This window comes from Oncorhynchus mykiss, chromosome 30 (genome assembly GCF_057628025.1).
Source record: "Oncorhynchus mykiss isolate SJ-2025 chromosome 30, ASM5762802v1, whole genome shotgun sequence".
NCBI classification, from domain to species: domain Eukaryota; kingdom Metazoa; phylum Chordata; class Actinopteri; order Salmoniformes; family Salmonidae; genus Oncorhynchus; species Oncorhynchus mykiss.
The window spans coordinates 28306280-28378368 of NC_143051.1; the positions used below are offsets into that span (position 1 = coordinate 28306280).

At 41.6% G+C, this 72089-nt stretch overlaps 2 protein-coding genes and 1 non-coding gene across 3 annotated transcripts; 1 reads left to right on the forward strand and 2 right to left on the reverse strand.

The window, feature by feature from the left end:
- The first annotated feature begins 4764 nt into the window (after positions 1-4764).
- On the forward strand, positions 4765-7404 carry LOC110488216 (type-4 ice-structuring protein). Its single transcript, XM_021560336.3, has 4 exons — positions 4765-4882; positions 6132-6198; positions 6552-6663; positions 7001-7404. The coding sequence occupies exons 2-4, from the start codon at positions 6150-6152 to the stop codon at positions 7200-7202; spliced, it is 363 nt and encodes a 120-aa protein (XP_021416011.1). The 5' UTR covers positions 4765-4882; positions 6132-6149; the 3' UTR covers positions 7203-7404.
- A 17451-nt stretch (positions 7405-24855) lies between these two features.
- LOC110488217 (alpha-N-acetylgalactosaminide alpha-2,6-sialyltransferase 1-like) lies at positions 24856-41629 on the reverse strand. The gene is made up of 9 exons (XM_021560337.3): positions 41433-41629; positions 40322-40535; positions 39987-40152; positions 32732-32891; positions 31561-31699; positions 30737-30840; positions 30391-30474; positions 27409-27508; positions 24856-27095 (listed from the first exon to the last, which is right to left on the reverse strand). The coding sequence occupies exons 1-9, from the start codon at positions 41534-41536 to the stop codon at positions 26883-26885; spliced, it is 1284 nt and encodes a 427-aa protein (XP_021416012.1). The 5' UTR covers positions 41537-41629; the 3' UTR covers positions 24856-26882.
- LOC118946556 (U6atac minor spliceosomal RNA) lies at positions 30284-30367 on the reverse strand. The gene has a single exon (XR_005041427.1). It is a non-coding gene; the product is annotated as a U6atac minor spliceosomal RNA (small nuclear RNA).
- Positions 41630-72089: the final 30460 nt, after the last annotated feature.

Consider the following 72089-nt stretch of genomic DNA (forward strand, 5'->3'; position numbering starts at 1 on the left):
CTGCAGACACGGAGCCCCGCAGAGTCTACTGACGTAATCCGCCCGAGGGTGTTTTCAACAGGCTCCTCCGTTGCAACGTCCCCTGAATGCCCATCTGCTAGCCTGCTAGCTGAGGCCCGCTAGCTGTCTAGAGCATATCGGACTGTTAGCTGAAGAGGTCCATCGGCCAATTTTCTTTGGCTACAATACCTATTTTGCCAAATGGACTGGACCCTTTTACTACACGGACCCCTGCTGATCCATCACGACTGGACTGCCGACTTAACTGCCCGAAGGGCTATAACTGACTCTTGCATCGCGGCGTCCCCCTAAGGCCCTTCTGCTAGCCAGATAGCCCCGGCCCGCTAGCTGTCTGAATCAGAGTGTCTCCAGCCCGCCTAGCTACTCATGAACACTCGGCTACGCATGCCTCTCCCTATGCCTTGTCCATTGCTGTTTTGGTTAGTGATTGTCTTATTTCACTGTAGAGCCTGCTCAATATACCTTAGCTAACCCATTTGTTCCACCTGCCACACATGCGGTGACCTCACCTGGTTTAAATTGTGTCTCTAGAGACAATACCTTTCTCATCGTCACTCAATGCCTAGGTTTTACTCCACTGTATTCACATCCTACCATACCATTGTCTGTACATTATGCCTTGAATCTATTATTCGGTGCCCAGAAACCTGCTTTTTTTACTCTCTGTTCCGAATGTACTAGACGACCAGTTCTTATATCCTTTAGCTGTACCCTTATCCTACTCCTCCTATGTTCCTCTGGGGATGTAGAGGTTAATCCAGGCCCTGCAGTGCCTAGCTCCACTCCCATTCCCCAGGCGCTCTCATTTGTTGACTTCTGTAACCGTAAAAGCCTTGGTTTCATGCATGTTAACTTCAGAAGCCTCCTCCCTAAGTTTGTTTTATTCACTGCTTTAGCACACTCTGCCAACCCAGATGTGCTAGCCGTGTCTGAATCCTGGCTTAGGCCACCAAAACCCCTGAAATTTCCATCCCTAACTATAACATTTTCCGACAAGATAGAACTGCCAACGGGGGCGGAGTTAGCCTGCAGAGTTCTGTCATACTATCCGGGTCTGTGCCCAAACAATTTGAGCTTCTACTTAAAAAAAATGCACCTTTCCAGAAACAAGTCTCTCATTGTTGCTACTTGCTATAGACCACCTTCTGCCCCAGCTGTGCCCTGGACACCATATGTGAATAGATTGCCCCCCCATCTATCGTCAGAGCTCGTACTGTTAGGTGACCTAAACTGGGACATGCTTAACACCCTGGCCGTCCTACAATCTAAGCTAGATGCCCTCAATCTCACACAAATTATCAAGGAACCTACCAGGTACAAACCTAAATCCCTAAACACTGGCACCCTCATAGATGTCATCCTAACCAATCTGCCCTCCAAATACACCTCTGCTGTCTTCAACCAGGATCTCAGCGATCACTGCCTCATTGCCTGCATCCGTAATGGGTCTGTGGTCAAACTACCACGCCTCATCGCTGTCAAACACCACCTAAAACACAGCAGGCCTTTCTAATCGACCTGGCCCGGGTATCCTGGAAGGATATTGACCTCATTCCGTCAGTAGAGGATGCTTGGTTATTCTTTAAAAGTGATTTCCTCACCATCTTAAATAAGCATGCCCCATTCAAAAAAATGTAGAACCAGGAATAGATATAGCCCTTGGTTCACTCCAGACCTGACTGCCATTGACCAGCACAAAAACATTCTGTGGCGTACTGCATTAGCATCGAATAGCCCCCACGATATGCAACTTTTCAGGGAAGTTAGGAACCACCGATAAACCACCGATAAATCCACGATAGTTGAGAATTTCCATAAGCATTTTTCTACGGCTGGCCATGCTTTCCACCTGGCTACCCCTACCCTGGTCAACAGGGTTTCTGCCTTTCAAAGGTCTTCGAAAGCCAAGTTAACAACCAGATCACCGACCATTTCGAATCCCACCGTGCCTTCTCTGCTCTGCAATCTGGTTTCCGAGCTGGTCATGGGTGCACCTCAGCCACGCTCAAGGTCCTAAACAATATCATAACTGCCATCGATAAGAGACAATACTGTGCAGCTGTCTTCATCGACCTGGCCAAGGCTTTCGACTCTGTCAATCACAGCATTCTTATCGGCAGACTCAACAGCCTTGGTTTCTGAAATGACTGCCTCGCCTGGTTCACCAACTACTTCTCAGAGTTCAGTGTGTCAAATCGGAGGGCCTGTTGTCCGGACCTCTGGCAGTCTCTATGGGGGTGCCACAGGGTTCAATTCTCGGGCCGACTCTTGTCTGTGTACATCAATGATGTCACTCTTGCTGCTGGTGATTCTCTGATCCACCTCTATGCAGACGACACGATTCTGTATACTTCTGGCCCTTCTTTGGACACTGTGTTAACTAACCTCCAGACGAGCTACAACTCTCCTTCTGTGGCTTCCAACTGCTCTTAAATGCAAGTAAAACTGAATGCACCCTCTTCAACTGATCGCTGCCTGCACCTGCCCGCCTGCCCGTCTGTCCAGCATCACTACTCTGGACGGTTCTGACCTAGAATATGTGGACAACTACAAATAACTAGGTGTCTGGTTAGATTGTGAAATCTACTTCCAGACTCACATTAAGCATCTCTAATACAAAATTAAATCTATAATCAGCTTCCTATTTCGCAACAAAGCATCCTTCACTCATGCTGCCAAACATACCCTCGTAAAACTATGACTGACTATCCTACCGATCCTTGACTTCAGCGATGCCATTTACAAAATAGCATCCAACACTCTACTCAGCAAATTGGATGCAGTCTATCACAGTGCCATCCGTTGTCACCAAAGCCCCATAGCTGCTATGGGACACTGCGACCTGTATCCTCTCGTTGGCTGGCCCTCGCTTCATATTTGTCACCAAACCCACTGGCTCCAGGTCATCTATTAGTCTTTGCTAGGTAAAGCCCCGCATTATCTCAGCTCACTGGTCACCATAGCAGCACCCACCCGTAGCACGATATCCAGCAAGTATATTTCACTGGTCACCCCCAAAGCCAATTCCTACTTTGGTCGCCTTTCCTTCCAGTTCTCTGCTGCCAATGACTGGAACAAATTGCAGAAATCACTGAAGCTGGAGGCTAATATCTCCATCTCTCACTTTGAGCACCAGCTGTCATAGCAGCTCACAGATTACTGCACCTGTACATAGCCAATCTCATCCCCATACTGTTATTTTGTTTTGCTCCTTTTTTGTTTATTCCATGTGTAACTCTGTGTTGTTGTTTGTGTCACACTGCTTTGCTTTATCTTGGCCAGGTCACAGTTGTAAATGAGAACTTGTTCTCAACTGCCTTACCTGGTTAAACAAAGGTGAAATCCCCCCCCCCCCCCCCCCCCCCAAGGGATCGAGGGCATTGCACGAATTAACACAGTCTGATTAACCCAAGGTAAATCTTACTCTAGGACGCTGGACACATCTGTGCACAGGTTACATGCAAACGCAGCTAATCTTTTGATTCATTGATTTCATCTGCCTTTCAAATGAGGGATGCAGGGAGTGTTTGTGTGTAAATTGCTCAGCTAACTGGTTGTTTTGTCATGTTAATCTTCTCCCAGTGAAATGCCTCTGATGATGTTGTGCATGGAATGTATATGAATGAGCATAGCACTGCAAAAGTTATTTCTCTACAAATGTTACTTAGAAATGTTTGTGGAGAAATTCCTCCCAAGATAACTAGAGAATCCTGACCTAATTTTTCAAAATGTAACATTTATGAATAACAAACATTAAGAACACTTGCTCTTTCCATGGCATTGGCTGACCAGGTGAAACTCAATATTAGAAGGTATTCCTAATGTTTGGTATACTCAATGTATACTAATATAAAATGTATAGTTATACATATGTATATTGTAAAAACTACATGTAGTTTCAGTTTGAAATTCCTGATGATGTTATACTCAACATTTGTACCCAATTATGACAATCCTCACCAAGTGTAAAATGAGACAAATTGAGTACACAATAGTATGTATTGTAAGTATATAATCGTATATCCGTACAGAACTTAAGTTTCTGGGACTTCAATTCAGTAATGTTTCAGTTAGGTCATATTTTAGCCTGCAAAGTCTCTATTGTAGGTACATTTTCTCCAGTCATCCCCAAATGTCATCCTCCATATTAGATAGAAGGTAACACACTTTCTATATCTCATCCTATGCTGCACACCATTTCTATAAATGTTTTATTTCTTTCTTATGTCATGGAAATTGACTAATATATTCCATGGCTTGGAACTAAGTAATATTGATAGATTAACTTGGATTTATTCAATATGGGAACATGTAGAAAATGAATCTGTGTATTCATAGATGACCTGTTTTAAACAAATACACACAAGAATTAGAACAGCAAACATGAACAGTTAACATATGATTCACACGTACAGTCTGAAACAGCTGAACAGTCATCTTCAGGCTGACCCCTGGACAGTACTGTGGCTGCCATGTTTCCATACTTTTGCAATTCTTGTTGTGTTTTAACAGCTTGGTTGTCATTCTCTCTGTTTTGTTGTTTCTTGTGATGAAATGTCCTGTGTATGTTTTCATTAATCCGATGCTTTGACATGACACCTACTGCGTTTGAGCAATCAGCACTCCTTCGCAGGAGGGGAACTCTTGGACTTTAGAGTGGATTGCCTTGGTGGCAAGCTGAGCAGCAAGGGTCAGCCTGCAGTCACATGCTAGCACAAACATCCAATGATAGTCCTGTACTTCAACCTACGCTGCCAATGGGTCTGCGTCTGAGGTGGGCCTTGTCACTTCTGAAGGACTATAAGACGTTTGGGAGGCCCAACGAAAGATACCATTCGATTTAAACTGTCCTGCAACTCAGGTGAGTGGTCCCGTTTCTTTCTCTGCCAAGGAAATCTTATGCTTGATGCGGTAAAACATTTGTTTTTCTTGCAATATGTTGTTTAGTAGTGAGTCAGGTGTCTGCAAAAATGGGCATTCAATTTTAGAGGGACATTCCTTCCCAACCACATTGTAAGCTGCTCATTTAAGCAGTATTGCTATAAGCAGTAGTTTAGAGAGTGATCTTTAGAGTGCTCAATAGATGTTTCATTACTGTTTTCCAAGAGGTAAACTGTCGATGTGAATCAAGATGATTCTTCTCAGGGAATTCAGAAAGGCAAATTAAGATGTAAATCAAAACAGAGTCCATGTCTAATTCAATTCCAAATTTGCTCAGTCAGAACATGCAATTTCCTAGGGAGTCGGGGTAATGGGCATTTGGCAAACTACATTACTATTCAGACAATTTATTATGATATAAAATCTTGCTGATTTGAAATCTTCTTGAATTAACTGAGTTAAATTGAACTGATCTCAAACCTGCCACCGAGTGCACTTATTTGTTATGCCAAGAGAAAAACCTTGAAACTACAAAATGCTTTAGAGACCGCCATCCTTCCATTCGGCAGTGGTGGAAAAAGTACTCAATTGTCAACTTGAGTATAAGGAAAGATACTTTAATAGAAAATGACTCAAGTAAAAGTGAAAGTCACCCAGTAAAATAACCTTAAGTAAAAGTTTAGAAGTATTGGGTTTTAAATGTACTTAAGTATAGTGATGGAAAAAGTAATAATTTGTCATATTTGAGTAAAAGTAAAAAGTACATGCGACAGACCTACATCAAATTCCTTATATTAAGCAAACCAGACTGCACAATGTTATTGTTTTAATTTAAGGATAGTCAGGGGCACACTCCCACACTCAGACATAATTTACAAATGCAGCATGTCTTTAGTGAGCCCGCCTGATCAGAGGCACTAGTGATGACAACGCGTTAAACTGATAGGTGCCTGAATTGGATCACACTGACCATTCAAAATGTAACAAGTACTTTGGTGTGTCAGGAAAATTGTATGGGATTTAAAAAAACACATTTTCTTTAGGAATGTAGTGGAGTAAAAGTAGTCAAAAATATAAATAGTAAAGTACAGATGCATCAAAAAATGACTTAAGTAGTACTTCAAAGTAATTTTACTTAGTTAATTTACATCACTGCCATCCAGTGATCAAACCACGCCTCCACAGACCTATGAGGTCAAGCTAATTCTACCACTCTCTTCTCTCCTTAGGTGCCCTACTCAACAGCCATGAAGTTCTCTCTTGCCGCCCTGGTTGTTGTGCTTGCTCTGGCACATGGTAAGAGAAAGTTTTTCATATCTGAAAGGTTCACTCTGTCGTTAGTTTCTCCCCTGTGGTAGCATTCGGAATCAAATACACAATCGCGGCAAAAAAAAAAAAAAAAAAAAAAAAAACATATTTCATTCTGTATGTGGTTCTATAACTGCATTTCACATATGTGCAATATATAATATAACAATAGTGAGAGATATGCTTGATATAGAAATGTTATATTCCAGAGTTGGTGGATTTATTTTTAACGGCTGTATGTGTAGAGGGTCTTGTATGTGTTGTTGTATGCTATATGGGCATAAATGGTTTGTGTACAATGTGGGCCTCTGTTAATGACGTTACCCTCTGGCTACCCCTAGGAAGCCAAGCAGCACAGTGCCCCGAGGTTGAGAAACTGACACAGTACTTCCAGGATCTGTCAGCTCAGCTGACCTCCACCACTCAGGAACTGGTGCAGAAGATCCAGTCAGAGTGAGTGACATTTTTTTTTAAACTATTACATTATTTGATACACTTTTGAAGAACCAGCCCTTCCAACCAAGTCCTAAATAAAAAGTTGAAGAACACAAGTCATCCTCATTCTACTGCCTCATAATTTACAACAAAGAAACCATGAAGGGAGCAGCCAAAAGCAATGCAAAATAATGGATGTATGGTCAAAAATAATATACACAAAAATTAGATGAAAAAAGGCCTGCAAAAGCATTAACAAGCAATGTGTTTTGATCCTATTTTTCAATAATATGTTTGGCACTACCTTAGTTTATATTGTATTCAGACCACTAATCACCCACTCCCTTCCGAACAGGACCTTCTTAGAGGATGGGAAGGCCCAGCTGCAGCAGATCCAGGCCAAGCTGGCACCACTGGCCGATGACATGCAGGCCCAGCTGAAGCCCCTGGCTGAGAACATGCAGGCTCAGCTCAAGCCTCTGGTCGACAACGTCCAGGCTCAGATAGAAGACCTCTTCCGCAAGGTGATGGACCAGACCAAGGCACTCAGCCAATAAAGCATCTCTTTTTCAACAACCTGACCATCTTGGACCGAATCAACAGCTCCATAGGCTTACAAGAAGCCAAAACCAGTCCACCAAGAATTGGAAGCAGACAAACCTTCTGTTTAAGTCATTTGAATTTGTGCCAAGACCAATGTTGTTGACATGTAAAGACAGACAGTAGTAATCTGGAACATCATTAAAACTTGTAAACTGGTCCTGTGGTCTCTATTGTAATTTGTTGTCTATTCATTTTCACAGAAATTAGATTCCAATCATACATCCCTTAGCATGTTTGTTTTGTGTCTGATTATTGAAAATCGGCTTCATTTCTCAATTTAGGAATTATAGTTTCAATAATAACCCATTTTACTACATCACAGGTCATACACTACCAACCCATTATCTCAATAAAAAAAAATCACTACACTTCCCTCCCTTTATTTGGACAGTGTCGCTAAATGTTTAAATTTGGCGCTCTGCTCCAGCATTTTGGATTTGAGATCAAATGTTTCATATGAGGCGACAGTACAAAATGTCACCTTTTATTTGAGGGTATTTTCATACATATCGGTTTTCCCGTTAAGAAATAAAAGGGAGCTACATGGTACACAGCTACAGACGGAAGAGAGGCATAAATCGTCAAAATGTTAGTTTCGCAGAGAATTTGAGCATTTTAGCTAACCCTAAACCTAACCATTGTTTTAACCTTAACCTAATTATCCTAACCTGCTACATTAAGTATCCTAACCCACTACGTAACTTCTCCTCTCCTACTATGAAAAGTAAATTCTGTTTGTAGCTGTATACCATCTATGACAAAAAGTAACGCGGTCAGAAGTAACACGCCCATTTTCTCAAATAATACAGACGCTAGAATGATTTAACGACACGCGCAAGTGGCTAATGCAGAAGACCACCTTCCTGCAAAAAATCTGCTCGCTGCAACATTTCAACAAGTTATCAACAAAAGTTGTTTTGAGTGAGGGAAAGTAAAAAAAATTGTGCTCATTTTTTTAAGGTTCTAAACATATCTTATTTTCTTAACCGATCTAGTGACTAAATTACAGCATAGGTTGAAAATATATTGACAGCTAGTCTTGGATGCTAACCAAGGAGAAGGTACAGGAGAGGGATGGGGCGGAAGTAACATTGGTAGGGCACAGAAGTGACAGATATTGTGCACTTCTCGCCAGACTTCCAACCCAAGCCTGTGTTACTTTGGCCCACAACAGGTACAAAAGTAACGTTGCAGTAGTTCTGTTCTCTGTCTATTTCATTTGAAGTCCTTTAATAACCTAGAAATGAAATTACAGTTGCTAGAGGACATGTATAAGTTGTTTATAATAAAATATGGTGGCTTTAGCTCTATTAATCTCTGAGTAAATAAGTGTTACTTACGCCCCGGTTCTCCCCCACTTTATGTATCTAGTCCCTCCATTTGAAGAAGTCATAAGTATTTGGACAAATTCACTTATAGTCTATGAAAGTAGTCAAACGTTTACCATTTGGTCCCATATTCCTAGCACGTAAAATGTTACTACAAACTGGTTGGATAAAACTAATACTTAATATTAATATCACACCTAAAGTATTCTACCTGCCTTCTCGATTCTGGAGAAATTGGTTTTCAAACAGCTACATCATTTTAAAGTCCCAATTGTATTTTTTTGAAATTCTAAATCTGGATTTTGTGAGATGAGATGCCTTTGTGGCATATTTTAGCATCAACACAGATGTCAAAAAGCTCTCTGTCCTTGTCTTGGATTTGAGTGCAGCATTTGATACTGTTGACCATGATGTCCTTCTGGACAGACTTCTCCAGTCCAGTTCTTAACTGGTTTAGGACCTATTTAACCGGTCAAGAGTTTTGTAATATCACGTGTGGTGTTTCACAAGGTTCAATATTGACTCCGGTTCTGTTCAGTTTATATATATATGTTACCCCTTGGCAGGGTTAACAGAAAGCACGGCTATGCAGCCAATACACAACTTTAAAGGATTTAAACCATTGGTCAACTGCAAAACATACAGAATGCAGCAGCACGGGCACTGACCAAGACCAGATGGAGAGCACACAATACACCCGTATTAAATCCTCTGCATTGGTTGTCTGAGTTTTAGAATAGATTTTTACATCACTTAACGACCGTGCACCCCAATACATGACATACATGCTTTAAAGGTAGCATGTGCAGACCAGCTGGCTGGTGTGTTTACGGACATATTCAATCAATCCTTATCCCAGTCTGCTGTTCCCACATGCTTCAAGAGGGCCACCATTGTTTCTGTTCCCAAGAAAGCTAAGGTAACTGAGCTAAATGACTATCTACCCGTAACACTCACTCCCGTCATCATGAAGTGATTTGAGAGACAAGTCAAGGACCATATCACCTCTACCCTACCTAACACCCTAGACACACTCCAATTTGCTTACTGCCCCAATAGGTCCACAGACGAAGCAATCACACTGAACACTGCCCTAACCCATCTGGACAAGAGGAATACCTATGTAAGAATGCTGTTCATCGACTACAGCTCAGCATTTAACACCATAGTACCCTCGAAACTCGTCATCAAACTCGAGACCCTGGGTCTCGACCCCACACTGTGCAACTGGGTCCTGGACTTCCTGACGGGCCACCCCAGGTGGTGAAGGTAGGTAACAACATCTCCACCCCGCTGAACCTCAACACTGGGGCCCCACAAGGGTGAGTTCTCAGCCCTCTCCTGTACTCCGTTCACCCATGACTGCGTGGCCATGCTCGCCTCCAACTCAATCATCAAGTTTGCAGACGACACTACAGTGGTAGGCTTGATTACCAACAACGACGAGACGGCCTACAGGGAGGAGGTGAGGGCCCTCGGAGTGTGGTGTCAGGAAAATAACCTCACACTCAATGTCAACAAAACAAAGGAGATGATCGTGGACTTCAGGAAACAGCAGAGGGAGCAGCCCCCAATCCACATCAATGGGACAGTAGTGGAGAAGGTGGAAAGGTTTAAGTTCCTCGGCATACACATCACGGACAAACTGAAATGGCCCACCCACACAGACAGCGTGGTGAAGAAGGCGCAGCAGCTCCTAGTGAGGTTGGGCACTGATGTTGGGCGATTAGGCCTGGCTCATAGTCGGCATTCCAATTCATCCCAAAGGTATTCGATGGGGTTGAGATCAGGGCTCTGTGCAGGCCAGTCAAGTTCTTCCACATCGATGTCGACAAACCATTTCTGTATGGATCTCGCTTTGTTCACAGGGCATTGTCATGCTGAAACAAGAAAGGGCCTTCCCCAAACTGTTGCCACAAAGTTGGAAGCACGGAATAGTCTAGAGTATCACGTATGCTGCAGCATTAAGATTTCCCTTCATTGGAACAAAGGAGCCCAAACCATGAAAAACAGCCCCAGACCATTATTCCTCCTCCACCAAACTTTACAGTTGATACTATGCATTTGGGCAGGTAGCGTTCTCCTGGCAGAATATCCATCGGACTGCCAGATTGTGAAGTGTGATTCATCTCCCCAGAGAAAGCGTTTGAACTGCTCCAGAGTCCAATGGCAGCGAGCATTAAACCACTCCAGCCGACATTCAGCATGGTTATCTGTGTGGTTACTCGGCCATGAAAACCCTTTTCATGAAGCTCCCAATGAACAGTTCTTGTGCTGATGTTGCTTCCAGAGGCAGTATGAAATTCGGTAGCGAGTGTTGCAACTGAGGACAGAATTGTCAGCACTTGGCGGTCCCGTTCAATGAGCTTGTGTGGCTTACCACTTTGCGGCTGAGCTGTTGTTCCTCCTAGATGTTTTCCACTTCACAATAGCAGCACTTACAGTTGACTGGGGCAGCTCTAGCAGGGCAGAAATTTGATGAACTGACTTGTTGGAAAGGTGGCATTCTATGATGGTGCCACGTTGAAAGTCACTGACCTCTTCAGTAAGGCCATTCTACTGCCAATGTTTGTCTATGGAGATTGCATGCCTGTGTGCTCTATTTTATACACCTGTCAGCAACAGTGTGGCTGAAATAGCCAAATTCACTTATTTGAAGAGGTGTCCACATTCATATATATATATATATATATATATATAAGCATGTACCCAGTAGGTCCTTCAGGTCCTGTGGCACTGGCTTTTTAACTATCCCAAAGCCTAGGACCAAGAGGCATGGAGAGACAGCTTTCAGTTTTTATGTCCCCAGTCCAAAGACATTAAAACCATTAGCAGTGATAGCGCTAATGTTTTCCTATGGAAAACTCCAGATGGAGCATGAAGCCGGAAGTTTTTGAATTTGAAGCATGCCATATTGCTGAATGCAGCTGAATGGCACCCCCAAAAATTGCAAAGGATCATGGTGAAAGTGTCCGAAACGAGCAAAGGATCATGGTCAATGTAGTTGTTTTCATCCTGCCTTAGAGAGTCAACCTGGAGCCTCCGTCATAGCTTACCGGCTCGTGATTGGTCTGTATCAGCACGTGGTCCTGTGTGACCGTCAAATGTGTAGTCAGAATGGATCACTATTTAATTAAATACAAATATCTCGATTTGTATTGAACTTTTATAGAATTGACCATGGGGGTCGAACTTGATCATAATAAAACACATTTTAGAGACCAAAGCAGGCGTCTAAGGTTGTGGCCGTTCTGGCGATCGTGATTTACGTAGGATTTTTAGGGCAGACCAAGGCTTTTGGCACTGTTCTGCTGACAAGTTTTTCTTCACTCATACAGGAGTAATAAAGGCCTAGTGCACTAATTTGGTGGGGAAAAAAATATGTAATTTGTGATTTATAAGGGGAGCTGCAGCACTCTCATCACCCCTACTTCCCATGGCTATGGCACCGCTAGGTTGCTATACCAGCAGAGCTAGTAACTTCAGGACTTCCAGACCGGACACTGGGGGCCTGCCCCAGCCTCTGGAACAGCCTGCCAGAGAAGATGAGGGTGGATGGAACTGTAGACATTTTATAAAATGTATCTTATAACTTACTTTTTTAGCTTTGCTTTTCCCTAGTCATTTATATTTTATGTATACGGTATTTGTATTACATTCCCGTTTTTACCATGGTTTCAACTCTGTAGTGCTCACTTGTTCTCTGCTTTTACTTATTGACACAGCCAAGACTGGGTTGGCAGCACCAGGATTCACAGCAACGGTTCCCAACACGACTGCAATTAAAAATAGTAGTCTATTATTGGTAATCCACAATTACGGTTTATAATTAAACGAAAATACAATGGAAATAAAAAACATAAGCAAATGATGAACATAACTGTAAATCATATAAAAAATAAGAACGCAAACAGACAGGATTCTCAGAATCAATCAGGACTGTAGAGCAATCCATCACACGGCCACATGGTGGCCCTCTAATGTCATGGATGGGATACACGGCAGTACATCTCTAGAAGAAGGCAGCGAGACAGAGTGCTCAATGAAGAGGGATGTCATTACTGTCTCAACTTTTATACTTTCACAGAACAAAATACACAGAGATGAAAACGTTGTGTGCCAAACAAGACAGGCAGTCGCAGCTCTGGAGCAGCACACAAACACAGAAGCTTATAGTGGGCTCAGCAAATAGCAAGAAATTACTTTCAGCAACTCAATGGCTCTATGGCTACTCAGTGGTCAAATTTGGTAGACAAAGTTGATAAATGAAACTGCAAATCTACAATACAACGTATTGCATGTAATGTCCAAAGTCTGAAATTCCATGCATGATACATCATGTTATTCTGAGATCATAACTACTTTTCGACTTGAAACAAAATATACACAGTACCAGTCAAAGGTTTGGACACATCTACTCATTCCTCGATTTTTCTTTATTGTTACAATGTTCTACATTGTAGAATAATAGTGAAGCCATCAAACTATGAAATAACACATATGGAATCATGTAGTAACCAAAAAGTGTTAAATTAAAATATATTTTATATTTGAGATTCTTCAAAGTAGCCACCCTTTGCCTTGATGACAGCTTTGCACACTCTTGGCGTTCTCTCAACCAGCTTCATGAGGAATGAACCTGGAATGCTTTTCCAACAGTCTTGAAGGAGTTTCCACATATGCTAAGCACTTGTTGGCTGCTTTTCCTTCACTCTACGGTCCAACTCATCCCAAACCATCTCAACTGGGTTGAGGTCAGGTGATTGTGGAAGCCAGGTCATCTGATGCAGAACTCCATCACTCTCCTTCTTGATCAAATAGCCCTTACACAGACTGAAGGTGTGCTGGGTCAATGTTCTGTTGAAAAACAAATGATAGCCTCACTAATCCCAAACCAGATGGGATCGAGTATCGCTGCAGAATGCTGTGGTAGCCATGCTGGTTAAGTGTGCCTTGAATTCTAAATGAATCACTGACAGTGTCACCTGCAAAGCACTCCCACACCATCACACCTCCTCCTCCATGCTTCACGGTGGGAACCACACATGTGGAGATCATCCGTTCAACTACTCTGTGTCTCAAAGACACAGCGGTTGGAACCAAAAATCTGGACTCATCAGACCAGAGGACAGATTTCCACCGATCTAATGTCCATTGCTCGTGTTTCTTGGCCCAAGCAAGTTTCTTCTTTGGTGTCCTTTAGTAGTGGTTTCCTTGCAGCAATTTGACCATGTGTTGTGGAAATTCTAACCAAGTGAGAGAGACAGTCAGTTCTTCAAACAATCTTCATTTAATATCAATTAATACTCTGAATAATGGAGCTGGTCAACGACCACCCGTACGTAGGTGACCGTTGAGAACCCACAAGCAGATTAGTGTTACAGTTCTTTAAAGAAGAGTACATCCTCCTGAATATTCATAACAAACAACAGATTGGACATAAAATTCTGTAAAAATACCAGCAAATCAGCTCCAAGTGATTTTCATTTTGTAAATCTATTCCAAAGTATTCCCACATATTATAGAGAGATATATGTAAGCAAGGTTTTCAAAGTATTATGTTTTAGTCAAATATATATTTTTGAGCTTCTTGTGGTCAGTTTGCAGTCTACAAATTATTTGTAATTACGTTCTGGTCACCCACTCACGAACACTAGGTAGATAGATGATCCCTGTGCTGATGTTTTTGGTTGAATTGTGGAAAATAATCAAATATCTTTTCCATATACACACGCAATGGGGACGCTGGGTAATAATGTATCCACTTCCTGAGCGTTTCCATTAATTGTGAAAAGCGCTTCACTCTGCAGTTAAGATGTCCGGAATGGCACGATTCAAATAAGGAGTCAAAAAGCTGCTAAACAAATTGAAATGTTTCTTAAACTTTATAAGAATTAGGTTGGTTTCCTCCAAAACAGAGATCCGATTTGGACAAATACACAGCTACAGCTCTCACATCACTCGGAGTACAAGCAACATCTTTTACTTTATCAGCTTGAGAACGATTACTTGGCCAGAGAGAAATGCTCAATTTACAGTACACAGCAATCATGGAGGAATGTATGGTGGTGTACTAGGAATTGAATAGAAAGCAGAAAAAGATATGCCATGATAATTCAGTAGTTTAGTCAGAGAATTGAAGCTAGATGATGCTCCCCATATGACTGACTGGCTGCAGGAGCAAGGGAACTGAACCAGTGTCACGTTCTGACCTTTATTTCCTTTGTTTTGTCGTTATGTAGTATGGTCAGGGCGTGAGTTGGGGTGGGCAGTCTGTTTGTTTTTCTATGATTTGGGGATTTCTATGTTTCGGCCTAGTATGGTTCTCAATCAGAGGCAGGTGTCATTAGTTGTCTCTGATTGAGAATCATACTTAGGTAGCCTGCGTTTCACTGTTTGTTTGTGGGTAATTGTCTATGTTAGTTGCTTTTGTCAGCACAGTTCTTATGATAGCTTCACGGTCGTTATTTGTTTATTGTTTTTGTACAGTTTACTTCGTGTTTTTCGTCATCTATTAAATGATGCATTCACACCACGCTGTGCTTTGGTCCGCTTCTTACGACGATCGTGACAACCAGGCAAATCAGAACGTTCATGCAGACAGACCCTATTATTATGAGTAATCTATAACGTATTGCATAATCTATATAAATGATTATACATTACGTCATCTGTACACATGTATTGTAACGGTTTTGACTTGAGGTTATTATTTATAGGGGTGCCAGGTAGGTTGTGCCTACCAGAGAAAACATTGGTTTCTCCTTTTGGTTTGGGAGGGAATGAGTCCCATCTGGTCCGTCAAGTCTACACCAATACAAAGGACTTATGTAAAAGTCAGGATGGAAATAAACTTTTCATAAACCCTTAAAAACATGGGAAAGAACTTCCAAAACAACTATTATTTTGCGTGGGTTGTTTAGCAACATCAATGATTACACACACATATAATAATATCACAATGAGTTCTGGTTCTTCTAGCATTGTCCTGTACCTCGGGCCTAAAAAGAGTCCAGCCCGGTAAAGGAGTTCAGGGAACTCAAGTGACCTTTGTCACGCAATGTTTGTCCATTCATTCAAGTGTAGCGTAAACCCAGTATTAATCATACAATCAATATAACAATTATTTTACCACAGAACTTTAAAGCGTATCAACTCTTACTAAGTCCTCAACTACAACTAACTACATAAATCATCACCGTATACATCACATCAAAACAAATGAAATACCGTATACAAAAAGGTGGTGGTCAGTCAGACAATCCAATCCGCCAATAGATCTCCAGCGGAGAAAGGCCACGAAGAACGGAGAGGTGTAGTCCACGGACGCAAAGATTGGATCCGATCCTGGGTAAACTCTATTAGCCTACAAAACACACGTTTAACGGCAACAAAACAAACGGAATAGAGAAGCTTCGGAACGGAGGGTCGAACACATCCTCATTCACGTCTCCATCACAACCCCACTTTTGCGCAGCTGATGCTGGCTATTTAATTGGGAATTAAGCGTCCTATTGGAAGGAGAAGCACTGAGACGGTTCAGAAAAATTCAGGGCCGTCACAGTATGCATAAACAAATTAAGTACAGTATAGAAAATGACATTTAGGCACATACAAAAAAACATCTCTGCTGAATGACAAGGTGGCAGGCTTTGGCACAGACATTTACATTATTGCTATCTGATAAGATTTCACACAAATTATTATTTTAATCTAGAATGTTAACATTTTCATTAAGGCTGGATAGTTGCTGAAACAGAATGTCGTTGTAAAACCCACAGAAAAGCAAGGTGTGAGCTTTTGTTTCAATGGGTCCATCGTTAAAAAGAGAACAGACGCTTATCTAAGGAAGTGTTTTTTTTTCGAAGGTTATGCGTAGCTTCTTCTTTGAAGAGTTCCAAGAGTCGTAAAAGTCTGAAGGGTTTTATCCTCCAAGGTCTAATCCCTCACCGTCAAGCCCTCATCCACACACAAACAAGTGGATTGGTAGAATCAATAATTCTTATCGATGAACTTGTTCCAAAGTATTTGTCAAGGCAAACATTGAAATGCTTATATTTGATTAATTTAGCAGACATTTAAGACACACTCATACTCTCAGATATAATCCCAGAAAGAATGAGGATGAGTTCAAACTAAATCCAATGAATCTTTCTTTATCTACATGCTAAAAAAAAAAGAAAACGAGGGTGAGAGAAAAAATGGAACATATAATTCTAAGTACAAATAAAATAACAATAAAACCATAAGGAATAAGACAATTTTTAAAGGAAATAAAAACTTTACTTGATTTTGAAAAACATTATGATCACAAAAGCAAACTGAAACAAAAAATGCATTCCACTCAGGAGAATAAGACCACCTTCAAGTAAAACATTAATTTACCATTTCTGTTAAGTACAATCCTTGACCCATAAAAAGTACCTTATATCCCTGCACTGTACTGACACCATATTGAATACATCAATGGCATGATTTCCATCAAACTCTGACATTTGTAAACTGACATCAAACCAACAACCTTTACAGTCATAACGATTATTCCCTCCACAAGTTCACAATGAGACTGTGAGTATAAAAATGACACAACACAAGAAATGTTACCGCACAGGGTTACAAAGTTATTCTGGTTTTCCACAAGGGTTGCTGACCTGTAATTACCACAACCACAACCACCACTTCCACAGCAGCTGCCAGGCTCCTTCCATTTATCTATTCATTCACCAATCAGGAGAGAACATAATGTACATATGCAAATACATCACAGCTAGAATCCTTAGTTGCTACACTCATTTTTGGACTTAAAAATAGATTCTTAAGGAAAATAACTTATAAATGCCTCATAAGCTTAGTGTCGTTTAACTGTCATACCCCATCAGAACTTAATTTACTCCAATGTTTGTAAACAACGTAAACGTAACAAACACATTATAGCCTCAAAACATGGTTAAAACTATCCTTTTGATATCATGGATGGTCAGTCGTTGCATCCATAGTCTGTGAATTTGAGAGTGGTTACATTTCTCGAGGCATCATCCCTCAGCTTCTCACCGAAACAGAAGCTGGTGACCCCTTTTGTATTGTTTCAGTATGTCAGTATGTAAAATATGTAAAGCATCCTTGTGACCATACCTGACACTACTGGCCCAGACAGTCAGTCAGACAGACCAACATAGATCGACAATATAGACCCATTTTCCAGCCACTTCAATAAAAAGCTGTGTGCGAATTTGAGCTTGTTTACATGGAAGTCACATGCAACTTCAAATGCAGCTCGCGCAAGTTAACATACACAGATGGTTATCGTACCGAGGTAAAGGCAGTTTCAAGTTGGATATTCAACGGATATTCGCCTGTCGTTTTGCTTACATCCATCCAACAGCAGTTAGGGACCGTCAACACATAGACAAATCAAATTTTTCAAATTTCAATAGCTATTTAACCATTACTCCTAAAGCTTTCAAACAAGGTTGTCGCTAACCCGATGGCATAGTCACACATTGCACAGACTTTTTTTTGTCAATTTACATCTCGCACTATTTAAATGATTTATTTACATTTGGGAATTGCAATAGCTCCTGTGTCATGTGACCTACTGACTTCAAACAAGGTTCAGAATGTACACTCAGCGGGCCTACACATTGCACACCATTTAGTTTGTCAATTTTCATCTCATGCAATTGACTACCCTTATATAGTCAGACACGCCCCTTGACTTTCAATTGGCACTCTTGATCTGTATGTATTCTCTCCTGATTGGTCTCCATGGTGCTTATTCAATGGGACCCGGCCCCATCATAAAGTTTTTACACAGTCTGGCAGTCTGACTAAAGTGCCAGAAGAATGACGACAGACATCCTCCTTTGTACAGTTGAAGTTGGAAGTTTACATACACCTTAGCCAAATACATTTAAACTTTCACAATTCCTGACATTGAATCCTAGTAAAAATTCCCTGTCTTAGGTCAGTTAGGATCCCCACTTTATTTTAAGAATGTGAAATGTCAGAATAATAGTAGAGATAATTATTTCTTTCAACTTTTATTTCTTTCATCACATTCCCAATGGGTCTGAAGTTTACATACACTCAATTAGTATTTGGTAGCATTGCTGTAACATTGTTTAACCTGGGTCAAACTTTTCAGGTTGCCTTCCACAAACTTCCCACAATAAATTGGGTAAATTTTGGCCCATTCCTCCTGACAGAGCTGGTGTAACTGAGTCAAGTTTGTAGGCCTCCTTGCTCGCACACGCCTTTTCAGCTCTGCCCACAAATTCTCTATAGGATTGAAGTCAGGGCTTTGTGATGGCCACTCCAATACATTGACTTTGTTGTCCTTAAGCCATTTTCTCACAAATTTGGAAGCATGCTCGAGGTCATTGGCCATTTGGAAGACCCATTTGACCCAAGACCCAGGCTTTAACTTCCTGACAGATGTCTTGAGATGTTGCTTCAATATATCCACAATTTTCCTTCCTCAGGATGCCATCTATTTTGTGAAGTGCACAAGTCCCTCCTGCAGCAAAGCACCCCCACAACATGATGCTGCCACCCCCGTGCTTCACGGTTGGTATGGTGTTCTTCGGCTTGCAAGCCTCCCCCTTTTCTTTCAAACATAACAATGGTCATTATGGCCAAACAGTTCTATATTTGTTTCATCAGACCAGAGGACATTTCTCCAAAAAGTACGATCTTTGTCCCCATGTGCAGTTGCAAACTGTAGTCTGGCCTTTTTATGCAGTTTTGAAGCAGTGGCTTCTTCCTTGCTGAGCAGCCTTTCAGGTTATGTCGATGTAGGACTTCATTTTACTGTGGATATAGATACATTTGTACCTGTTTCCTGCAGCATCTTCACAAGGTCGTTTGCTGTTGTTCTGGGATTGAATTACACCTTTCGCACAAAAGTACTTTCATCTCTAGGAGACAGAACGCATCTCCTTCCTGAGCGGTATGATGGCTGCATGGTCCCATGGTGTTTATACTTGCGTACTATTGTTTGTACAGATGAACGTGGTACTTTCAGGCGTTTGGAAATTGCTCCCAAGGATGACCCAAACTTGTGGAGGTCTACAATTTTTTTCTGAGGTCTTGGATGATTTCTTTTGATTTTCCCAAGATGTCAAGCACAGAGGCACCGAGTTTGAAGGTAGGCCTTGAAATGCATCCACAGTTACACCTCCAATTGACTCAAAAATGTAAATTAGCCTCTCAGAAGCTTCTAAAGCCATGACATCATTTTCTGGAATTGTCCAAGCTGTTTAAAGGCACAGTCAACTTTGTGTATGTAATCATCTGACCCACTGGAATTGTGATACAGTGAATTATAAGATAAATAATCTGTCTGTAAACAATTTTTTGAAAAATTACTTGTGTCATCCACAAAATAGATGTCCTTACCGACTTGCCAAAACTATAGTTTGTTAACAAGAAATCTGTGGAGTGGTTGAAAAACAAGTTTTAATGACTCCAACCTAAGTATATGTAAACTTCTGACTTCAACTTTATTTATGGGAACAAATATTCCCTAACACTTGGATCCCAATCTTGGACAGTTAAAAGAAACAATGTGTCAATGCAAAAAAAAATAAAAAAGACTAAATACTGTCCATGATTAACCTCAACCTTGTGGGTCTGTGGGTGTTTGGGCCAATAAAGTGCCAACTCAATTGTACCACTGATTAGTCTCTTATGCCACTATGAACGGGGACACAGGGCAATAGTTTTTAATCTAAACCAGCCCCTTTTTTTACTGGAGTACACTAACCCCTAATTGGGGCTCTTTTCTTGACACATAGTAGCAGTTCTCCAAATAAGAGGCCAAGAAGATCAAACAGTAGATTGTTGTAAGGGTGTATTACGTTCTGTGCTGGTCCCATTGTCATATCCATTTTGGATTCTGAGTGGTAAAATCACAGCTGAAAAATGCCTCTATGTACAGGCTATACTGTATGTGGGAATGTCTAATGTCTGTCCTACATGCTACTTTTATTTTTCTCCTGTAAATGGTTCAGTGCCTATAATTTAGGCTGTGTGTAGATTAGGGCATAAAGGACATTACCTTATGATTATTTATTACTCAAAAACACTCGAACAGTTCTGTAAGGCAAATAAACTATACAGAAGACAACTACCCACAAAACACAGGTGGGAAAAAGGCTGCCTAAGTATGATTCCCAATCAGAGACAACAATAGACAGCTGCCTCTGATTGGGAACCACACTCGGCCAAAAACAAAGAAATAGAAAACAGAAATGAAGAAACTAGAATGCCCACCCTAGTCACACCCTGGCCTAACCAAACTAGATAATAAAAGCCTCTCTATGGCCAGGGTGTGACAATTATAGGGATAAGGAAATCAACATACGGTTTTGGCCTATGTAATCATTTGCCTATAACTAATCAGAATTCCATTATGATTACATAAAAGAGAGAATTGTTCAAAATGAGAAGATCCTGCCATGGAAAAGACAACTGGGTGGACATAAGTGGAAAGGAGGGGAAATAACTCACACCATGCAGCAGGACACCTTCAGCTGCAGGGTCGTTGGAATGCAGGTTTGATAGTTATATTTTCAATAATGAATGGTTAGCTGTTGTGACAATTGGCTCAAAAACTATATTTTTTGGCGTGGATGGCCAACAAAGTTGCACAGAACATCCCCAACATCCGCTCCTAAATTGATATAGAACCTTCGCAAAAACACATGGAGCAACTGTGAAATTAAATGGCTGAGGATATACTAAAATCTCTGGTATGTAATGACATTTAATTCAAAGTAGATTCTTTATTTTTATGTACAGTCGTGGCCAAAAGTTGAGAACGACACAAATATAAATTAACAAAGTCTGCTGCCTCAGTTTGTATGATGGCAATTTGCATATACTCCAGAATTTTATGAAGAGTGATCAAATGCATTGCAATTAATTGCAAAGTCCCTCTTTGCCATGCAAATGAACTGAAACCCCCCCAAAAAATTCCACTGCATTTCAGCCCTGCCCGAAAGGACCAGCTGACAGTGTCAGTGATTCTCTCGTTAACACAGGTGTGAGTGAGTGATGTGTGGTGTGAGTGAGTGTTGATGAGGACAAGGCTGGAGATCACTCTTTCATGCTGATTGAGTTTGAATAACAGACTGGAAGCATCAAAAGGAGGGTGGTGCTTGGAATCACTGTTCTTCCTCTGTCAACCATGGTTACCTGCAAGGAAACACGTGCCGTCATCATTGCTTTGCACAAAAAGAGCTTCACTGATATTGCTGCCAGTAAGATTGCACCTAAATCAACAATTTATTGGATCATCAAAAACGTCAAGGAGAGGGGTTCTTTTGTTGTGAAGGCGGCTTCAGGGCGCCCAAGAAAGTCCAGCAAGCGCCAAGAACATTGCCTAAAGTTGATTCAGCTGCGGGATCGGGGCACCACCAGTACAGAACTTGCTCAGGAATGGCAGCAGGCAGATGTTAGTGCATCTGCACGCACAGTGAGGCGAAAACTTTGAGGATGGCCTAGTGTCAAGAAGGGCAGCAAAGAAGCCACTTCTCTCCAGGAAAAACATCAGGGACAGACTGATATTCTGCAAAAGGTACAGGGATTTGACTGCTGAGGATTGGGGTGAAGTCATTTTCTCTGAATCTTGTGGCATCCGGAAAAAAGCTTGTCCGGAGAAGACAAGGTGAGCGCTACCATCAGTCCTGTGTCATGCCAACAGTAAAGCATACTGAGACCATGTGTGGGGTTGCTTCTCAGCCAAGGGAGTGGGCTCACTCACAATTTTGCCTAAGAACACAGCGATGAATAAAGAATGGTACCAACATATCCTCCGAGAGCAACTTCTCCCAACCATACAGGAACTGTTTGGTGACAAACAATGTATTTTCCAGCATGATGGAGCTCCTTGCCATGAGGCAAAACTGATAACTAAGTGGCTCGGGGAACAAAACATTGATATTTTGGGTCCATGGCCAAGGAACTCCCCAGACCTTAATCCCATTGAGAACTTGTGGGAAATCCTCAAGAGGCCGGTGGACAAACAAAACCCCACAAATTCTGACCAACTCCAAGCATTGATTATGCAAGAATGGGCTGCCATCAGTCAGGATGTGGCCCAGAAGTTAATTGACAGCATGCCAGGGCAGATTGCAGAGGTCTTGAAAAAGAATGGTCAACACTGCAAATATTGACTCTTTGCATCAACTACATGTAATTGTCAATAAAAGCCTTTGACACACATGAAATGCTTGCAATTATACTTCAGTTTTCCATAGTAACATCTGACAAAAATATCTAAAGACACTGAAGCAGCAAACTTTGTGAAAATTAATATTTGTGTCATTCTCAAAACTTTTGGCCACGACTGTAGTTGTGTTGGACAACCATATGTTCAGTTCATGCCTATGATTTCAGAGTTCAACAAAGCCAACAACTGCTTCATGTGGCCCAAAGACTGACTGGGTCATGTGAGCGGACCAAGTAATTGGGCGTCACTCTAAAGCGGAAAGGTGGAATAAACGAGTCAGGAGTAGGTTCTCTTGATTGAACACAGTTCTCTATTGAGGGCATTTGGGCAACACAAACACTCCAACATAATCAATGAAAATCTCCCAAGGACAAAACATACATTTTCTTCTCCAGATGAAACAGGAACACAATACGATTATCTTTAAACTATAACAAAAGTCACGAGATTGTCACCGTCTTAGTGGTTCTTCATGGATAGCTCCTCTGTCTCGGTGGCCATCTTCCAGAGATCGTTTTTCCCCCCTCTCTGCTGGTTCCATACTCTCTCTTATAGGGGAAGGAGAATATGTCATTAGTACCGTCAGCTGTGCTTAATTGCCTCTGGTTACCTTGTCTCCCATGCCTTGTTGGGCTACTATCCGTGAGCCAAGCCTGCCCTCTGGTGGTCCTTTCACAGTTAGCAATTTTATTTAACATGTTTAGAATATTTTGACAACAGTCAAAACATGTAAGACAATTTATGATAACACAATGTACGGCTAATTTGTCATACTGCATTGAAATTTGATATTATTTATAACGTGTTACGCTTTGTTTTGTTTTAGATTGAATGTTTTGCATGCCAACAGTGGTTCCATGTGCTGTGCCTCGGAATGAAGACAAAATAGTTCAACAGAGTGAAGAACACAAACTGGAAGTGCAGTCTTTGTTGTTGAAAATGTATGCTATACCCCATCCACACTGAAGAGGCTCTGACATGTACATCAACCATGGACAAAGAGAAAGTTAACACGGTGAAATGTTCTGTACTTATTTGAAGTAAAGTGTCTGTTGACATGTTGGAAAGATTAAAAGTCTACAATTTATGTTTAATTTGTCAATATTCCATTTTTATTCATTGATTTTATGGCCACCATTACTGTGGTTACATGTTCAGTATATGTATTGACCAGCAAGTCCACTGCAGCCTACCTCACTAGCTCACTCTCCATCCCTGCTTTGGACAAGTAATAACATGACTCTTGTACAGTACTTTGCCCTTTTCCTTTATGGTTGATATTAACGACGAAAGGAAATATGATCTGTCTCTCTCCTATTGTGTACCGCTGTTAAATACTGTGGCAAAATAAAAAACAGGGAAAATAAGTACTTAGAACTACCAATTATTATAGATAAATATTAAAGAAAAGGGTAAACACAACACTGGACTGAACCCCCTAATTGTCAAACTAATAATAATGTACATCAATATAGAAGATACATGACTAGAGGTTATGCAATATGGGTGTATATCCACTGCATGCTTCTTAGGTGTGTAATTGACATGACCAAGGAGCTATTGAAATGTAAAACTATGAAAAATGTATGTATGTATGTTACCGTACACAAACAAGAGTGTGCAATATATAAGGCTAGTCTGTGGACATTCTGAAATTTGTTTGAGTCCAGTAGGTCACATGACCAAGGAGTGATTGAAGTTTTTCACTTTGAAAAATGAATGTAAAATCGAGTGAGATGAAAATGAACAAACTAAAGGGTGTGCAGTGTGTAGGCCCACTGAGTGTACATTCTGAACCTTGTTTGAAGTCAGTAGGTCACATGACCAAGGAGCTATTGGAATTTGAAATTTCGAAAAAATAATGTAAAAATGTGTGAGATGAAAATGGACAAACCAAAGGTTGTGCAATATAGAAGGGTAGTCAGTGGACATTCTGAACCTTGTTTGAGTCAAGTAGGTCACATGACCAAGGAGCTATGGAAATTTGAATGTAAAAAATGTGTACTTTGTTTATGCTCCCTAACTAGTTCAACTAGGAATACAAAATGCTGCTCATATTTCCACATGTTTATTAGCTTTGGAAAGTGAATTAATGTCCAAATCGTGAAAATAAGACCTGAGCAATGTTGTGCACAATTTTTCCAACATCATGACACTTATTAGGAGTCTGTGGCTCAAGTGGTTTGAAAGCTATTGAGGTCTGAAAGAGTGAAAATCCATCGAAAATCCGTCAAAGTTCCAACTTGAAACTATCTTTACCTCGGTGGTTATCGTCTACAACATCACAGATGTCATCGGAGGATTGATTACCTAGGAAGTTAGCAAGCCAGTGAGGCAAGGTAAAATATCACAAATAAAACTAGATAAAGCCAGAATAATAATATACATGTTGAGCATAGCCATAGCCATCCGTCTTGTGTGTTTTCATGGTGTTCACATACTCACTGCTAAATTTGTCAAGGTCCCGATATCAGCATTTCGTTTTTAGCTGTGAGCATTCGTGTGCACCCCTTACAAACTATATTCACCCGCTCAAAAAGACAGCAAAAAGTTAATTGAGTTTCCAATGTGCTTTCAACCATCTAAAAGCACAACCAATTTCAAATGGAAAAACAATGTTCCATTTTTGGCTTAGTCACCCAAATCTCTATCACTGCGCTTTCAACCATTTAAAAGCACAGCAATGTTCAAATGTGAATACAATGTCAGATATTTGGTTTATTCATACAACATATTAATGTGTTATCTCTGTGCTTCATCCAATAGCACAACCAAATTACCTGGATTGCAGTTGAGATTATATCGTTTAATTGCATTCATTAACATTTATTTTAGGTTGACTTGCAAATGTGAATTTAACACATAACTTGTTAACTTATCAACAACTTAATAAGCTATTTATTGTATTTCAAAAGTGCTATTGAATCCTTTGATTGTCAACGCAAATATCAAATATCAACATTTGAATGAGATTTATCTTCTGCTTCGATAGTTCCATCTGTGCCACTAACTTAGTGTGGCTTTAATGTCAGCTTGTCTATCAATTAATCATTGATCATGATTAAGCATTTACTTCTGTAAGACGCATTTACATTAGCCCTATCCATATAGGCCAATTCCCATGAGGGTTAAAGGTACACATTCAATATATTTTATACAAGGTTTGTGTGTGTTGAAATTTGGTTACCACGAAGACATAACCCAATGGTTGAAATTTCACCCTCAAAACAACAGTTGATTACTTTTTCCAAATCCAATGTATTTTCCATGTAGATTCCACGTCACAATATGTTGACAAATTACTTTAAAGCAATGTTAACACAAACCATATAGAAAGGGGGCTACTTGCAAATGTATTTTACATGTATTTTAATTAAATACATTACTTGGCACCAGTATTATAGGCTATTTGTCAACTAGCTCTCGCAGTCTCAAGTCAGAAATAGACATTCGTCCATGTTTCTCAAACGTCAAATTTCAAAGTTGTTGCAAAAGTCAAATTTTTAAGTATTTATGGTTAAGTTTAGGCATTAACTCTAAATTGTCAATGTTATAATTAAGTGTAGGCATTAACTTTGAATTGTAAGTGTTAGAATTAAGTTTAGGCATTAACTTTGAATTTTAAGTGTTAGAATTAAGTTCAGGCATTAACTCTGAATTGTAAATGTTAGAATTAAGTTTAGACATTAACTCTGAAATTGTAAGGTTAGGCATGAACTCCAAATGGTTAAGGTAAGAGTGAAGGTTTGGGATAGGCTTAAAACAAAAATCGAAAAAACAACTTTCAATTGCTGGATTCGAGTGTGCTACCTTTGGCACCTGAGGCAGATACCTATTTGCCATCCCCGTCCACAACGCCCGAGAAAAACTTAAACCTACTTGAACGTAACAGCTTTCACTGTTGCCCATGATGGCATGGGATGGATAATACATGCATTTGAATTAAATACATTACTTGGCACCAGTATTTTGTTGTTTATTCTGATATAAATGCATTGGTCTTTAGTTTATTTTGTAACAAGATACATGACATGCCAATGTATCTTTGCTCATCTCTGCAGTCAGACAGGGTTTTATGGTTCTGTTGGCTTTCTTGTCTTTCTCTCTGGGCTCTCCTGTCTCTGATAAAGCCTGATGATCTTGGTGTCATGTAGTTTCTTCCAGGTCTTGATCTCTAGGTTGTAGTCGTGATTAGCGTAGAAGATGACTCTGGTTTTAGAGTGTCTCTCAGCATAGTAGTTAGGATATTTACTGTGGTCCTCAGTGATGAATCCATACGCATCCACCTGAGACAGGGCAGAAGGAGAGATAGATGATCTCAGATGCTACCATGTTCCTCTCACACTATTGTGCACTACTTTAAACTAGAGCCCCAATTTCAATAAAGAAGACCAGCATCATAAGACCATCAAATACCTCAATGGTCTGTTTCAGCATAGTCATGGCGCCAAGTCAGTGATGTACAACAACGTAATTACATTCAGCAGATGTAGTGCAGTACAGCACTCGCTTCTAAGTTACTTCTAAATTGAAATTGTGTGTGTGTGTGTGTGTGTGTGTGTGCGTGTGCGTGTATGTGTGTGTGTGGTGCAGACTAACCACATCACAGGTGTGCAGGGCCAGGAAGAGTGTGAATGCTCCGTTAGTAGGTCTGCATATAGCCCAATAAGAACCCTTCAGCGCCTGGGACCACATGAACCTACGAATGAGGAGCACAGATATACACACAGTTTCATTTCAGATGTACAGTTGAAGTAGGAAGTTTACATAACCTTAGGTTGGAGTCATTAAAACACATTTTTCAACCACTCCACAAAAACTATAGTTTTGGCAAGTCGGTAAGGACATCTACTTTGTGCATGTTTACAGACAGATTATTTCACTTATAATTCACTGTATCACAATTCCAGTGGGTCAGAAGTTTACATACACTAAGTTGACTGTGCCTTTAAACAGCTTGGACATTTCCAGAAAATGATGTCATGGCTTTAGAAGCTTCTGATAGGCTAACTGACATTTTTGAGTCAATTGGAGGTGTACCTGTGGATGCAGTTCAAGGCCTACCTTCAAACTCGGTGCCTCTTTGCTTGACATCTTGGAAAAATCAAAAGAAATCAGCCAAGATTTTCACAAGTCTGGTTCATCCTTGGGAGCAATTTCCAAACGCCTGAAGGTACAACGTTCATCTGTACAAACAATAGTACGCAAGTATAAACACCACGCAGCCGTCATACCGCTCAGGAAGGAGACGCGTTCTGTCTCCTAGAGATGAACATTCTTTGGTTCGAAAAGTGCAAATCAATCCCAGAACAACAGCAAAGGACCTTGTGAAGATGCTGGAGGAAAGAGGTACAAAAGTATCTATATCCACAGTAAAACAAGTCCTATATCGACATAGCCTGAAAGGCGCTCAGCAAGGAAGAAGCCACTGCTCCAAAACCGCCATAAAATAGCCAGACTACGGTTTGCAACTGCACATGGGGGCAAAGACATTACTTTTTGGAGAAATGTCCGCTGATCTGATGAAACAAAAATAGAACTGTTTGGCCATAATGACCATTATTATGTTTGGAGGAAAAGGGGAGGCTTGCAAGCCAAAGAACATCATCCCAACCGTAAAGCACGGGGGTAGCAGCATCATGTTGTGGGGGTGCTTTGCTGCAGGAGGGACTGGTGCACTTCACAAAATAGATGGCTACATGAGGATGGAAAATTATGTGAATATATTGAAGCAACATCTCAAGACATCAGTCAGGCATCAGTCAGACATCAGTCAGTTGGAGTGGCCATCACAAAGCCCTGACCTCAATCCTATAGAGAATTTGAGGGCAGAACTGAAAAAGTGTGTGCGAGCAAGGAGGCCTACAAACCTGACTCAGTTACACCTGCTCTGTCAGGAGGAATGGGTCAAGATTGACCCAACTTATTGTGGGAAGCTTGTGGAAGGCTACCTGAAACGTTTATCCCAAGTTAAACAATTGAAAGGCAATGCTACCAAATAGTAATTGAGTGTATGTAAACTTCTGACCCACTGGGAATGTGATGAAAGAAATAAAATCTGAAATAAATCATTCTCTTTACTATTATTCAGACATGTCACATTTTTTAAATAAAGTGATGATCCTAACTGACCTAAGACAGGGAATTTTTACGAGGATTAAATGTCAGGAATTGTGAAAAACTGAGTTTAAATGTATTTGGCTAAGGTGTATGTAAACTATCTGACTTCAACTGTAACATAGAAGCGAGTGCTGTACTGCACTGCATGCACTATGTGATCACGTGGTTCTACCTACACCGCCTTCAGAAAGTATTCACGCCCTTTGACTTATTCCACATTTTGTTGTGTTACAGCCTGAATTCAAAATGCATTAAACAAATAATTATCACCTACACAATGAAAAAGTGAAAACATGTTTTTAGAAATTTTAGCAAATGTATTAAAAATGAAATACAGAAATATCTAATTTGCATAAGTATTCACACCCCTGAGTCAGTACATGTTGGAATCACCTTTGGCAGCGATTACAGCTGTGACTCTTTCTGGGTGTCTCTAAGAGCTTTGCACACCTGGATTGTACAATATTTTCCCATAACTATTTTTTTAAAAAAAAGTCAAGCCCTGTCAAATTGGATGCTGATTATCGCTAGACAACCATTTTCAAGTCGCATTGCGAGGCATTGGAAATCCTCCCTGCTCTTTGTGATAGAATCTGTGTTTGAAATTCACTGCTCAACTGAGGGACCTTACAGACAATTGTATGTGTGGAATATAGAAATGAGGTTGTCATTCAAAAATCATGCTAAGCGCTATTAAGGCACACAGAGCCCATTATTATGTGACTTGTTGAGCACATTTTTACTCATTAACTTATTTAGGAATGCCATAACAAAGGGGTTGAATACTCATTGACTCAAGACATTTCAGCTTTTCATTTTTAATTCGGAAAATTTTCCAAACGCATAATTCCACTTTGACATTATGGGGTATTGTGTGTAGGCCAGAGACAAAACACATCTAAATTGAATAAATGTTAAATTCAGGCTGTAACACAACAAAATGTGGAGAAAGTCAAGGGATGTGAATACTTTCTGAAGGCACTGTAGCTGACTTGGCGCCATTACTATACTAGTAATTTCTATGTTGTGTGTCTCCTTAAAAATAATATAAGCCATTAAGCAGACACTTTTATCCATAGCAATTTAGAGTGATGCGTGCATACAGTTTCACATGTGTGGTCCCAGTGAGAATTGAACACACAATCATGGGATTGCTAGCACCGTGCCCTATCAACAGAGCCAGAATTGACCACATTGAATGTGCCACAAAGTAGCTGGCAATTCCTTAACCGTATGTGTGTTGAAGGCCACTAGGACTAGTCTGGGTACTAGTCTGTTTGGCTACCATTTCACTCCTTGTACACCGTGTCATTGCTAGAGAAGACAATTCCATATGGAGTTGGCAAGAGAGCTGAAACAGACTGGTACCTAGGCTACATTAGGACCTATTGCATCCTTCTCAAGCAGAGGGCTAGCCTTCTCTCCTTTCATACAACTGTTATTGGACGCTGTTTGTTATACCTGTTACGGGCGTATCTGAGGAAGTCAGGGTGAAGAACATAGAAGCGGTTCTCATCAAACTCTCCTGAGTATTGCATCCACGGTCTGCAGATAAGACAGCAAACACAACACTGAGCAGTGTGTTTGTGTGTGTGTGTGTGTGTGTGTGTGTGTGTGTGTGTGTGTGTGTGTGTGTGTGTGTGTGTGTGTGTGTGTGTGCGTGTGCGTGCGTGCGTGCGTCAGAACTGGGTTCAAAAACTATTTTAAATCTAAAAATGACTTTAGCTGAGCTTGCCTGGCACAATGGACCAATAGATAGTCGTGAGAGCAAAGAGTGTCAGTGTGTGAGACCACGTCACAGGCTTACCGTCTGTTCCTGTAGGGTCCATCAGAGACAGTTGTCCTCCCCAACAGACCCTTTAGCCACTGGAAATCCCTCAGCCCCTCTGGAATCAGCACATACTTTATTCCCTGCACAGAACAGGCACACTCAGCACTCAGCAGTATGTGTGTGTGCATGCCTACGTGTGGGTGCGTGAGTGTGTGTGAGTGTAATAGGAATTTCCATCTGACCTAAAGAGCAGAGCAGTCGCAGATTAAATCAATAAAAAAATCTATCCGGTTTATTACAAGTTGCAACAGGGAGACACCTACACCAGAGAAGCAGAGAAAATGTCTAACTGGCCTTCTCTGAGAAGACCCTTATATCCTAATCAGCAGACAACTGTTCTGTAAACACCAGCCCGACAGGCTTGTAGGAAGTCAAAACAAAAGGCAGGGACTTTGTCATCTGCTACAGAACCACACTGTGTTCTTCCACAGAAGACAAACCAACAGTGAATAATCAGTATGTCCTTGGTCCTTGAACTTGGTCCTCCAGTCTGGTGTCAATCGCTATCAACAGATAAGAGAACAATCCATAACATTCAGCTTCAAGTCTAGTGCCCATCAAGCTGCACCCAGTGTCACAAACAGAACACTGGAAATCATGTGTAAAACAGAAAGGGAAAACATAGAAAGATGCTTAACATTGTGTTGCACTCTAAACATTGCACTATAAACTGAAAATATGAACTTGATTGATCTTAAATGTCCCCATTACAGTGAAAACTTAATACCATCTCAGTCATGAACCTTTAAAAAGTCACTGTAGCCTCGTGTCAGTACAGCAGCAGCACTTCGGTTACCTACCTTGTCATGCGGTGCACTGTTGTAGCCGTATTTCTTGAATATGAGAAGAGACTGGGTGATGGAGTGGGCGGTGTGAACGTAGACCGAGGTTCTGTTGCCTACATCCTCCTCGTAACCCTTGGTTACGGCACCATTCATCCTGACAGAGACAGGAACAGGGACAGAGACAGGAAGAGAAAGGAAAGGTTAGTCACCACTCATCACGCAAATGTTGACCACCTCCATTACATTGACATGATCATGATAATTGGTAAGTATGTTGCACACATAACAGTTGTGTTGTCTATATTGTAACATGTCTAATCCTAATTGGCAATATCAGATTCTGACTGTGTCTGTATCATTCTAATGCGATTCAACCTACTAATCCATGTATGAGCTCATAGTCGATCATTCAGCCCTATTTCCACAGGCTCCACAGTCCGAAATCCTTTAATAACCTTTACAAAGTCAGACCAGGTGAACCAGTGGAGCAGCCCAGCTAACATGGCGACCATTCTGCCAAGTTTACATCAGTCCTTTCATTCACCCGCAATGCTTCAGGCTAAGCATGCAGACATTTCTAGGCAGTCAGTCCCCATCAGCATCCCAGCCAATCCCACAATGCACTTAAAAGGTGTGTCTCATATCCCTTCCCTCCCTGACACAAATGGACCCTGTCAGATAAAAGAAAATGGTGGCTCCAGGGCGGAGAGAGTGACAACGTCCAGATAGCAATATTGTAAACTAAACGCTTATTCTGTATGTCTATGTGTGTGTGTTGCTGAATAAATCCCATTCCAAACATACTGTAACCATACCTTAATAAAACAAAGTACAACAAATATTTGATGTAGCGAACATACTGGAGAAAATAAAGTTATTTGGACTATCCTGATGAACACCTCCAGTGCTTGCCAGGAGTACGGCCAGGAGTTAAACTCACAGCTCGTTTTATTCTCATGGGAGTCTATCTCCTGACTTCAAACACAAAGTCATGATCCAGAAATAAAAATAGGTTATAGCTGAAACGTTAATATCAACGTGTTTGTTTTAATTAGCTTTTTATCCTTACTGATTGGTGCATTTTGTTTCTACTGTACATTGCAATGTGCTGATGCATGCACTCACAGCAACACACACAGAGACACACACACCACACACACACACAGACCACAATGGCCCCACTGACCGGAACACATAGTCGTGAGCATCTATCTCCTTGCCCATCCTAGAGCCGTTGAGTATTCCTCCTGTTGCCACCACAGCACAGCGTATACACCCAGGGTTTCCCCGTGGCAAGAGCAGGGGCTCTCTGGGCTTGGGAATCAGATCCACCACTGCCTTTATCTCTGTAAACACACAGATACAAAACCTATTTTTTGGGGGGATTCAATAAAGGGGCACTTTGGAAATACTTTGTAACCACTCCATTCACAATGTCTTAATAATAAAGGCCAAGTAGATATACATACCAGTAGAAACAGTAAATAAACCATTGGCTCGTTGACGAAAATAAACTCTGACACTTTACGTTGCATAGGCTGCAGTAAAAATCTGGAAAAAGTTCAAGCCCGGTACAGATACAACAGCCGAGACAAGACGGTTTTATTCAGTTTTAGAATAAAGTTAACTTGATCTGAACGGTCCCATGACGCTTCTGGAGTTTCCAAGATTCATGGAGTTAAAACATCCAGTCAAACTGGTCCAGCATGCATACAAGGCACTATGACATTGACCAAAAGGGCCTATAGGGTAGAGATTCCAAATGTGTCAAACATTGCTCAAATGTTAAAATGCGCAAAAGTCACTTGGATAATAGAAACAAGCACAGAAGGTTGAATAAATGACCAGGACATGAAGGGAAAACATAGCCAATAGTTTTATTTCCCATTTTTCATTGCAGTATCCCTTTAAAAGTGCAATATGCAGAAACCGCTCAACAATTTTGTGGTTGCTAAAATTCTAATAGTTTGCCTAATTTCAGTTTATGTGACAAAACAAGAAACTATGGTATAGAGAATCATTGTACCATCTAATCCGCTGTGAAATATATTTTCCAGAAGAAAAAATATTGTATTTTCAGCTGTTTGAATATGGTGTACGCTGGTGTACTTAACAGTGTGTTGGTAAAATCACTGGTGAAGCCAAGCCAGGAAGAAAATGCCATATTACAACCTGTGTTAATAATAATTGCGTTCTTTGCTCTATAACCTGTTAGTTCATATGCCATGCCACCGTGATATATAGCCCTAAGGCTGAGACAAGAAGAAGACACAGTGGCAGAATAAATTCAACCACACCTTTGTTTCATTACAAAACTAGAGAACAACATCTGTCTGGTGGATTCCACAAAGCATATTGCATGTAACAAACAGTTACATGACCTACAGCACGGTCAAGCAAGTTAATGTTTCTGACATTTCTGGACTATTAAACAACTATTGATTTAGAACCAAGTCTAAATAAAAACAGGAGCTAACTCCACTATTTCAGCACCATTTCAAATTCAGTATTTCAACATCATCAAATCACTTATGCTTGGTCTAATACAGAGACAATTAAAAGATCCCCAAAAAGATTTAGTCCTATCCACATAAGCTAAATATGATGTGGCTGTCCATGTTTCTAATTTCTGTGTTCGTGCAAGTAGAAAAAAGTTGTTGACTCACCCTACTTGTGGAGAAACACCAATGCCATCCTCCTCTCTTTCATGTTGACGAAACGGTCTATCGCACTGTCATATAGTACACACTTTTATTCCTTTTTGTTCTAGGCTACCTGGCTAAAATGCTTGCTCGCTACCCTACCTTCCTTTCATGGGCAACGTTAGCTAGTTATCATTAGTCTTAGTCTAGCTACATATTGCTCTCAATTTGATGTGATTGGAGGGAAGCCAAATCCAAACTGGCTTCCTTTTATAATGTTTTTTTGGTGCGGCAGGACTGTTCACAGTTGAGCTCACTCAGTTTTTTCTTTATTTATTTTGTCAATTGTTTGGGGAAGCCTGACTTCCCTTGTTATCCATGAATACGTACCACTGTACAAAACTGAAAGTAGCAAAAATGTAACTTAAGAAAGGGAACCATAGAAATGGAAACTTAGAAGAGATCTACCACTTCTTGGACTTGGTTTTAATAAGAATGACAGATTTATAACTCACAATTCTATGTGTTTTTGGTGGGGTCACGCAAAAAGTTACATATAGCAGCTTTAAGCAAAGGACTTCCTTCGGGCAATCAAATGCATATGCTACTTGCTTTTTCCATTCTCTGTCTTGCTGTTTCTTTCTTTATGTCGTATTCCTGAGGCTGCACACCTAGGGCTGTGGCTGTATTTTATCAGCCGGTTATTGTCATGCAAAAGACTGCCGGTCTCACGGTAATTTAACTTTAATTAACATAAACAGTTCAGCATGGACAGGCCTCCATAAATACTGTACAAGCAAGCAGCTGATGGCCAGAAAACAAAGCACTTTCTTCTGAAACTCATCAGTCTATTCTTGTTCAGAGAAATGAAGGCTATTCCTTGCGAGAAATTGCCAAGAAACTGAAGATCTCGTACAACTCTGCCTAGAAGGCCAGCATCCCGGAGTCGCCTCTTTACTGTTGATATTGAGACTGGTGTAGGCTGTTTTCAGCTGTGCTAACATAATTGCAAAATAGTTTTCTAATGATCAGTTAGCCTTTTAAAATGATCAACTTGGATTAGCTAACACAACGTACCATTGGAACACAGGAGTGATGGTTGCTGATAATGGGCCTCTGTATGCCTACGTAGATATTCCATTTTAAAAAAGCAGCCGTTTCCAGCTACAATTGTCATTTACAACATTAACAATGTCTACACTGTATTTCAGATCAATTTGATGTTATTTTAATGGACGAAAAATGTGCTATTCTTTCAAAAACATGGATATTTCTAAGTGACCCCAAACTTTTGAACGATAGTGTTAATGGGCTGCATGATGTAACTTGAGGCTAATGAGCATTTGAGAATGTTCCTTGCCTCAGGGTGCACACACTGTTCTCTCATCAAGTTATCATATTTTTCCACCATCAGAATATTCTCAATTTTATCTTGTCTTTACTAATATGTAAAATTAGTTTTTTTATTTAGAATGTCCCATTATTAAATGGACAGGAACACTGGCAGGGGAAAACATACATGCCATCCACATGCAGGGGTGCATCTTTGGTTTTAGATGCGGGAGGGACATAATATTTGTGTTTTTACTTATTATAATATTTTTACCCAGTCGGATTAACACGCTAAGCAGCCAACCCGTCTGCTCGGAGGCATCCACATGGTCCTGAAAACTGGGGGGGACAAGAATGCAATTTCAGAATGCCCCCCCTGTCCCCAGTGAAAGTTGCACCCCTGTCCATATGCACTGGAATAGCAAATGGAGGCACTTATTCACAGGTTCTCTTTTCACTAGTGCACAGCAGGCTACTCTGGTTATTTCACTCCACACATCAACAACTGTTTGAGGAGCAATGTTGCCTCTCCGTGCGTGAAAGGTGATATTCCGCCAAAACTCTGTATGCCATGGGCGTTCCAACCCTGTTCCTGCAGCTACCCAGATTTTAATTTGGGAACCAAGTGAAATCTGTTTGGGAACATCAATAGTAACATGTTTTCACAACAAAACATATTTCATTACACTGTTGACAGTCCCTGTCTTTGCGTGCTCGAGAAAGGAATGAAGGAGAGGGGAGATGGAAATGCAAGGTGGTGAGATATTCTGTCACTAAAGATAATGCCCTAGTATTAGGCCATTCCAAATCAAATACAAATTCACTATAGTTGTAGGGTAACTCTATAAGTCGCCCTGCACAATCAATGAACGAATCAACAGCATCGCCTAGGCACATATGTTGTCTCCCAGACTTATGGATAGAATGTTTGAGGAGTAGCATTAAGGTAAACAGTACATCCAGTAATAATAATACTGACCATACTCAAAGGCAATTACAAAAGCTTGGGCCTACGCATATGCTTAAGCTCTAATATGGGTATGGGTGTTTTGAATGAATAAATCCCCTTAGAAAGCTGTCCATTTCCTTCTGTTAGGCTTTAGCTGTTAGGCTTTGAAACAACATCCACAACTCCCATGTTTTCCACTCAGTTTCAATCTAATGTTGAACGTCTTTCTTCAAATTTGTCAATCACGGTGAGTTTTAAGTGTTTGGTGTGATTTTCCATTGTATTTGCATTGATGTCAGAGTGGTTAGAGGGACCACAGAGCCCTGAATACCCAACCAAAAGTGACCTGATGATTGTTTAGTGAGTTGGGTACTACCAACACATGGCCAGTGTGCATAAAAGGAGATAACCGTAACTCAACGGTCACGTGTCATTTTACTACTGGGCGGTAATAAGCCCAATGCACTCCTTTAGCCAATGTAGACCTGCCCTCTTTAACGCTGTATTATTTTGTGATCTAGCCAGGTATGATAAGTACCAAAGGATACAGTGCCTTCGGAAAGTATTCAGACCCCTTGACTTTTCCAACATTTTGTTAGGTTAAAGCCTTATTCTAAAGCCTTATTCTAAAATGTATTAAATCGTTTTCCCCCCTCATAAATCTACACAGAATACCCCATAATGACAGAGCAACAACAGGTTTTTAGAAATGTTTGCTAATACATTTAAAAAAAAAAATATATATATATATATATATATATATATATATATATATATATCACACTTACATAAGTATTCAGACCCTTCACGCAGTACTTTGTTGAAACACCTTTGGCAGCGATTACAGCCTTGAGTCTATTTAGGGAGTTCCTCCCATTCTTCTCTGCAGATCCTCTCAAGCTCTGTCAGATTGGATGGGGAGTGTTGCTGTGCAGCTATTATCAGGACTCTCCAGAGATGTTTGATTGGGTTCAAGTCCGGGCTCTAGCTGGGCCACTCAAGGACATTTAGACTTGTCCCAAAGCCACTCCTGCAATTGCTTTGCTGTGTGCTTAGGGATGTTGTCCTGTTGGAAGGTGAATCTGTGCCCCAGTCTGAGGTCCTGAGCACCCTGGAGCAGGTTTTCATCAAGGATCTCTCTGTACTTTACTCCGTTCATCTTTCTCTCAATCCTGACTATTCTCCCAGTCCCTGCCTCTTAAAAACACCCTCACAGCATGATGCTGCAACCACCATGCTTCACCGTAGGGATGGTGCCAGGTTTCCTCCAGACGCTTGTTCAATCTTGGTTTCATCAGACCCGAGAATCTTGTTTCTCATGATCATGAGTCTTTAGGTGCCTTTTGGCAAACTCCAAGCAGGTTCCTTTCATTGAGGAGTGGCTTCCGTCTGGCCACTTTACCACAAAGGCCTGATTGGTGGAGTGCTGCAGAGATGGTTGTCCTTCTGGAAGGTTCTCCCATCTCCACAGATAAACTCTAGAGCTCTGTCATGGGGACCATCGAGTTCTTGGTCACCTCCCTGACCAAGGCCTTTATCCCCCGATTGCTCAGTTTGGCCGGGCGGCCAGCTCTATGAAGAGTCTTGCCGGTTACAAACTTCTTCCATTTAAGAATGATGGAGGCCACTGTGTTCTTGGGGACCTTCAATGCTGTAGAAATGTTTTGGTACTCTTCCCCAGATCTGCGCCTCGACACAATCCTGTCTCAGACCTCCACGGACAATTCCTTCGACTTCATGGCTTGGTTTTTGCTCTGACATGCACTGTCAATTTTGGGACCTTATATATAGTTGAAGTCAGAAGTTTACATACACCTTAGCCAAATACATTTAAACTCAGTTTTTCACAATTCCTGCCATTTAATCCTAGTAACAATTCCCTGTCTTAGGTCAGTTAGGATCACCACTTTCTTTTAAGAATGTGAAATGTCAGAATAAAAGTAGAGAGGAATGATTTCTTTCAGCTTTTATTTCTTTCATCAAATTCCAAGTGGGTCAAAAGTTTACGTACACTCAATTAACTTCCTGGCTGATGTCTAGAGATGTTGCTTCAATATATCCACATAATTTTCCTTCCTCATGATGCCATCTATTTTGTGAAGTGGACCAGTCCCTCCTGAAGCAAAGCACCCCCACAACATGATGCTGCCACCCCCGTGCGTAATGGTTGGGATGGTGTTCTTCGGCTTGCAAGCCTCCCCCTTATTCCTCCAAACATAACAATGGTCATTTTGGCCAAACAGTTCTATTTTTGTTTGATCAGACCAGAGGACATTTCTCCAAAAAGTACGATTTTTGTACCCATGTGCAGTTGCAAACCGTAGTCTGGCTTTTTTAATGGCAGTTTTGGAGCAGTGGCGTCTTCCTTGCTGAGCGCCTTTCAGGCTATGTATATATAGGGCTCATTTTACTGTGGATATAGATACTTTTGTACCTGTTTCCTCCAGCATCTTCACAAGGTCCTTTGCTGTTGTTCTGTGATTGATTTGCACTTTTCGCACTAAAGTACGTTCGTCTCTAGGAGACAGAACGCGTCTCCTTCCTGAGCGGTATGATGGCTGCGTGGTCCCATGCTGTTTATACTTGCGTCCTATTGTTTGTACAGATGAATGTGGTACCTTCAGCCGTTTGGAAATTCTCCCAATAACGAACAAGACTTGTGGAGGTCTGCAATTTTTTTCTGAGGTTTTGGCTGATTTCTTTTAATTTTCCCATGATGTCAAGCAAAGAGGCACTGAGTTTGAAGGTAGGCCTTGAAATACATCCACAGGTACACCTCCAATTGACTCACATTATGTCAATTAGCCTATCAGAAGCTTCTAAAGCCATGGCATAATCTTCTGGAATTTTCCAAGCTGTTTAAAGTCACAGTCAACTTTGTGTATGTGAACATCTGACCCACTGGGATTGTGATACAATTAATTATAAGTGAAATAATCTGTCTGTAAACAGTTGTTGGAATAGTTACCCGTGTCATGCACAAAGTAGATGTCCTAACCGACTTGCCAAAACTATAGTTTGTTAACAAGAAGGAGTGGTTGAAAAACAAGTTTTAATGACTCCAACCTAAGTGTATGTAAACTTCCGACTTCAACTGTAGACAGTTGTGTGCCTTTCCAAATCATGTCCAATCAATTGAATTGACCACAGGTGGACTCCAATAAAGTTGTGGAAACATCTCAAGGATGATCAATGGAAACAGGATGCACCCCTGAGCTCAATATCGAGTCTCATAGCAAAGGGTCTGAATACTTATGTAAATAAGGTATTTCATTTTTTTTGTTTTTAAAACATTTAAACAATTTTTTTTAATTTATTTAATCCATTTTAGATTAAAGCTGTAACGTAACAAAATGAGGAAAAAGTCAAGGGGTCTGAAAACTTTCCAAAGGCACTGTAAATAATGAATGTAGGTGTCATTATATCTCGTATTCAAAAGTCTACACAGCTGGAGAGGGAGTTGGCTCTATGAGCTGAGCTGCCTGACAAATTATAGTTCTACTCCTGGACACACACACCTGTGTAGTTAGTGTAGTCCATAAAGCCAAAGGGGTTATTGAAGTAGGCTAGTCTGTTCCACTCTGACACGTTGAGTAGTTCTCCGTGGAGGTACATCTGGATGTCTGGTATAAAGGCCTGCTTGAAGCCTGTGTTCTGGGAGTTCCTCAGAGACTGGGGACAGGTCTGGCACACACACACACACACACACACACACACACACACACACACACACACACACACACACACACACACACACACACACACACACACACACACAGTTTATCTAGGATATTTGTGAATGATTTGCATATCCTTGACCAGTGACGGTCTACTCTAAAACACACAGGCTTACCATCTGCCTCTTTTGCTTGTCCCGGACATAAACATCCTCAGAAGCCCAGATGGGATATTGCTTGAAGTCCTTTTTTTGCAGCCGGAGCATGGGGGTCTCCTTGTGTGCAGACCCGGATCCAGCCGTAAAAACATCTCTTGTTGTATTTTTACAAGGACAATTTGTTTCGCAGAGACGCCCTCCCCGAGGAGCTAGTTGTAGTTTTTGAAAATAGCTAAACAATATAAAAGATGACATCATAGGGGGTTTTCTCATTATATTTTCTTCTTATCTTTTTGAGTACAGAACATCTTTGTTTTTTCAGTTATACAATTTTAGATTCAGATTTATAGGTTACATTGAAACACTGTTATGGTGCGAAGAAATTATGAATATGATGTCAAAAAAGTGTTAAAATGTCCCTTTAGCTGGCCAATTTTAACAGCCTTCAGAGGTAAATCCTAACTTCCACTGAGGTCGAATTTTCACTTAATCATGCACTGATGTCATGTACATCTAGGATTCTATCAACGGAACGATAGGATCCATACACACAATAATGACAATATCTTACTAGCACTTCAATGTTTAAAAAATATATTTTTTCAGATAGAACCATAGAGAAAAATGTTGGGCTACAAATGTATTTTGAAAGTATCAGAAAACATCAGTTTCCCTTCATCATTTCACCTCTTTTTTGGGACATTATGATCAAATCAAACAGTAATAATTATTATCCATTATTACATGTCATTATTAATATGTAAGTATTAATGCAAGTACAGTTTAACAAGTATTGTAATCAAAAAATGTTACACTAAGTACACTGCAGTGTTATGGTTACTGCTGTACAGTGCAATTAGTGTAAGAATGAATATACTTAATTACACAGTAATATGTGCACTGTAATTAACTAATTTTCATTTATATTTATGTTCTCAAATGCCTCAAATAGGCATCAAATACAACAATTGGAACAAGAAAAAAATATGATTGAGTTTGAGTTTTACTTGTGAGTTTTTATCCTTGTTGTGAATGTCCCCCACAATGTGTCATCTTAAAGGCTAAATACCGTCCGTTGACGAGCTAAACAAGTCAGATATATTGCTATTTGTTGGTGCAGAATACATACCCGATGCTATGATCAGAGATTTGTCCATAAAGGAGCACATAGAGCAATGCGCACACGGCGACCATGAGCGCCAAGGTGAGAACTCCCCGGAATTGGGCTCTCATGTTCAAGATAGAGATTGAGGGAGGATCTGCCTAGGTACAGTTGAGACAGAGACTCTAATCATCTTCTTAAGAAGTGTATGGTCATGGTGGAATGCGCTGACTTGTTTTTTTTACACCTCACTCCTGCCCCTTTTGGGCACGTGCCTGGTTTCACAGTTGTGCCAGCCAACACAGACAGAAATAAAGGTTCATAAATGGTTCTTCCTCAGTGCTTAAGGTCCATGGAGAACTCTTGCCCGATAAAGAACCTTTGAATTAAAGGACAAGTTCCCTTTTTCAACATAATTCTATTTTTAAGGTAAATGCCATGTTACAGAAGTGTGCAGACACTTTTTTTTAACAATTTCACTTTGATTTGAGAAACTTATCCACCAGCGATAAGCTTTTTCACACTCGTTCTACAGCTGCAGAGGCACAGATAAACATGAACAAAGGCTCCAAAAACACCCAAATACGTCATTTTCAGTACAGCGATGAAGGTCTATAGATGTTGTACAGATGAAAGTGTGTCATTCTGAACTTTATCTGGAGCGTTAAATTCCCTTTTTTTTTTAAGGCCAACTCTACTAACATCATTTATCATTTACAGAAGAGCATTGTATTTCGTCTGTAAATTTCCTCAACCGTACAATTTTTTTTAAAGCGATGGCGATGCTCTTGAAATGACAATTTTTTTTTTAGGAACACCATCATAAGCTATGATATTAATCATCCTAAACTTCTAAAATGCAGTGCTCCCGAATAAGTGCTCCGGAATCCTGCACCTACACCTTCTGCACTTGACTGCACTTCCCTTCTCAACACACTAACACAATAAATGTAATTGTACATTTCAAAGGAGAAAAAAAAAACATCCCAATCTGCGTGGCGCTCTATGCTATGAACTATTTGTCCAGTAACATACCTCTTGTGATCTACGTAGTTTGATTATCAGAACGTGCTGGTGGACTTCTGGACACTTTTGTGAAAAAGTGTTGAATCAAGTCCAACTACGCTGACGATTTTAATTGGCTGATACAGAATTCTGTCGCTGGATATAATTTTGTGCTCAGATGGTCGTACTTAGCATAGTGGCTAATTGTGCCAGGTCTGCCTGGGTCTAAGCAAAAGTATAGCCCCATGTTGTGTACATACAGTGGCAAGAAAAAGTATGTGAACCCTTTGGAAATACCTGGATTTCTACATAAATTGGTTATACAATTTGATCTGATCTTCATCTAGCTCACAACAATAGACAAACACAGTCTGCTTAAACTAAGAACACACAAAAATGTTTATGTTCTCATACCGTGGGGTGGCAGGTAGCCTAGTGGTTAGAGCGTTTCAAGGTCGAATCCCTGAGCTGACAAGGTAAAAATCTGTTGTTCTACCCCTGAACAAAGCAGTTAACCCACTGTTCCTAGGCTGTCATGGAAAATAAGAATTTGTTCTTAACTGACTTGCCTGGTTAAATAAAGGTAAAAAAACAAGTATTTATTGAACACAGTGTACATTCACAGTACAGGGTGGGAAAAGTATGTGAACTCTTGAATTGAATACCTGGCTGTGGCAGCAATAACCTGTCACGTTCTGACCTTTGTTTCCTTTGTTTTGTATTTATTGAGTATGGTCAGGGCGTGAGTTGGGTGGGCAGTCTATGTTTGTTTTTCTATGATTTGGGGATTTGTATGCTTTGGCTTAGTATGGTTCTCAATCAGAGGCAGGTGTCATTAGTTGTCTCTGATTGAGAATCATACTTAGGTAGCCTGGGTTGCACTGTTTGTTTGTGGGTGATTGTCTATGCTAGTTGCTTGTGTCAGCACAGTTCTCATTTGTAGCTTCACGGTCGTTATTGGTTTATTGTTTTTGTATGCAGTGTTCAGTACTTTCTTTAATTAAATATTCACTATGAACACATACCACGCCACATTTTGGTCCTTTGATCCTTCTCGCCTCTCCTCTTCAGTTGAAGAGGAGGAAGACCGTGACATAACTTCAACCAAACATTTTCTGTAGTTGCGGATCAGACCTGCACAACGGTCAGGAGAAATTTTGGACCATTCCTCTTTACAAAACTGTTTCATTTCAGCAATATTCTTGGGATGTCTGGTGTGTACTTCTCTCTTCAGGTCATGCCACAGCATCGCAATCAGGTTGAGGTCAGGACTGACTGGGCCACTCCAGAAGGCATATTTTCTTCTGTTGAAGCATTTATGTTTTACTTCTATGTTTTGGGTCGTTGTCCTGTTGCATCACCTAACTTCTGTTGAGCTTCAATTGGTGGACAGACAGCCTAACATTCTCCTGCAAAATGTCTTGATAAACTTGAGAATTCATTTTTCCATCAATGATAGCTGTCCAGGCCCTGAGCCAGCAAAGCAGCACCAAACCATGATGCTCCCTCCACCATACTTTACAGTTGGGAGGAGGTTTTGAAGTTGGTGTGCTGTGCCTTTTTTCTCCACAGATAGTGTTGTGTGATCCTTCCAATCAACTCAACTGTAGTTTCATCTATCCACAGAATATTTTGTCAGTAGTGCTGTGGAACATCCAGGTGCACTTTTGCAAACTTCAGACATTCAGCAATGTTTTTTTTGGACAGCAGTCGCTTCTTCCGTGGTGTCCTCCCATGAACACCATTCTTGTTTAGTGTTTTACGTATCGTAGACTCGTCAACAGAGATGTTGGCATGTTCCAGGGAGGGGGGGGGCAGCAAACTTCAGAACAAGGTTTTGAAAGTTATTGGAGCAATGCATTTTGGCCAATGGTGTTCTACACCTATTTTTTTGTGTCCCACATCCATACATGCATATTAAAACACTTGTTAACAACCCAATATTGTTAATCAACCAGGTTGTCACTGAAATACTTATAATAGTAGCCTTACGTTTTTATATTTTAAATTCATTCCAATGTTTTCTATGCTTGTTTTTACTTAATACTTTGGGATAGTGGTGCTATGTCAGACTTTATAAGGTTTGCCAGATTGGAGTACAAAGCTGTGTTTGTCCGTTTGTTTCTGGCAACGATGAAGGTGTTTGATTGAGGAATGGGGATACATTTTCATGATGGGAAATTCATTCAGCAATAAATGTGGGAAAACAGATGACATGCAAAACATATCTGTTTGGTTTAAATTCCCCTAGTGCAACTACCTGGTATTTGCAACTATAATGAGTCTACACTACAATCAACTAAGCGACAGTTGAAGTCGGAAGTTAACATACACTTAGGTTGGAGTCATTAAAACTCGTTTTTCAACCACTCCTGTCATGTATTGTCATGTTGTGTCTTGTTTCTGTCCTTTCCCTTCACCCTGTCTCCCTCTGCTGGTCGTTATTAGGTTACCTTTTCTCCCCCTCTTTCCCCCAGCTGTTCCTTGTCTCCTCCTAACTACCTCGTCACCCCTTTTCCCACCTGTTCCCTTTTTCCCTCTGATTAGTCCTCTATATCTCTCTCTGTTTTTGTTCCTGTCTTTGTCGGATTCTTGTTTGTGTTATTCATGCCTGAACCAGACTATCGTCATGTTTGCTGCAACCTTGTCCTGTCCTGTCGGAATCTGCCGGTCCATCTGAGCCTACGTTTGTTTTGTTATTAAAGAAGCTCTGTTTACGTTAATTCGCTTTTGGGTCCTCATTCACGCACCGTAACAGAAGAATCCGACCAAGAATGGACCCAGCGACTTCGGATCCTCTCCACTCAGCCGTCGAGATCCAGGGAGCGATGCTAGGCAGACACGAGCAGGAATTGTCTGCTGCTCGACATGCCGTTGAGACCCTGGCCAACCAAGTCTCCAACCTCACAGAACAGGTTCACCATCTCCGCCTCGATCCACCGGCCACTTCCAGGGCTTTCGAATCTCCGGAGCCCAGAATCAATAACCCGCCGTGTTACTCTGGGGAGCCCACTGAATGCCGCTCGTTCCTCACCCAGTGTGATATTGTGTTTTCTCTCCAGCCCAACACTTACTCCAGGAGCACTGCTCGTATCGCCTACGTTATATCTCTCCTTACTGGACGGGCTCGTGAGTGGGGCACGGCAATCTGGGAGGCAAGGGCTGAGTGTACTAACCAGTATCAGGACTTTAAGGAGGAGATGATACGGGTTTTTGATCGATCTGTTTTTGGGGAGGAGGCTTCCAGGGCCCTGTCTTCCCTATGTCAAGGTAATCGATCCATAACAGACTACTCTATTGAGTTTCGCACTCTTGCTGCCTCCAGTGGCTGGAACGAGCCGGCTTTGCTCGCTCGTTTTCTGGAGGGTCTCCGCGCAGAGGTAAAGGATGAGATTCTCTCCCGGGAGGTTCCTTCCAGCGTGGATTCCTTGATTGAACTCGCTATTCGCATTGAGCGACGGGTTGATCTTCGTCACCGAGCTCGTGGAAAGGAGCTTGCGTTCTCCGTTGCCCCCCTCTCCGCATCACTACCATCTTCCTCTGCCGGCTCGGGTGCTGAGCCTATGCAGCTGGGAGGTATCCGCATCTCGACTAAAGAGAGGGAACGGAGAATCACCAACCGCCTCTGTCTCTATTGCGGTTCCGCTGGTCATTTTGTCACTTCATGTCCAGTAAAAGCCAGAGCTCATCAGTAAGCGGAGGGCTACTGGTGAGCGCTACTACTCCTGTCTCTCCTTCAAGATCCTGCACTACCTTGTCGGTCCATCTACGCTGGACCGGTTCGTCAGCTTCCTGCAGTGCCTTAATAGACTCTGGGGCGGAGGGCTGTTTTATGGACGAGACCTGGGCTCGGGAACATGACATTCCTCTCAGACAGTTAAGGGAGCCCACGGCCTTGTTCGCCTTGGATGGTAGTCCTCTCCCCAGGATTCAGCGTGAGACGCTACCTTTAACCCTCACTGTCTCTGGTAATCATAGCGAAACCATTTCTTTTTAAATTTTTCGTTCACCTTTTACACCTGTTGTTTTGGGCCATCCCTGGCTAGTTTGTCATAATCCTTCTATTAATTGGTCTAGTAATTCTATCCTCTCCTGGAACGTCTCTTGTCATGTGAAATGTTTAATGTCTGCTATCCCTCCTGTTTCCTCTGTCTCTTCTTCACAGGAGGAGCCTGGTGATTTGACAGGGGTGCCGGAGGAATATCACGATCTGCGCACGGTGTTCAGTCGGTCCAGGGCCACCTCTCTTCCTCCACACCGGTCGTATGATTGTAGTATTGATCTCCTTCCGGGAACCACTCCCCCCCGGGGTAGACTATACTCTCTGTCGGCTCCCGAACGTAAGGCTCTCGAAGATTATTTGTCTGTAGCTCTTGCCGCCGGTACCATAGTCCCCTCCTCCTCTCCCGCCGGAGCGGGGGTTTTTTTTGTTAAGAAGAAGGACGGGTCCCTGCGCCCCTGCATAGATTATCGAGGGCTGAATGACATAACAGTGAAGAATCGTTATCCGCTTCCTCTTATGTCTTCAGCCTTCGAGATCCTGCAGGGAGCCAGGTTTTTCACTAAGTTGGACCTTCGTAACGCTTACCATCTCGTGCGCATCAGGGAGGGGGACGAGTGGAAGACGGCGTTTAACACTCCGTTAGGGCACTTTGAATACCGGGTTCTTCCTTTCGGCCTCGCTAACGCTCCAGCTGTCTTTCAGGCATTAGTCAATGATGTCCTGAGAGACATGCTGAACATCTTTGTTTTCGTTTACCTTGACGATATCCTGATTTTTTCACCGTCACTCCAGATTCATGTTCAGCACGTTCGACGTGTCCTCCAGCGCCTTTTAGAGAATTGTCTTTTTGTGAAGGCTGAGAAGTGCACTTTTCATGCCTCCTCCGTCACATTTCTCGGTTCTGTTATTTCCGCTGAAGGCATTAAGATGGATCCCGCTAAGGTCCAAGCTGTCATTGATTGGCCCGTCCCTAAGTCACGCGTCGAGCTGCAGCGCTTTCTCGGCTTCGCGAACTTCTATCGTCGTTTCATCCGTAATTTCGGTCAGGTGGCAGCTCCTCTCACAGCCCTTACTTCTGTCAAGACGTGCTTTAAGTGGTCCGTTTCCGCCCAGGGAGCTTTTGATCTCCTCAAGAATCGTTTTACATCCGCTCCTATCCTTGTTACACCTGACGTCTCTAGACAGTTCGTTGTCGAGGTTGACGCGTCAGAGGTGGGCGTGGGAGCCATTCTTTCTCAGCGCTCCCTCTCTGACGACAAGGTCCACCCTTGCGCGTATTTTTCTCATCGCCTGTCGCCGTCGGAACGTAACTATGATGTGGGAAACCGCGAACTGCTCGCCATCCGCTTAGCCCTAGGCGAATGGCGACAGTGGTTGGAGGGGGCGACCGTTCCTTTTGTCGTTTGGACTGACCATAGGAACCTTGAGTACATCCGTTCTGCCAAACGACTTAATGCGCGTCAGGCGCGCTGGGCGCTGTTTTTCGCTCGTTTCGAGTTCGTGATTTCTTATCGTCCGGGCTCTAAGAACACCAAGCCTGATGCTTTATCTCGTCTCTTCAGTTCTTCAGTAGCCTCCACTGACCCCGAGGGGATTCTCCCTGAGGGGCGTGTTGTCGGGTTGACTGTCTGGGGAATTGAGAGGCAGGTAAAGCAAGCACTCACTCAAACTCCGTCGCCGCGCGCTTGTCCCAGGAACCTTCTTTTCGTTCCCGTTCCTACTCGTCTGGCCGTTCTTCAGTGGGCTCACTCTGCCAAGTTAGCCGGCCACCCTGGCGTTCGGGGTACGTTTGCTTCCATTCGCCAGCGTTTTTGGTGGCCCACCCGGGAGCATGACACGCGTTGCTTCGTGGCTGCTTGTTCGGTCTGCGCGCAGACTAAGTCCGGTAACTCCCCTCCTGCCGGCCGTCTCAGGCCGCTTCCCATTCCCTCTCGACCGTGGTCTCACATCGCCTTAGATTTTGTCACCGGACTGCCTTCGTCAGCGGGGAAGACTGTTATTCTTACGGTTGTCGACAGGTTCTCTAAGGTGGCTCATTTTATTCCCCTTGCTAAGCTTCCTTCTGCTAAAGAGACGGCACAAATCATCATCGAGAATGTTTTCAGAATTCATGGCCTTCCGTCAGACGTCGTTTCGGACAGAGGTCCGCAATTCACGTCTCAATTTTGGAGGGAGTTTTGCCGTTTGATTGGGGCTTCCGTCAGTCTCTCTTCCGGCTTTCACCCCCAGTCTAACGGTCAAGCAGAACGGGCCAATCAGACTATTGGTCGCATCTTACGCAGTCTTTCTTTTCGCAACCCTGCGTCTTGGTCAGAACAGCTCCCCTGGGCAGAATACGCCCACAACTCGCTTCCTTCGTCTGCGACCGGGCTATCTCCTTTTCAGAGTAGCCTCGGGTACCAGCCTCCGCTGTTCTCTTCTCAGTTTGCCGAGTCCAGCGTCCCCTCCGCTCAGGCTTTTGTCCAACGTTGCGAGCGCACCTGGAAGAGGGTCAGGTCTGCACTTTGCCGTTATAGGGCGCAGACTGTGAGGGCTGCTAATAAGCGTAGAACTAAGAGTCCTAGATATTGTCGCGGTCAGAGAGTTTGGCTCTCCACTCAGAACCTTCCCCTTAAGACCGCTTCTCGCAAGTTGACCCCGCGGTTCATTGGTCCGTTCCGTATTTCCCAGATCATTAATCCTGTCGCAGTTCGACTTCTTCTTCCGCGATATCTTCGTCGCGTCCACCCGGTCTTCCATGTCTCCTGTGTCAAGCCCGTTCTTCGCGCCCCCGCTCGTCTTCCCCCCCCCCCCCCCATCCTTGTTGAGGGCGCACCCATCTACAGGGTCCGTAGGATTTTGGACATGCGTCCTCGGGGCCGTGGTCATCAGTACCTAGTAGATTGGGAGGGGTACGGTCCTGAGGAGAGGAGTTGGGTTCCCTCTCGGGACGTGCTGGACCGTGCGCTGATCGATGATTTCCTCCGTTGCCGCCAGGTTTCCTCCTCGAGTGCGCCAGGAGGCGCTCGGTGAGTGGGGGGGTACTGTCATGTATTGTCATGTTGTGTCTTGTTTCTGTCCTTTCCCTTCACCCTGTCTCCCTCTGCTGGTCGTTATTAGGTTACCTTTTCTCCCCTTCTTTCCCCCAGCTGTTCCTTGTCTCCTCCTAACTACCTCGTCACCCCTTTTCCCACCTGTTCCCTTTTTCCCTCTGATTAGTCCTCTATATCTCTCTCTGTTTTTGTTCCTGTCTTTGTCGGATTCTTGTTTGTGTTATTCATGCCTGAACCAGACTATCGTCATGTTTGCTGCAACCTTGTCCTGTCCTGTCGGAATCTGCCGGTCCATCTGAGCCTACGTTTGTTTTGTTATTAAAGAAGCTCTGTTTACGTTAATTCGCTTTTGGGTCCTCATTCACGCACCGTAACAACTCCACACATTTCTTGTAAACAAACTATAGTTTTGGTAAGTCGGTTAGGACATCTACTTTGTGCATGACACAAGTCATTTTTCCAACAATTGTTTACAGACAGATTATTTCACTGTATCACAATTCCAGTGGGTCAGAAGTGTACATACACAAAGTTGACTGTGCCTTTAAACTGCTTGGAAAATGACAGAAAATTATGCCATGGCTTGTCACGGTGCTGACTTTTGCCCGTCGCCTGCAGCAAAAGCCTCTATCCCGTCCTCTGGCTGGGCAGAGTACTTTAGGATTTTAGTCACTTCGGTGTAACCCTTCTATTTATTCGTAATGGCCCTTCGCGTGAGTTGGGTTTGTTCCTTCGTTCACGTTGTCACTCCCTTATTTCCTGGTCTAGTATGGGGCCTTGGATAGATGAGTACTTTATTACTTTATGTTTATAGATTCTTCCTATACTTCCTTACCTTGTGTCTTCTTCCTTTATATATCAATACCTAATAACTTATCTTCTGTTAGTTATTATGCTCGTCAGCTAGTAGTCACTTGGAAACTAGTATTGTTATATGTATTGATTTTTCCAAAGATATATTATTGTCCACACAATGAAATATTCTTTGGTGCAATCACTTTAACCTATAACCAGGGTCACTTTCTGTTCAGTGAGAGTGTCAAAGGCGTTTGCTCTCCAGATCGTTAATCTGGCCTAGTTGTCAAAGTTTCAAGCTTTTATTAAGTCACTCTGTTTTTTGTCTTATACACGTTATTACAATTCAATGGTTATACAGTCCTATTACATCAATAATGCTCAATCAATCCTTAATGCGCTATACTATGCCAGATAATACTTCAAATATAATTCGCTCAAATATTCGCCATATATTTACCTTAAAGCTCTATTCCCTTGGTCCTTCCCGAAACTGGTCTTTATAAGAGTAGTAATATTTTGGCAGCCTCCGCTGTTTATAATACTATAATTTCTTATTTAGTCCGAATTTCCTATGGTTACACTTTTTACTGCCTACTGTTTAGATATTGATTTCCCTTTGTCGACCCTTGGCTACTACGAGGCTTACTTATTTCTGGGCTTTTTCAATCTCGCCAAACTGTAATCGTCTCTGGCACCCAAAATATGGAACTTGTTGATCTCAAGAGTTCTATACACCTCGCTCTGTTGAGGGGTAAAGTTCTCTCCTACTCAACGTCATTCGCTTCTTGAGTGAGCTTCCAGAGTACAATACAATTATTAAGATGTACCAGTCAATAGTTTGCTCGTGCCTTAATGTCGAAGTAGTCAATACAAACAGTGTATAGTATAAAGTAATTTACCTTGTCTGCTGATTCGCTATGATATCCAAATCATATATGTTGAGGATCATGGCTAGGCACTGATCTCTCCTCCTTTAATATCTCTTTTAGACACTCAGTTTGGGGGAAGATGTTCGGGAGTGCAATTCACTTTGCCTGTGAGTGCAACTGACTTTGCCTGTAAGTGCAAAAGTCATTATTACTCAATCCAGTTTTAGGTCTTGCAGCACAGATGCCCATACATTCCGTTTTGGCGTGGGTTTGGTAAGGCTGCTCATACCACTCCCTCTTAATTTTCACGCAGGTTGGTTCTTGCTTTATTTCCAGTTCTTTCCACTGTTGTTCATTCAGCTCCCCCTGCTGGTCACTTCCTGATGTGGCAGTTTCTTCCTGTATTCCCCAGTCAATGGTTGATCCCAGATCCCAAGGATGTGGCTCTGGGTCTGGGTTGGCTGCTGGGGTAGGGGTCTGATTTATTTTGGTTTTTGCTACAGGCTTTAGAAGCTTCTGATAGGCTAATTGACATAATTTGAGTCAATTGGAGGTGTACCTGTGGATGTATTTCAAGGCCTACCTTCAAACTCAGTGCCTTTTTGCTTGACATCATGGGAAAATCAAAAGAATTCAGCCAAGACCTCAGAAAAAAATTGTAGACCTCCACAAGTCTGGTTTATCCTTGGGAGAAATTTCCAAATGCCTAAAGTACCACGTTCATCTGTACAAACAATAGTACGCAAGTATAAACACCATGGGACCACGCAGCCACCATACCTCTCAGGAAGGAGACGCATTCTGTCTCCTAGATATGAACATTTGAAAGATATGAAAGAGCATTTCTCACTGGAAATTGCTGCTGAAATTAAAAACAGCTTAGGGATAAGGTATTTAATTAATTTCAGACTCTCCTATGCCACTATTCCCAACATCTCATACCCTATCGGTTGTAAATAATCCCTTTTTTAAGCTGATATAATTTATATCATTATTATAGGGCTGTGAAAACTGTCTTTCATCAAGCTGCCCACTCAAGAAAAAGCTTCAAACTATAACCAGTTCCTGCAACGTGTTTCAGGTTATCAGTCAACCTATCAGGGTAGTTACAAACAGGAATGGAATCATCAACATGTATTGACCACATCTTAACTAGTACTGCAGAAAGTGCTTTAAAGCAGTATCCATATTCATCTGATGTAGTGATCACAATATAGCAGTTACAGTGCCTTCGGAAAGTATTCAGGCCCCTTTACTTTTTCCATATTTTGTTACATTACAACCTGATTCTAATTTGGATTAAATAAATAAAAAATCTCAGCAATCTACCCCATAACGACAAAGCGGAAACATAAGGTTTTTAGAAATTGTTGAAAATGTATGTATATATATATATATATATATATATATATATATATATAATAAAAAAAGTATCTTATTTACATAAGTATTCAGACCCTTTACTATGAGACTCGAAATTGAGCTCAGGTGCATCCTGGTTCCATTGATCATCCTTGAGATGTTTCTAAAGCTTGATTGGAGTCCACCTGTGGTAAATTCAATTGATTGGACATGATTTGGAAAGGCACACACCTGTCTACTCTATATAAGGTCCCACAGTTGACAATGCATGTCAGAGCAAAAACCAAGCCATGAGGTTGAAGGAATTGTCAGTAGAGCTCAGAAACAGGATTGTATCGAGGCGCAGATCTGGGAAAGGGTACCAGAACATTTCTGCAGCATTATAGGTCCCCAAGAACACTCTTAAATGGAAGAAGTTTCGAACCACCAAGACTCTTCCTAGAGCTGGCCGCCTGGCCAAACTGAGTAATCGGGGCGAAGGGCCTTGGTCATGGAGGTGTCCATGGTACCTCTGAAAGAGCTCTCGAGTTCCTCTGTGGAGATGGGAAAACCTTCCAGAAGGACAACAATCTCTGCAGCACTCCACCAATCAGGCCTTTATGGTAGAGTGGTCAGACAGAAGCCATTCCTCAGTAAAAGGCACATGACAGCCCACTTGGAGTTTGCCAAAAGGCACCTAAAGGAAACCAAGATTTTACTTTTTGGCGTGAATGCCAAACGTCACATCTGGAGGATACATTACAACATCTCTACGGTGAAGAATGGTGGTGGCAGCATCATGCTGTGGGGATGTTTTTCAGCGGCAGGGACTGAAAGATCGAGGGAAAGATGAACGCCTCAAAGTAGAGATCCTTGGTGAAAACCTGCTCCAGAGTGCTCAGGACCTCAGACTGGGCGAAGTTTCAACTTCCAACCGGACAATGGCCCTAAGCACACAGCCAAGAGCCCGGAATTGAAGCCGATCTAACATCTCTGCAGAGAACTGAAAATAGCTGTGCAGCAATGTTCCCATCCAACATGACAGAGCTTGAGAGGATCTGCAGAGAAGAATGTGAGAAACTCCCCAAATACAGGTGTGCCAAGCTTGTAGCGTCATATCCAAGAAGACTCGAGGCTGTAATCGCTGCCAAAGATGCTTCAATCCTCTCCCTGGACCTCTATACCAAGCGGTGTCAGAGGAAGGCCCTAAAAATGGTCAAAGACTCCAGCCACCCTAGTCATACACTGTTCTCTCTGCTACCGCACGACAAGCATTACCGGAGCACCAAGTCTAGGTCCAAGAGGCTTTTAAACAGCTTCTACCCCCAAGCCATAAGGCTCCTGAACATCTAATCAAATGGCTATACAGACTATTTATTTTGCCCCCCCCCCCCCCTCTTTTACACAGCTGCTACTCTCTGTTATTATCTATCAATAGTCACTTTAAAAACTCTGACCTACATCTACATATTACCTCAATTACCTCGACTGCCCCCCACATTGGCTCTGTACCGGTACCCCCTGTATATAGCCTTGCTATTGTTATTCTACTGCTGCTCTTTAATTATTTGTTACTTTTCATTCTTATTTTTTTTTAGGTATTTTTCTTAAAACTGCATTGTTGGTTAAGGGCTTTTAAGTAAGCATTTCACTGTAAGGTCTACACCTATTGTATTCGGTGCATATGACAAATACAATTAGATTTTATTGATGAGGAATTTATATATTGTATGGTTGAAAGGGATGAGGCAAAAGGTATGGCAAATATGTCTGGCAGCACAACCGATTGCCAAACATATTGAGAAATAATTTGACTAAACAGAAGAAAAGAAGAAGAAACTATACTATGAAACAAAGATAAATTATATAAAGAGTCATAGTAAAAAGCTTTGGACCACCTTAAATTACATTTTGGGCAAAAAGGCAAACTCAGTTACATCAGTTATTGAATCAGATGGCTTATTCGTCACAAAACCCACTGATTTTGTAAACTACTTTGATCATTTTTTCATTGGCAAGGTTTCAAACTTAGGCATGACATGCCAGCAACAAACAATGACATTACACATCCAAGTATATCTGACCAAATTATAAAAGACAAGAATTGTAATTTTGAATTCCGTAAAGTGAGTGTGGAAGAGGTGAAAACATTATTGATGTCTATCAACAATGAGAAGCCACCGGGGTCTGACAACTTGGATGGAAAATTACTGAGGATAATAGCGGACGACATTGCCACTCCTATTTGCCATATTTTAAATTTAAGCCTACTACAAAGTGTGTGCCCTCAGGCCTGGATGGAATCTAGTAATTCCGCTACCTAAGAATAGAATAGTACAGCCCTCTTTACTGGCTCAAATAGCCGACCAATCAGCCTTTTACCAACACGTAGTAAACTTTTGAAAAAAATGTGTTTTACCAGATACAATGCTATTTTACAGTAAACCAATTGACAACAGACCATCACGCTTATAGGGAAGGACATTCAACAAGCTCTTACACAAATGGCTGACGATTAGCTGAGAGAAATTAGTGAAATAAAGATTGTGGGAGCTGTTTTGTTATACTTCAGTGCGTCTTTTGACATTATCGATCATGGTCTGCTGCTGGAAAAATATGTGTTATGGCTTTACAACCCCCCCTCTTATATTGTGGATAAAGAGTTACCTATCTAAAAGAACACAGAGGGTGTTCTTCAATGGAAACCTTTCCAACATAATCCAGGTAGAATCAGATATTCCCCAGGGCAGCTGTCTAGGCCCCTTATTGTTTTCTATAGTTACTAATGACATGCCACTGGCTTTGAGTAAAGTAAAGTACGCGGATGAATCACCATACACGTCAGCTACTACAGCGACTGAAATGACTGCAACACTTAACAAAGAGCTGCAGTTAGTTTCAGAATGAGTGGCAAGGAATAAGTAAGTGCTAAATATTTCAAAATAAAAAATAATTGTATTTGGGACAAATCATTCACTAAAGCCTAAACCTCAACTAAATCTTGTCATTAATAATATGTAAATTGAGCAAGTTGAGGTGACTAAACTGGTTGGAGTAACCCTGGATTTTAAACTGTCATGGTCAAAACATATTGATTCAACAGTAGCTAAGATGGGGAGAAGTCTGTCCATAATAAAACTGCACTGTCTTCTTAACAGCACTATCAAGAAGGCAGGTCTCACATGGACTAATGTTCAGTCGTGTGGTCAGGTGCCACAAAGAGGAAAATTGCAATTCACTCAGAACAAGACAGTACGGCTGGCCCTTGGATGTGCACAGCTCAGACACCATTGCATATAAGGTTATAAGGTTACTATTATATAATAATTATTTAAGTGACAACCTGGTTGATTAAAAATATTGGGTTGTGAACACGTTTTTATTTTATTTTAATATATATATGGGTCACAAAAAAGGCAGTGCAGAATACCATTGCCCATCACGCATTGCTGTAATAACTTTCAAAATATGTTTTTCCAAAGTTTGCCCCCTAAAAATGTATTTTCCTACAAATTAATTCGCACAAAAATGTGTGTATTTTCACATGAATTAAGCTACACAAAAACAAGCAAAAGTGCACAAAATCTGCTGAAATACTTTTTGTACGAATTGAGTGTGAGATTGTGTTGCCCAAGTTGACTATCCGCAGCCACTCTGCAGGAATACTTTAAAGTGGGCGGCGGGGGAAAGGTGACTGGAATCAGATGTGCTGCTTCTTCAGCTGCCTCTTGATTTCAGCATATTCTCTGTTTTCATTGGTCAATTGACACCAGTTTTTCCTGGATCACCGGCTCTTTAGCTTGCCATGCTGTGTGGAGGACAGTTGTTTGGTTTGATACAGTGCCTTGCGAAAGTATTCGGCCCCCTTGAACTTTGCGAACTTTTGCCACATTTCAGGCTTCAAACATAAAGATATAAAACTGTATTTTTTTGTGAAGAATCAACAACAAGTGGGACACAATCATGAAGTGGAATGACATTTATTGGATATTTCAAACTTTTTGAACAAATCAAAAACTGAAAAATTGGGCGTGCAAAATTATTCAGCCCCCTTAAGTTAATACTTTGTAGTGCCACCTTTTGCTGCGATTGCAGCTGTAAGTCGCTTGGGGTATGTCTCTATCAGTTTTGCACATCGAGAGACTGAAATTTTTTCCCATTCCTCCTTGCAAAACAGCTCAAGCTCAGTGAGGTTGGATGGAGAGCATTTGTGAACAGCAGTTTTCAGTTCTTTCCACAGATTCTCGATTGGATTCAGGTCTGGACTTTGACTTGGCCATTCTAACACCTGGATATGTTTATTTTTTAACCATTCCATTGTAGATTTTGCTTTATGTTTTGGATCATTGTCTTGTTGGAAGACAAATCTCCGTCCCAGTCTCAGGTCTTTTGCAGACTCCATCAGGTTTTCTTCCAGAATGGTCCTGTATTTGGCTCCATTCATCTTCCCATCAATTTTAACCATCTTCCCTGTCCCTGCTGAAGAAAAGCAGGCCCAAACCATGATGTTGCCACCACCATGTTTGACAGTGGGGGGGGTGTGTTCAGCTGTGTTGCTTTTACGCCAAACATAACGTTTTGCATTGTTGCCAAAAAGTTCAATTTTGGTTTCATCTGACCAGAGCACCTTCTTCCACATGTTTGGTGTGTCTCCCAGGTGGCTTGTGGCAAACTTTAAAATACACTTTTTATGGATATCTTTAAGAAATGGCTTTCTTCTTGCCACTCTTCCATAAAGGCCAGATTTGTGCAATATACGACTGATTGTTGTCCTATGGACAGAGTCTCCCACCTCAGCTGTAGATCTCTGCAGTTCATCCAGAGTGATCATGGGCCTCTGGGCTGCATCTCTGATCAGTCTTCTCCTTGTATGAGCTGAAAGTTTAGAGGGACGGCCAGGTCTTGGTAGATTTGCAGTGGTCTGATACTCCTTCCATTTCAATATTATCGCTTGCACAGTGCTCCTTGGGATGTTTAAAGCTTGGGAAATCTTTTTGTATCCAAATCCGGCTTTAAACTTCTTCACAACAGTATCTCGGACCTGCCTGGTGTGTTCCTTGTTCTTCATGATGCTCTCTGCGCTTTTAACGGACCTCTGAGACTATCACAGTGCAGGTGCATTTATACGGAGACTTGATTACACACAGGTGGATTGTATTTATCATCATTAGTCATTTAGGTCAACATTGGATCATTCAGAGATCCTCACTGAACTTCTGGAGAGAGTTTGCTGCACTGAAAGTAAAGGGGCTGAATAATTCTGCATGCCCAATTTTTCAGTTTTTGATTTGTTAAAAAAGTTTGAAATATCCAATAAATGTCGTTCCACTTCATGATTGTGTCCCACTTGTTGTTGATTCTTCACAAAAAAATACAGTTTTATATCTTTATGTTTGAAGCCTGAAATGTGGCAAAAGGTCACAAAGTTCAAGGGGGCCGAATACTTTAGCAAGGCACTGTAGCTCAGGAATCGTAGGACGATGGACCTCAGTGGCGTACGGGGGTCGATGGGTGGTGAACCTAGCTCCCTGTGGATGTGCTGAACTCCCAGGTTCAAACCGCGTGGGAGATGCAATAGTTATTTTGTAAAGGGCTCAATGAACTTCTGCATATCTAATTTTTCCATGCTTTCTGGTACTCCATATATTCACACTATTTCCTCTCGATTCTAAATGTTGACATTTGTCATGACTCACGGAAATATTGTTGGTTTGGAGAGTGAAAGAGAGGTCTTTCGGGAGTACCACAGCTGTCTTCCAGTTCACCCACTCAGCCATCCGCTGTCTTAAGTGTAGTGTCCAGGTTCTGGAAGGTAGTAGTCACGTCTTCTATTTTCTTTCCCAAGGTTTCAAAATGTTTGCCCACCTTTTCAAAACCACAATTTCAATGCGGACAAGCAATTCCGAACATTTTTAATATTGTTTTTTCGCTCACCGGCTCGTTGTCTTGTTTCTTATATTTACTGCAGCGTCTTGTGGTCATACTGTTTGCATAATCGTTAAAGATTATCTTAATCTTTCCCCCTTCCATTTAGTAAATTAGTATAAGGGTTTAGTAGCTTAGTAAATTAATGAATTCATGTGGTGGCGTGTGGTCAGCTCACGCTGTGGTGCTATCGACCTGAAGGGGTATCTGCAGCTCAGTCTTGTGACAACCTATTATGAAGTGACGATGATTTAACAATGTCAGCCTTAAAAGTAGGGCAATCCTTACTTTCGGAGGAAGAGGGCAGCACATGAAGCTATGAACATGCTCCAGGTGGTCTAAGGGGAACTTATGATGGAACCTACCTCCAAAATCATGTGCCGAAACCCGGGACTGAATCAGACGTTTAGATCTTCAGTATAATGCTGGCCCAACTGACCTATTTCGGCAAACCTCTTGGTTTATGTCGGTGGCACCTTTGGGGACACCCACGAGTGGCACAGAATATGAACACTCAAAAGGCATCTCGTGGCCAGTACTGGGATCTATGCTTTCGATTTTGCCGTTATTAGCACCACACTCTTAACGTTTAACCAAATGAGCTAACCGTCCGCTTGCCAGGTGGGTCAATTGTTATGAGCCATCGCGGGTCAGCAAATAAATACTAGTGGGTGGGAGTCTCTTGATTGTTACTTGTGGTCACTTCAAACAACTGAGAGATTAGTTTAAATGGTAGAGTGTTCATTTATCACGCTAGCACTGGTCCTGGCCCTCCCTATCATTTATGAATTTGACAGAGACGCGCGCCAACAGAAATATACATCAATCTCAGATTAAGCACACCAGCAAGCGAAATAACGCCTTTTTGCCTCGGTATGTGTAGATTATGTATCTAATGCTGTCTGGATAAATGGAGTATGGTATGTCATACCTTTTCTGGTAAACAGCATCAGATACATGGGATACATATAGTAAAACAGTTGGGCGCTGTTAAACTCATTCGTTTCAGCAGAGAGGAAGAAGCGAGAGGGCCAAATTCTGAATAAACTCAATGCGTTCGTATGAGCATAATATGCAGACCTAAACTTGTCGCCTGCATTCCCGCCTTTGGGAGGACTCGCATTGTTAGGGGGGAGACATGTGCATCTCGTCATTATATATTGATCTCTGGTTCCAGCCATTTACGAAATAGAAAGGAAAGGTATCGGGTGCACAGTGCACTGTTCGGATACTTCCTGTTGAAGAGCCCTCCAAAGTGGTGCAGCGGTCTAGGCGTCACTATAGTTCGTTCCCAGGCGGTGTCACAACCGGCCGTGACCAGGAGTCCCAATCACGGGGTGAGGGTTAGGGGAGGGTTTGACTGGGGGTAGGCAGTCATTGTAAATAACAAATTGTTCTTAACTGACTTGCCTAGTTAAAAAAGGTTAATCACAAGTACATAGGCCTATGCCTATTTCGAAAGTCAGCAATTTGGCCAGTGCGCGTGGCAATAGGGCTAGCTGATAATTGAGTTGCGACTGTCACTGCATCTAAAATGTGTGAAGATGATGTGTCTTAAGTATAACTCAAAATAATGAGACAAGAAAAAGGGGAGGGGTGTGTGGCGAAGATATGGCGGTGTCTCCAGAATGCATGGATTTAGCGCTCCAGAATGTGCTCTGCTTTCTCCTACCAATTCCCCATTACATATGTTATCAGTATGCCTAGTAAATGTACCGTTAATCCCGTAATTTGGCTTTTTTGTTTGTTTTTGCCATCAGTTAAGAACAAATTCTTATTTACAATGACGGCCTAGGAGGGCCCAACGCTCTACGCCCCACATATTACAGTACTTTAACGTTCACATTCTTGGAGTGGAAACGTTGTTTGCAGAGTTCACAACCTGCTACACTTGTGAGAAACAAGTTTTGGTTTATTTCATAACCATCATGTAAGAGTTATAAATGTTTTAATTGTATTTTGTTTTGAGTGCTCCACGTGAGCAAGGAGCATGTGTGTGGTTTCTCTGTCCTGATACGAGTGAGGGAGCGCACCGCCTGAGCTCATTTCTTTAGCCTCCGATGGATCAGTGTATCAATGTGTCCATACGGCAAAACCTGGTGCTGTTGCATTAGTTGAGTTTGAATTTTTAGATTGTCATTTTAATTCAGATTAAGGATTAATAATCACGTGAAAATAATTTTGAGAAACAAAAATGTTATTATTAAAATTAAACTGTTCCACGAAAATGCACATATACAAATAATTATAACTGACAGGCACAGGTAGAAATTGTATGATAAATTGTAAGCTTCCTCAAATTTCAACCTCATTTCAACCTCATATAACCTGAGTTATAGAAATAGCCTACCAAAGTATGTATAATACACAGCACTCTCTAGCGTCTTAAAATCACCACATAAAAATCCTCTAATCTAAAAAATGTGGTCAACAGCAACACAATGAACAGATCCCTGAAATGTAATAATTGGTTAAACTCTTCCTAAGAAGAAACATTTCTATACACAACAAATCAAAATGAACAGATAAATCACATCCAATTAGTAAAGAAATTACAACCCAATGAATCACTTTTTACTGATTACTGGCAGCGGGGAGTGAAACAGTGTCAGTGGATTGTGAGGCAGGTAGAAATAAGGGTATTCCTCCGTAAAACAAGGAGACTGCCGGTGTCCTGTAGTGGCAGAGGTTAAGAAAGTGGGAAATATAACAGAGATATAAACGCAGTGCGTTCTGTGTGGTGCATGCGTTGGATTTATCAAACGTATGCACCACATGTGCAAAGACACTGTCGGTGTGCAGAAATTGCTCCGCCATTTCATGGTTGCTAAAACTGTAATAGATTGCCTAATTTCAGTTTGTGAGAAAACAAGCTAGTGTAGAGAATTGTTTTACCATCTTTTCCATATACAAAAATATTGCATTTTCAGCTGGTGTACAAAACCGTAAGTAAAAGAAGCAAAAACTCAACTTAAGAACGCTTCTTAGACCTGTTTTCAATGAGAATAACAGATCTATAACAAGTCGCCCAAAAAGTTACATATTGCAGCTTTAAACGACCAAAATCAGATTATAATAGCACCATCTATTAGCAATATATATTTTAAAATTAGATCATCTTTGAAAACTAACAAATCACCAAAATACAAACTAGCATCCAAAAATGCTATAGCATTGGGTCCTCATTGATTTTGTCGTGTTATGTTATAACACAACATAAGATATGGCAAAATGTGAATTGCAGTAAATTTGCTTTAAAAAGGCAATGTCTCTCAGCCCCAATGGCAAAATAAGTAGAATTGCAGGAAATTAGCTTTGAAACTGCAATTTCTCTTAGCCCCTTGGCAAAATGTGTAGAATTGAAGAAAATGTGTTTAAAACAACACACACAAACTTCCTCTCTCTCTTACATTGCACTACGCCACAGGGGTACTGGCAAGCCTTCACCATTTTGATCCTGACCATCACCTCTTCTGTACTGCCCACTACAGCTGGGGTGGCAGGTAGCCTAGTGGTTAAAGAATTGGACTTATAACCAAAAGATTGCAAGATCAAATCCCTGAGCAGACAAGTTAAAAATCAGTTGTTCTTCCCCTGAACAAGGCAGTTAACCCACTGTTCCTAGGCTATCATTGAAAATAAGAATTTGTTTGTAACTGACTTGCCTAGTAAAATAAATGTCAGGTGGCCTCACACAACTTCTGTTTTAGAAGTGGGGGGGGGGCATCATTTTTTAAAATATATATCTTTTCATCCAGTCCAATAAACACTCCAAACAGCCTACCCAACCACTCTGAGGCGTTCGCATGGTTCTAAATCATCCCATTGCCTAATTTTGTATCACATTCCAATTATAAAACTGGGGGGACAAAAATGCTATTTTAAAATGACATTTTGGACCTAGACCTACCGGACCTAGCGCTCTGGTACCACTTGCCACACGGTAGCTGAGAGAGCAGTCTCACTTGGGTGACTGGAGTCTTTGACAATTTCTTGGGCCTTCCTCTGACACCACCTAGTATATAGTTCGTGGAAGGCAGGAAGCTTGGCCCCAGTGATGTACTGGGCTGTACACACTACCCTCTGTAGCACCTTACGGTCGGATGCTGAGCAGCTGCCATAGCAACTGGTCAGGATGCTCTCGATAGTGAAGCTGTAGAACTTTTTGAAGATCTGGAGATCCATGCCAAATCTTTTCAGTCTGCTTAGACGGACTGAAAAGTGCCCTCTTCACAACTTTCTTGGTGTGTTTGGACCATGATAATTTGTTTGTTGGTTATGTGGACACCAAAGAACTTGAAACCCTCAACCCATTTCACTTAAGCCCTGTCGGTGTGAATGGGGGCGTGTTCGGCCCTCATTTTCCTGTAGTCCACTATCATCTCCTTTGTCTTGCTCACGCATAAAACATTTATGCTCCCTATAATTAGGGAGTTTTTCTCTGCTAAAGGAGGGTAAACTGTTAGGAAAAATAAAAAATGTGGGTAAACTGTGATTACCCTCCACTAAACCACTGATTAGTACATGTCCCTGTCTCTGCTTCCTTTCAGTAATCACGCCTTCCTGTTGGATAATTTCCTATCATATTTAATGTTGTATTCAGCCAGCTGTGTCCCAACTTTAGCCTTGTAAAGATGGCCTCCTCACTTGTCTCTTCCTACCATCCTCCCCTCCCAGACTTTCCTCTCTACTTGGAGTAGATGCCTGCCCTTTGTGTCTCTGTTCCACTTCTCCTGCCATCTCTGAACCGCTACTGCCCATATCAGACCCTTAGGAGCTGCCTTGCTCATTGGCACTACCACATCCACCTCCTCTCTCCTGAGCAACAGTGTGCAACTGCAGTCTGCCATTTGGGGCGTTCTAGCATGTGGGCAGGATCCCCCCCCAGCATCCCATGGCTCCTTCATGGGTATGCTCAATTTAAAATTGATTCAATTGTTTTCTTCCCTCATCAGTCTACACACAAAACCCCATAATGACAAAGCAAAAACAGGCTTTCATTCATTTTTTAAAATGTTAAAAAAAGTGAAATATAACATTTACATACGTATTCAGACCCTTTTCTCAGTACTTTGTTGAAACACCGTTGGCAGCGATTACATCCTCAAGTCTTCTTTGGTATGACGCGACAAGCTGGGCACACCTGTATTTGGGGAGTTTCTCCAATTCTTCTCTGCAGATCCTCTCAAGGTCTGTCAGGTTGGATGGGGATGGTTGCTGCACAGCTATTTTCAGGTCTCTCCAGAGATTTTCAATCGGGTTCAAGTCTGGGCTCTGGCTGGGCCAGTCAAGGACATTCAGAGACTTGTCCCGAAGCCATTCCTGCATTGTCTTGACTGTGTGCTTACTGTGAACATTTTCCCAGTCTGCAGTCCTGAGGGCTCTGGAGCAGGTTTTCATCAAGGAACTCTGTACTTTGCTCCATTCATCTTTTCTTCGATCCTGACTAGTCTCCCAGTCCCTGGATGGTGTCATGCTTCCTCCAGACGTGACGCTTGGCATTCAGGTCAAAGAGTTCAATCTTGGTTTCATCAGACCAGAGAATCTTGTTTCTCATGGTCAGAGTCCTTTAGGTGTCTTTTGGCAAAAACTAAGCAGGCTGCCATGTGCCTTTTACTGAGGAGTGGCTTCCATCTGGCCACTCTACCATAAAGGCCTGATTGATGGAGTGCTGTAGAGATGGTTGTCAATTCTGCAAGTTTCTCCCATCTCCACAGAGGAACTCGAGAGCTCTGTCAGATGGGCCATCGGTTTCTTGGTCACCTCCCTGACCAAGGCCATTCTCCCCCGATTGCTCAGTTTGGCTGGGTGGCCAGGTCTAGGTGGAGGCCACTGTGTTCTTGGGGACCTTCAATGCTGCAGAAATGTTTTGGTACCCTTCCCCAGATCTGTGCCTCGACACAATCCTGTGTCAGAGCTCTAAAGACAATTCCTTCAACCTCATGGCTTGTTTTGGCTCTGACATGAACTGACATTTTCCTTTCCAAATCATATCCAATCAATTGCATTTACCATAGGTGGACTCCAATCAAGTTGTAGAAACATGATCAATGGAAACAGGATGCACCTGAGCTCAATTTCGAGACTCCACAGCCAAAGGAATCAGGTGACCTATGTTTACCAAATTTGACGTGGTACCAGGGGCGCAACTTTCACTGAAATTGCATTTTTTCCCCACACAGTTTTATCATTGGAATGGGATACAAAACGAGGCAACGGTGTGCTTTAGGACCACGCTGACGCCTCCGCGCGGTCGGGTAGGCTGTTTGGAGTGTTTATCCCCCCCACTTCGAAAACCAAAGTTGCGCCCCTGTGTGGTACTACTGGGCCACCCAATTGCAACCAATAATACTTGGATAAAATATTAATCTGGATCTAGATGGCTCGAAAAAGAAAACAACAAAGGTGGTCAATGCACCTCTCTGATTAAGACGGGTTGAATGCATTCAGTGGTAAAATTGACTACATATCCATTTTTTCTTTTACCCATTTCCTTTTACCCACTGGTCCAAACATACGCTCCAGTAAGACCTTTCCTGGGAAAGAGGACAGACAGGGACAGTAAGAGCCCATGGTCCAAGCATACGCTCCAGATTTGGAGGAAAGTATAATGCAGTCTCCATCAGCCTTTGGCCATATCATCTCTAACTAGTAAAATCTCACAGATGTTGTTCCATTATCACTAGATTCAGGTTTTCAAAGGTCATTACTTAATTTGCAATATGCACACCAAGGCTTGAAGAACAACCATGTTAAATCATCCAGTGAACTGAGTTCAGACTCGGAACAACTGACCAACCTGACAAGCTGGACTGGTTAACTCAGTTGATTAGTGTGGTGCTAATAACGCCAACATCACGGGTTCAGTCCCCGTGCTGGCCACGAGATGCCTTTTGAGTGTCCATATTCTGTGCCACTTGTGGGTGTACCTAAAGGTGCCACTGACATAAGCAAAGCGGCTCAGTTGGGAGAGCATTAAACTAGAGAGCTAAAGGTCCCTAGTTTGCTTCTGGTTTTCAGCATGAGGTTGGTTCTAACACAATCTCCCCTTTGACCACCAGGAGCATGGCCAAAGCTTTGTGTGCTGCCCTCTTCTTCAGAAAGTATTGATGTTTTTAGGCTGACATTGCTACATCATTGTTACATCACAGTAGGTTGTCACAAGACTGAAATGCAGGCACACTGAACAGGAGCTGTCTTGTGTCCTCAAAACAATGTGTATTGGAGAATGCGGGCATCAATCCTGTTACCTCTCGCATGCTAAGCAGGCAGTCTACCATTAAAACTAATTCCCCAGCTGTTTGTAGAGACCACATGGAGCAATGTAGAGGCTCAAGCCCTGGCGAGGCTATCATCTTAGCTTCCTTGGTAGCTTACTTGCTCGCACTTGCTGAGTCACGATGCCCCACCTGACAAGCTGGGCTGGTTTAGTCAGTTAGGTCGTCTAGGTCATCATCATCGTTCCTTCCAGTTCTCTGCTGCCAATGACGTGAACGAATTGCAAAAATTGCTGAAGCTGGAGACTTATATTTCCCTCACTAACTTTAAACATCAGCTATCTGAGCAGCTAACTGATCGCTGCAGCTGTACATAGCCCATCTGTAAATAGCCCACCCAATCTACCTACTTCATCCCCATATTGTTTTTCTTTACTTTTTTTCACAAATGCTGATGCTACAGATACTCAACTGGTCTAAATAAGGCCAGTTTTATTGCTTCTTTAATCAGGACGACAGTTTTCAGCTGTGCTAACATAATTGCAAAAGTGTTTTCTAATGATCAAATAGCCTTTTAAAATGATAAACTTGGATTAGCTAACACAACGTGCCATTGGAACACAGGAGTGATGGTTGCTGATAATGGGCCTCTGTACGCCTATGTAGATATTCCATAAAAAATCGTCCGTTTCCAGCTACAATATTAATTTACAATGTCTACACTGTATTTCGAATCAATTTGATGTTATTTTAATGGCCCAAAAAAATGACATTTCCAAGTGACCCCAAACTTTTGTCATGACGTTGGCCTGGGGGTAGGTTTATGACACAGCCCCCCCCCCCCCCCAGATAAATACCTTTCTCCCTTCCCTGTCTCTCTCTCTTGACTCTACAGAAGGACTCTTGAAGAGCCTTTGTTAAACATATAGAGTCTGGGAACATCAAAAGGTGGGGCGAAAGGAAACATATTTCGGTAATCCAACCAGTTGAAAATGTGCATTGGGATTTAATGAATATAATGTCAGTTCAGTTGCCATCTGAGACATTCTTATTAATGATAGGATGACATAAACTGTATCTTGGAAAGTCTACACATTATAGTTATCAGATTCACATAGAATTGTTGTGCAATTTAAACGTTTACATTTGAAACTATTTGTGAAAAGATTAAATGTAATTTTAGCTTTCAAATGAGAGAATTGGGTTTCCATAAGGTTAAAGCTCTGCTCAATCAGTGGCCCGCCCCTGTGAAGGGACATTGGTTATAAACTATGAAACACACCCTTCTCTCCCTCCACTATATAAGCCCTTTGCGAAAATAGTACTTTCTGTTCCGACGACGTGTGGTTGACAGTCCTACGTTAAAAGGGCTCAGATAATAACCTAACGAAATTAGCATCGTGATTCAATGTGAAGGTGACGATCGAAATGCCAGAGTAAATATTTATTTCATTCTCCTTTTTGACATGGGCGGTAATTTAGTATGCATAAGATACTGTATTTACGATAGCATAGCTTCTCCCTTTGTCCCCCAGTCTTCCTACTCTTTCACTCAAACCCAACCCCCTTTCCTTTGTGTAACCAGCCATCATGTCGGCTCCGTCCACCAGGGACGTTTTCTGTATGACATAATATCCATTCTGTGTTTATGTAATTCTGTGTGATTATTTAGGTATTTAGTAAATAAATAATTAAACCAAAGTTTGTATTGCTGATTCAACTTGTTAGCCAGGGTTCATGAAGATTTCAAGAATTCTACGATGTTCAGATGAGACTGAAATAAGGTGATGATTAATATTGACTGCTATTGATGTAAAAGATTACTAGGTCTTTAAGAGTTTATTTGGAAGATAACAGCTCTATAAACATTATTTTGTGGTACCCCGACTTTCTAGTTATTTATCTACCTGATTAGCTTAATCAGGTAATATTAATTACAGAGAAATTATTTTATAGAATAGCATGTCATATCACTTAATCTGGCATAGCCAAAGACACAACACTTTTGAACGGCAGTGTATGTTTTATTGCACTTGCTATTAATGAGTGGTCAGGGATGTCACGCACTGGACAGTTACATATCATTCCTGCTCAGAGATTAGTTGGTGGCCTGAAGAGAGGCTTCCATTGTGTACCACAAGATGAAATGAACCTGTTTCTTATTTTAAACTGTACCTACTGTATAATAAATAATATTATTAGTCTCGCTAGCTGTGAGACATAGGCTGCTTGTGAAGAAATGGCAGACTAACCTCTGACTCTCCTTATAGAACTGGACCAAGGCGCAGCGTACGTAGAGTTCCACATCTTTATTATAAAGTCAAACTTAAGCAAAACAATAAACAAACAACACAACGTGACTAAGTGGTGCACATGCACAAACACAAAATAATATCCCACAAACACAGGTGGGAAAAATAGCTACTTAAATATGATCCCCAATTAGAGGCAACGATTACCAGCTGCCTCTAGTTAGGAACCAAACCAAAACACCAACATGGAAATTTTAAACTAGAACACCTCGTCACGCCCTGACCTACTACACCATAGAGAAACAAGGGCTCTCTATGGTCAGGGCGTGACAATGACGCCAATGAGAGACACAGTTTTACACATCTCGGCTCAAAATATGGACCAGTCTGCACCATCCATGACTCAGTGGCTGGCTGCTAATGACCAGAATGTTATAACTATGCTACTGTCTTTCTAAATTAAATTGTAAAAAATATATATTAATTCAAACCATATGAAACAAACAAACTAAAATGATGTATTTCACAGCAATCTAAAAACTAAACAGTGATTAAAGGGTTTTATTTTATTCAATCACCTGGGTTCAAATGGCATGTCCTTAACCCAGGACTAAGCTTATTGAATATTACAATTAGGTGACAATGGAACTCTCTGATTGGCAAGCCCTGTAAAACTGTTCCTAAGAACTCGCTTAGATCTGGGCTAAGTGCAGTGTGAACCTGTGTGTGTGGCCGCCTAATGCTTCCTTATTTGTAAGACTCATGCCCCTGTGTACACTTCCTCCTCCTTGGGCCTGGCTTTCAGGTGTTTTATCACCAACATCACACAAGCGTGATCGTATGATCATTCACACAAGGTCAAAGTTCTGCCCTGGTTTAATGGTTAACCAGTTGTTTTATTTAAACTCATTGAATGGGTTTCAGTTGTAGGCAGTTGAAATCACCATGAAGATGTACAGTAGGTCTGTGGCCTCTTTTTCTTAGGATGGCTAATCCAACTGCTAGTGAGGTAGTCATTAGGTAGTATAGGGCTGTGCACAGACCTTTTGGGGGGCACATGCTCAAACTAATAAAAGAGCACCCCCCATACACACACAAGGAAGAGGGGAAAGCAGCACAATCTGATGAGTCAAGTATTTTGCTGAACTATTTTGAACTGTAATAAATGCAGCACTAAACAACGACCAACACAATTCCAGTCAAAATAGAAGATTGTAAGAAATACTGTAACTTACTATTACTATATCCAACCCAACTCCATTTGGTACCATTACCATGTATCCCAGTAGTTTTCAAACTGTTTGATCCGCGATCCCCAAAAAAGAATGGTACAAAACGTGCGAACTCACGCACACACATGCACATGTGCACACACAAACATACAAGCACAATCGCTGAGAAAATGTAGCCTGTCATTATAGCCACAAACAGTGATGCATTTTCAAAATGCAAGATAGGCTACAGAAATAAACTGTGTTTTACACCTGCATTTGGAGCTGAAAGTCATTCACGTTAGTGGCCAATACCAACAAAGGGATATATCATGTCACTTCTCTGGAGTCCAGAGCAAGCAAAAATATACGGCCTCTGTAGCAGAGGTTGCAGGATTGGATGGAAAGCATGTTCTGTCTGCACCCATGCCATCACTTTGGAGGTCTACCTGTAAAGTGCTCATTGTCAGCCGGGTAGCCTTGTTCTTCTTCACAAATATCGTAAAAAATTGGTCAGAATATGTTACATCTTCATCCCATAATGTTGAAGGCAGTGCCATGTTACAGCTGCCTATCTTTAGACATACACTGACTGTAGAAACATTAAGAACATTAAGAACACCTTGCTAATATTGAGTTTCCCTCCCCCCACTTTTTGAAAGCGTTCCACAGGGATGCTGGCTCATGTAGACTCCAATAACTCCCACAGTTGTGTCAAGTTGGCTGGGTGTCAATTCCGTGGTGGACCATTCTTGATACACATGGGAATCTGTTAAGCGTGGAAAAACCCAGCAGCATTGCGGTTCTTGACACAAATCGGTGCGCCTGGCACCTACTAACGATACCCTGTTGAAAGACACTTAAATCTTTTGTCTTGCCCATTAACCCTCTGAATGGCACACATACACAATCCATGTCTCAATTGTCTCAAAACTTACAAATGATTTGTCAACCTGTCTCCTCTCCTTCATCTACACTGATTGAAGTGGATTTAACAAGCGGCAAAAATAAGTGAGCATAGCTTTCACCTGGATACACCTGGTCAGTCCGTCAGGAAAGAGCAGGTGTTCTTAATGTTTTGTACACTCAGTTTATAACCAGTAGCCACCCAAACTAGGTCTATCTAAAATATAAAAATGATCAATCAAATCGCCAGGTAGCCTATTGTTTTGGCAAAGATGAGTCGGTAGTAGTAGTAGATTGCTAAACTGTATTTTTACTTGGATGGTAATCGTAGACCTAGTCTGTTTTTGCCAGGCACAACTGGAGGAAATAAAACAAGTTAATTCTGCTCTCTAATCTGGATAGGTTAGTGCTATTCAGAATCCTCGGGACGTCCCTACCCTAAACCATAAACTTGACCCCTATGGCCTTTGCGCGCGAATGTTGATGACTGGTCATTGGTCAACAATCAAGACGGTCAACTTTTTGGTTCTGAAACATAGGGGAGAATTTAATGACGACTTGCGGGCAGTGGGTTCAGAATAAACAATGACAAAACATTTATACAAAAAAAAAAGCTATATTTTTGGGGAAATTATACTATCACCGAAAAGGGCACTTTGGAGACTGGAAAGGCAAAGGGGTATGTGCTCTGCACAGGTAGAGCCCTATCTGTACACGTGCCTGGGGTAGTATCGGCTTGTGTATAGTCGATTCTCAGTAAAAATGTATTAGTGCTGACTGAAATGAATGCTAAATCTCTCCATACAGTCATAGACTATGTAATCCTCGATATGATCACGTAACCTACACAGTAGTTTATACATGTATGCGCTTAGAAAATATATTGTCAAACACTTTAATTTGCAGAAAAGATTAACAATTGACATTATGCTATACACAATGTAAAATGGTTGCAAAGATACTTTCCAGCCAAGACAGTTTATACATGCTTATACATACATTCTACCCATTAATTACAAATATTACTTACATACCTTAAGGGAACATTTTGACATTCGCCGTACGGTTAGTGAGAAAGTCAATTTTGCAAATGTACGGTCCCTTACTAGACGTCCGAAAACGTTTGTAAAATTCGCGGACGGCGTCGGGCCGAGCGGCAGGGCCGGACCTACCGGGAAGTCATCAAACAAACTTTCTCTGACATTCGGTTTCCGTTTTATAAAATAATCAAATTTTGGTAATTTGTCCGCTGTCCCAGTAAATCCCACAAGAGGGCATATGCAATCACATTGCAAATGTACAAAACATCACAAATCACGACGTGGCCTTATCTCCAAAACTTGGTGAGCGTAGGTTTGGCATAATGGGCAGTTGGCACCGAACAAGATGTCGTCTAGGCCTCAACGGTTTTTGAGTTATGGCCATTTTTCTGGGATTAAAGGTCCAAAATGAAAATAGAGAAATAATTTTTCCGCTTCACGTCAAAGTCAAGGAGCCTCCGGTGTCAATAAAAAAAGAACCAGCCATTTATTTATCGTCATTTAAGAGAAATCATACAATGTCAAATTGGTGATGTTCAAAAACAGTTTTTCTTTTTAAAACAGTTACAGATCCAGTTGCAGTGTGTTCATACAAATCCTTTTAAAGTGTGCTGCGGAGCTCTGTGAGATTTCTGTGATTTTCTATGATTTTCTGAAATAACATACACTCACTAAACCCTCCGTAAATAACTCAGTTCTTAACGTAAAGACTTAAAACTCAGGATTCTGTAAAGGCATACCCCAATCAGGATATGAGTTTATTTATAGCTTCCTGTGTACGATCCTGAGGTCCTCCCGATCTGTGCAAGCCTAACCTTGACCGTGTGGCATTAACCCTTAACAGTAAAACAGGGTTTTTTGATCTCACAGATTACAATGACATCCCTCCCCATAGGAATACATTGCCTGCTCCTCTAAAGTCAACCTGAAGCCTATGTGGGTTATGAATGCCTTATGAACCTGTCTTCGATGACAGTCCATCAGGACACTATGAGGTCTACCTGTGTCGATTCTAAGCTTCCTGGAAGTGGTTAAAATCACCCTAAAAGTGTATATCCATACCCTGCCTGCAGTTTGATAGACAT

Excerpts from the sequence above, each read along its gene's own strand:
- LOC110488217 (XM_021560337.3), bottom strand. The coding sequence starts at position 41,536 with ATGAGAGCCCAATTCCGGGGAGTTCTCACCTTGGCGCTCATGGTCGCC. Across the intron at positions 40,153-40,321 it reads ACAAGCAAAAGAGGCAGATG|ACCTGTCCCCAGTCTCTGAG; the intron begins GTAAGCCTGTGT and ends TGTGTGTGCCAG. Across the intron at positions 27,096-27,408 it reads CCCTGCACACCTGTGATGTG|GTGGATGCGTATGGATTCAT; the intron begins GTTAGTCTGCAC and ends GCCCTGTCTCAG.
- LOC110488216 (XM_021560336.3), top strand. The coding sequence starts at position 6,150 with ATGAAGTTCTCTCTTGCCGCCCTGGTTGTTGTGCTTGCTCTGGCACAT. Across the intron at positions 6,199-6,551 it reads TGTGCTTGCTCTGGCACATG|GAAGCCAAGCAGCACAGTGC; the intron begins GTAAGAGAAAGT and ends GGCTACCCCTAG. Across the intron at positions 6,664-7,000 it reads GTGCAGAAGATCCAGTCAGA|GACCTTCTTAGAGGATGGGA; the intron begins GTGAGTGACATT and ends CCTTCCGAACAG.